Source organism: Cetorhinus maximus, unplaced genomic scaffold (genome assembly GCF_964194155.1).
Source record: "Cetorhinus maximus unplaced genomic scaffold, sCetMax3.hap1.1 HAP1_SCAFFOLD_481, whole genome shotgun sequence".
NCBI lineage: Eukaryota > Metazoa > Chordata > Chondrichthyes > Lamniformes > Cetorhinidae > Cetorhinus > Cetorhinus maximus.
In genome coordinates this window covers 176940-249028 of record NW_027596423.1, presented here as the reverse complement: position 1 = coordinate 249028, position 72089 = coordinate 176940, and the positions used below count along the sequence as shown (strand labels likewise).

The 72089-nt window shown below is 45.5% G+C and overlaps 2 protein-coding genes across 2 annotated transcripts; both read right to left on the bottom strand.

The window, feature by feature from the left end:
* Positions 1-19419: 19419 nt before the first annotated feature.
* On the bottom strand, positions 19420-38370 carry LOC144673817 (interferon-inducible GTPase 5-like). Its single transcript, XM_078535468.1, has 2 exons — positions 38259-38370; positions 19420-20632 (listed from the first exon to the last, which is right to left on the bottom strand). Exon 2 carries the CDS (start codon positions 20623-20625, stop codon positions 19420-19422), a length of 1206 nt encoding a protein of 401 aa, XP_078391594.1. The 5' UTR covers positions 20626-20632; positions 38259-38370.
* A 14090-nt stretch (positions 38371-52460) lies between these two features.
* Positions 52461-53866, bottom strand: LOC144673815 (interferon-gamma-inducible GTPase 10-like). Its single transcript, XM_078535467.1, has one exon. It carries the CDS (start codon positions 53861-53863, stop codon positions 52655-52657), a length of 1209 nt encoding a protein of 402 aa, XP_078391593.1. The 5' UTR covers positions 53864-53866; the 3' UTR covers positions 52461-52654.
* Positions 53867-72089: the final 18223 nt, after the last annotated feature.

The window sequence follows — 72089 nt, the reverse complement described above, 5'->3', positions numbered from 1 at the left end:
GGAAACCAGAACAGGAAGCTCCCCGTGACAATGGGAGGGGTTTCCATACTCACACAGGGAGGGTCCAAGCTGGTCTGGCAGTGAGAGTTCTGCACCACCATCTTCCAACCTGCAGCGATGGTGCAGCACAAAATTATAATGAGGAGAAGCTCTGCTGGCGAGGGCTGTGTGGGCAGATTGGAGGACAGGTGCATACACTTGTGGGGGGGCAATTAAAGGGGCACCCAACTGAACTATATATGAATTAGGAACATACAAACATACAAATTAGGAGCAGGAGGAGGCCATTCAGCCCCTCGAGCTGGCTCCGCCATTCAGCAAGATCATGGATGTTCTCTTTGTAACGTCAACCCAACATTCCCACCTACCCTGATAACCTTTCATCCCTGTGTTAAGAATCTACCTGGTCCCGCCTTAAAAATACTCTAAGGCCCTGCTTCCACCACCTCTTGAGGAAGAGATTTCCAAAGACTCACAATCCTCAGAGAAAGAATTTCTCCTCATCTCTGTCTTAAATGAGGAACCCCTTATTTTTAAACAGTGGCTCCGAGTTCTAGATTCTCCCACAAGAGGAAACATCCTCTCCACATCCAACCTGTCAAGACCCCTCAGGATCATAAAAGTTTCAATTAAGTCACCTCTTATTCATCTAAACTCCAGTGGCTACAAGCCTAACCTGTCCAACCTTTCCTCATAAGACAATTGTTATGTTCCTTCTTTCAAGTTGCTTTGCTCAGTGAACACAGTTGCACGTCTATCTACTGATGGGTGAGTTGGCAATCAAGATGATGCAGATGAAGAGACCATTGTAAGATGAAACACATGCTGTTTATTAACATAAGTAACGGAACACTAACACAAGTGCCTTCTCAAACCAAACCCCACTCTAAAACAACCAATTAACAATGTAAGCCATGCTACCCAGCAATTGGGTAACATAATCAAATGGTCAATCTGCTCACGTTCTCTTAAAGGTGTGTTGCACCTCAGATTACCACAACAACCCACCCATGTCAGGAATTAGTCTAGTAAACCTTCTCTGAACTGCTTCTAACGCATTTACATCTTTCCTTAAATAAGGAGACCAGTTCTGTAAGCAATATTCTTGATGTCATCTCACCAATGCCCTGCTCAACTGAAGCATAACCTCCTTACTTTTGTAATCAATTCCCCTCACAATAACATTCTATTAGCTTTTCTAATTACTTGCCGTATCTGTATACTAGCCTTATGCGATTCATGCACTAGGACACCCAGATCCCTCTGAATCTCAGAGCTCTCACCGTTGAGATAATAAGCTTCTTTTTTATTCTTCCTTCCAAAATGAAGAATTTCACATTTGCCCACATTATACTCCATTTTCCAGACCTTTGCCCACTCACTTAACTTATCTATGTCCCTTGGTAGCCTCCTTATGTATTCTTCACAACTTATTTTCCGACCTATCTTTCTGTCATCATCAAATTTAGCGACCATCCCTTTGGTCCCTTCATCCAAATCATTTATATAACTTGTAAAAAGTTGAGGTCCCAGCACTGATCCCTGTGGCACACCATTCATCATATCCTGCCAACGTTGAAAAATACCCATTTATGCCAACTCTATGTCTACTGTTAGCTTGCCAATCTTCTATCCATGCCAATATGTATCCCCCATGAGCTTTTATTTTCTGCAATAACCTTTGATGTGGCACTTTATCAAATGCCTCCTGGAAATCGAAGTACAGTACATCAACTGATTTCCCTTTATCCACAGCACATGTAACTCCCTCAAATAACTCCAATAAATTGGTTCAACATGATTTCCTTTTTACAAAACCACATTGACTCTGCCTGATTGCCTTGAGTTTTTTCCAAATGCCCTGCTTTAACATTTTTAATTATGACTTGCAACAATTTCCCTACAACAGATGCTAGGCTAACTGGCCTGTAGTTTCCTGCTTTCTGTGTCCCTCCCTTTTTGAATAAAGGAGTTACATTTGTATTTTCCAATCTAATGGAATATTCCCCAGATCAAGGGAATTTTGGAAAATTAAAAGCAATGTATCAACTATCTCACTAGCCACTTCTTTCAAGACCTTTGGGTGAGGTCCATCTGGACCCAGGGATTTCTCAGCCCACAGTCCCAACAATTTGCGTAATAACACTTCCCTGGTGATTGTAATTTTCCCAAGTCCCTCCCTTCCATTTCCTGATTTACAGTGATTTCTGGGATGTTACTTGTATCCTCTATAGTGAAGACCGAAGCAAAATACCTGCTCAATTCATCTGCCATCTTCCTGCTTTCCATTATCAATTCCCCAGGCACACTCTCTATAGGATCAATGCTCATTTTGTTAACTCTTTTCTTATTTAATTAATTAGAGAAACTCTTATCATCTGTCTTTATATTACTAGCTAGCTTTCTCTCGGACTCTAATTTTTTCCTCCTTATTAATCTTTTTGTCATTCTTTGCTGTTCTTTATATCCTTTCCAACCTTATGACCTGCCTCCCCTCTTTGTGTAATATTATGCTTTTTCTTCAAGTTTGATACTGTCTTTAACTATTTTGGTTAACCACGGATTGTGGGCCCTCCCCTTGGAATTTTCCTTTCTCAATGGGATGTATCTGTGTATTCTGAAATATCCCTTTAAATGTCTGCCACTCAACATCTATTGAACTATCTCTTAATCTTGGACAGTAACGACCACCTAGAAGAGTGAGAGGACACAGAGACAGTAACCACCACATAGAAGAGCGAGTGAAAATGTGACCCGGAGATTCAGCTGGTCTTCTTGTTTAGAACATATAAATTCAGACAATCTCAGTTCAACCAGCACTGAGTGTGCGACCTCAATGGAGTATGCGAGTTTGGTGAGTCAAGAGAGTTTGATGAGGAGGGGAGGGAGGTGCTCCTTTGCCTTTTCTAAATCTCTCACCCTGTAGAAATTGGTTCTTGCTCTGCTACAGGGGTAGCTAGCTAACTGTTTGGTGAGTATCTGGGGAGTGGTCAAGGTGTATTCTATTCCGAAAATTTAAAATATACTGGAATTTGTGATGAGATTAATAAATATATAAAAGAAAATAAATAACTGAATAAAATAATTAAGTAATTAATTGAAGCACATAAATATGGCAGGACAGGTGATGTGTCGAGATTGCAGCATGTGGGAGCTCCTGGATAACAGTGTTATCCAGGGCAAGCACGTTTGCAGTAAATGTTTGCAGCTTGAGGAGCTTCAGCTCAGTTATTGAGCTCGAGGCTGAGCTGCAGACACTGTGACACATCTGTGAAGGGGAAAGTTACCTGGATTCTTTGTACTAGGAGGTGGTCACACCCTTTAGGATAGGGCCTTCTGATTTGGAAGGTAGTCAGGGACAGGGAGGGTGTGACTGTAGCTGAGGCAGGTAAGGGCACCCAGAGGGCAGGAGCGCAGGAGTGTGAGCCTCTGTAATTGACCAATAGGTTTGAGACTTTCTCAGCTTGTTTGGATGAGAGGTGGGGGCTGCAGGAAGGATGAGCAACTGACCATGGCAACGTGGTACAGGAAGCCATTCAAGTGGGGGAGGCACAAGGGAATGTTGTGGTAAGTAGGGGACATTTTAGTGACAGGAATTGAACTGTTCTCTGCAGCAAAGATCGAGAGTCCAGATGGCTGTGTTGCCTGCCCGATGCCAGGGTTTTTACTCAGGGCTGGAGAGGAACTTGCAGTGGGTGGGGGAGGACCCAGTGGTCATGGTCCATGTAAGTGCCAACGACATAGGCTGGATGAGGAAGGAGGCTCTGCATAGTCAGTATGATGAGCTAGGCACCAGATTAAGCAGCAGAACCTCAAAGCTAATAATATCTGGATTTTTACCTGAGCCATGTAAATTGGCATGTGGCAAATAAGATTAGAGAAATGAATGTGCCGCTTAAAGACTGGTGTGGGTGAAGTAGGTTCTGGTTCGTGGGGCACTGGCACCAGTATTGGGGAAAGTGGGATCTGTACTGTTGGGACAGTCTACACCTGAACCGTGCTGGGACTGGTGTGCTCGTGAGCCACATAACTAGGGATATAGAAAGGGTTTTACACTGAATGGTGGGGGCCAAGGGGATCAGATTTGGGATGATGTGATAAACCAAAGAGTTGAGACAAGGCAAGGGAGAAAGGTATTAATATGGGAAATGATAAATTGACTGTGACAGGGACAGGGAGTACAATTCCACAAGTAAATCAGCAGATAAGGCTGGATAAAACTAAAGGCTCAGTATCTAAACACATGTAGCTCTGTTAATTAATGATGGTTTTAGCACATTAGAGAGGGATGACCTAAGTTCAGGAAACCAGGATGTAGAAGTGGTTTGGGTTGAAATGAGAAATGATAAAGGCAAGACGTCACTTGTGGGAGTGGTGTACAGGCCCCTTAATTGTAACTACATAATCGGAGAGAGTATAAAAGAAGAGAGAATAGGAGCTTGTCAGAAAGGTTCAACAATAATCATGGGGGATTTTAATCTACACATAGACTGGAAAAATCAGATGGGCAAAGGTAGCATAGATGAGGAATTCATAGAATGCTTTCAGGATAGTTTCTTAGATCAGCATGTCCTGGAGCCAACCAGAGAGCAGGCTATACTAGAATTGGTATTGTGCAACGAGATAGGATTAATTGAAAACCTCATAGTGAAGGTACCCCATAGGTAGCAGCGATCATAATATGATTGAATTTTACATTCATTTTGAGGGAGAAATGAGTGCATCCAAGACTAATATTTTAAATTTAATTTAGGGCAATATGAGGGCATGAAAGCAGAGCTAGCTAAATGCTCCCCACACTGGCCAGCATTTCAGATGGGGGCACTTTCCGACTCAGAAACAAAGCCCTTAAAGCCTCAATCACTGACGACTCATTGACGAGAAGAGGGCTTTTAGAGACTAATGCTGACGCTTGTCTGTTTACCTTTGATAATGCAGAGAGGAGACCATAAGGAAGATGGAGCCAGGGTTTATCACTGCCTGTATTATTGTCTACAGGCAGGGGAGAAGAAGGAGAAGATTGTGATGGAGGTACCTTGTTCGCCAAAGGGAAGAGCAGAATCCTCAAGACCAAGTGACAGAGGGGCCTCCTCCGGATGCAGGGGATGGGGCTCACAGAGCCGTCGTAAGTAGGCAGCTTGCAAGATACAGGGTCTACAGAACTCGCTTGTCTTATCTGCAGATGAGTGAGGACCATTGTCACCAAGGGCTTCACAAGCCCATGGATCTGGTGACTCACATTTGCCACATTCTGCAGGATTTGGTGCCAAGGGGACTGGGAGGGCATCCATTGCAGGTGGCTGTGAAAGTAATCACCGCACTCAGCTGGAGTATTGTGTACAGTTCTGGGCTCCACATTATAGGTGTGAACACATTGAAGAGAATGCAGAAGAGGTTTACAAAAATGGTCCCAGGGATGAAAAACTTCAGCTATGAGGGTAGATTGGAGAGGCTGGGATTTTTCTCCTTGGAGAGAAGAAGGCTAAGAGGAGATTTGATGGAGGTGTTCAAAATCATGAGGGGGCTGGACAGAGTAGATAGGGTAAAGCTGTTCCCACTCATAAAAGGATCAAGAACGAGAGGACACAGATTTAGAGTGATTTGCAAAAGAAGCAAATGTGATGTGAGAAAAAATTTGTTCACACAGCGAGTAGTTAGGCTTTGGAATGCACTGCCTGGAAGTGTGGTGGAGGCAAGTTCAATCAAGGCAGTCAAGAGGGCATTTGATGATTATTTGAATAGAAACAAGGTGCAGGGGTACGGGGAAAAGGCAGCGCAATGGCGCTCGGTCACAATGCTTATTGGAGAGCCGGTGCAGGCATGATGGGCCAAATGGCCTCCTTCTGTGCCGTTAAAATTCTGGGATTGTGTGAGCTTCTTTGCCAGTGGCTCTTTCCAGGGGTCCAATGGGGACCTCTGTGTGACCTATCAAGCATCCAAGAACAAATGCGTTCATGAGGTCACTGACAACCTTTTTTCCAAGGCCCACAATTACGTCGACTTTGACAGAGATCAAGCAAACCAGGCTGCCAGACCACTGGCCTTAGCTGATATTGCCAGATTCTGACAGGTGTAGGGTGCTGTTGACTCCACTCATGTGGTTATAAATGCTCCTTGGCAACAGGCAGTCCAGTACATAAACTGGAAAGGCTACCACTCCCTCAATGTACAGCTGGTCTGCGACCAAAAGCAGGCTTGCACGAGGCACCCAGGAAGTGTTCATGACTCATACACCTTGAGTAATCGCAGATCCCAGACATCTTCGAGGGACTGCACAGGATCCAGGGCACGCTCCGCGGCGACAACGGATGTAGCTGATGATGCTCGTGCTTCTGCCTCAGACTCCTGCAGAGAGAAGGTACAATGAGGCTCATGGCGCTAGCCGTGCATTGGTGGAGCACACCATAGATATCCTGAAGGTGCGATTCCGATGCCTGGACAGATCTGGCAGAGCACTCCAGTACACTCCCCAGAGGGTCTCATGGATCATCATGGCTTGCTGCAGACTGAACAACCTGCCACTGCAAAGTGGGAGGGTCTTGCCAGATAATGAGATGGAGGAGCTGCACAGCTCCTTCAATGAAGAGGACCTCGAAGGGGTGGAGGATATTGAGTTGGAAGAAGCTGAAGGTGCAGGAGAACAGGCCATAGCCCGGGCCAGATGAGGCAGGTGTAACAGCAACATCTGTGATAAGTGAGGGGAGGGACCATGGTTCACACCTGATTGACAGCAACACAGCACATCATAGAAAGGAGGCTTTCACAAGAGGAGATGTGAAATGGGTGCGATTGTATTTACATTTGTGAACATTACAGACATGTTGTGAACAAGTGTGCCACTGTTGTGCTCCTAAATGGATGGACCCGGGGGGGGGTGCAGCTGCTGGTCCTCCTCCTTATGGGTGACCGAGGGCACTGGCTGATTATTTGAGGAGAAGGGGCAGCTGGAATGGGACCGAGACGCCCTGGCCCCCTCTCACATAGCAACTGCTGGATGCCACCAATGCCTACAGCGATGGAGTGCAACTCCTGCAGCAGCACAGGCACAATGTCCTGGATCAAGGTCTCTGTGGCGGCTGCCATCCTGCCAGTGTTGACCTTGGTGTGTTGGCATGCTGGCGCTATCACGTCGGAATGAAGGTGGACAGATTCCTCCATCATGCGTTGCAATCTGAGGAATATGGCTGACATTCCACAAGTTAGTTGTTATTGTCTTTGTGCCTTGTGGAAACATCGACTGTGGCAACATTGTTACCCTTTCAAAATATTACATCAGGTTTCCAGAATGTACCATTAGATGCTCTTTGGTTCTACATATGCTGTATATCCGTATTTTATGACCTTTTGTTTGAGGAGATCAAGAATTTTTTTATGTCTATGTATTTGAGCATTCTTCACCAATGTACAGTTACTGGAAATATTGCTTCATTCAGGACATTGCGTCTTTTCCAACTTTTCATCTGCCCTTACCTGCCAAGAGATTAAAAAACATCTGATCAGATAAATATTACTTCTTAATGATAGAGACTGAATAAATATTTGAATATTTGATCATTTGAAAAGATTAAATGAAGCCAGTGATTATACAAAGTCATTATCATTATAAAAGTATGATAGACCAATACCCTGGTTATTAAAGATCGACCATTTCTTAAACAATGGAGAGTGTCTGTGATGAATTTTCAATAGGGGTACATCTCAGGGCAACTGAGTTACTACTCGATTGATTTTGGTGTTTTCCTGACAAATCAGAAATCTCCTTACGTATATTAAGATCTTCTCTTTGTTCTATTTTCCATTGCACATTGACGTCACAATATAGAAGGGATGCCTTAATTATGTGATCTGTCGATTATGCCAAAGCTTTTATCTTCCTTAATAGGGCTGCCAATACCTGTACCTCTAAGTTTGTAAGAACCAAGCCTCCACCTCTTGTTCTCAACTATAAAATTCCATCAGTGATATTGGCAGGGAAATGCAAAATGTTTTTGATGGCCTTTTTAATAATACCATCGAGTTTAATGAATGTATTGTGGGATTCTTAATTGTCTTTTAATTATTCTCACTTATTGTAATCTGGAAGAAGTCATTTTGTCAAATATTTGTCCAATTAAAGTTTTGATTTGTCTTTTGTCCTCTTCATTTTTAGTTTTATCAATCATTGTATCAATGTTCTCTTTATTATGATGAACATTTTCACTTGCTACACTAGATGAAATTAAATTGTCTGCATTATGATCGAACTCGCCCACCATTATTTCTTCAGACCATTTTTCAATTTTGTCCTCAGATGACATAAAAATAATCTCATTTGATGTTACATTAGATGTTATGCTACATGAGAGAATCATTTCTTTCCAAAGTTTCATCATTCCAGCCAATCTTCGCTTTTGAAGATCTGTTTATTAGTTTTTGATACTAAGGTTTTAGCTATCACAACATTAATATTTCTACACATTGTTGTTCGCGTTGGAGAAGCAATGTTACTTCTTCTTTTGTCCATATTGATTTTTCACTAGTGGTGCCCCGGAGTTGACTTAGGGTTGTTATTCTATCAGTATTTCTAACATTGGCATGCCTATGTGCTTTGTGTTGACTAAGACTTCAATTCAATTTGAAACTTTTATTACAAATTGGACAAAAAAAAATCCATATTGCTGTTACCATCAATAGTACCACCAGCAATAGAATGGTATTGACCTTCCTTGCCACACTTACCACAAACAATAAAAATCCTAGTGATTTTATGATTATTGTAGAGACATTTCCTAAGTTTTGTTATGGAACTTAAAAGTTCATTACAGGCTGTACAGGAAATTGGTTACAAGGATAATGAATTCTGATGCCACCATTAAAATTGTGGAAAGGCGTCAATTTAGGAGGAATCACAATTTCTTGATTATAACTTATCTTTGTGTTATCATTTATAGATACAGAATTAGTCAGATTAGGTTTACTTATAGAATAGCAACTGGATTTAACAATATTTTTAATTAAAATTGAATCATTAGAAAAATCGGCATCACTAACATTATTATTATTATGATGACTTGATCCTGTATGAAGAGTTGTATAATTTGAATTATAAAACATCAAATTAAAATTGTCTGAAGGTAGGTTTAATGATTCCTCCATCTCTGGGGAATTTTTCCAAAATTTATTGCTACCTTGAACAACTTTGCCATTGTCACTAGTTATCAATTGGAGTTTACCTTCATTTGAAGAAACCCCATCAATAATCTTTGTGGATTTAGTCAAAGGTCTTATAAAGTCTACCTCATCAGTTTGCTTATATGAGATGGCACAAAGAGATGTGGCAGTGTTGGCAGGTGCAACTTCTACTGCTTTCCGGCATGAACAAATAGATCATTTTCCATTATTGGTTGTCGGAAATAAAAACAAAACAGGGATGTTTGTTAACCAGTTTTCATCCCACCTAGAACAGATCGGACCTAGTGGACTATCCATTTTATATCCATTATATAATTGACCTAGAATCCTCCACCTGCAAGGAGAATGGTTTTTGCAAACCAGCCCAACCAATTGATTTCGCCTGGAGAGACTTTTCCCATTGCATTGGAATCCACTCTGGCCAAAGCCAAGTCAGAGGAACTGAGAAAAAACAATCCTCAATAAACCAGATCCCACAAGACCGTGTACAGAATCTGACGCTGCGTTACTGGGGGGGACCCGTCATGATTAAGAAATCATAACATTCATGACTTTTCCCTTCACAGATCTGTGGACATTCACTCAAGGATCCTCATTTCATCTACACCTCTCAATATTCTCCCATAAAGTTTATGTTCCTTTGCCTTGTGTGACCTCCCCAAATGTAGCATCACACTTCTCTGTGTTCAATTCCACTTGCCACTTTTCTGCCCATCTGACCATTCCATCGATATCTTCCTGCAGTCTACAGAAATCCTCCTCACTATCAACTGCGCGGCCAATTTCTGTGTTGTCTGTAAAATTCTTCATCATTTCATCATTCCCCCTACACTTATGTCCAAATTATTATTATATACCACAAAAAAGCTGAACTCAAGAGCTGAGGTGAGAGTAACTGCCCTTGACATTAGGAAAGCATTTGACCGTGTGTGGCAGCAAAGAGCACTGGCAAAACTGGAGTCAATATGAATCGGGGGGAAACTCACCGCTGGTGGGAGTCATACCTAGCACAAAGGGAGCTGGCTGTGGTTATTGCAGGTCAATCATCTCAGTCCCAGCATGTCACTGCAGGAGTTCCTCAGGGCAGCGTCCTAGGCCCAACCATCTTCAGATGCTTCATCAATGACCTTCCTTCCATCATAAGGTCAGAAGTGGGGATGTTCGCTGATGATTGCACAATATTCAACACCATGCGCGACTCCTCAGATACTGAAGCAGTTCATGTCCAAATGCAGCAAGACCTGGACAACGTCCAGGCTTGGGCTGACAAGTGGCATGTAACTTTCGCATCACACAAGTGGCAGGCAATGACCATTTCTAACAAGAAAGAATCTAACCATCATCCCTTCACATTCAATGGCATTACCATCACCAAATACCCTACTATCAACATCCTGGGGTTAACACTGACCAAAAACTGAACTGGACCAGCCATATAAATACTGTGGCTGCAAGAGCAGGTCAGAGGCTTGAAATCTTGAGGGGAATATCTCACCTGACTCCCCAAAGCCTGTCCACCATTTACAAGGCCAAAGTCGGGATTATGATGGAACATTCCCCACCTGCCTGGATGGGTGCAGCTCCAAAAACACTCAAGAAGCTTGACACAATCCAGGACAAAGCAGCCCACTTGATTGTCATCCCATCCACAAACATTCACTCCCTCCAACACCGACGTAGGTGTACCACCTACAAAATGCACTGCAGGAACTCACTAAGGCTCCATACACAGCAAATTCCAAACCCACAACCACTACCATCTAGAAGGACATTGGCCGCAGACACATGGGAACACCACCACCTGGAAGCTCCCCTCCAAGCCACACGCCATCCTGAATTGGAACTCTATCACCGTTCCTTCACTATTGCTAGGTAAAAATCCTGGAACTTCCTCCCTAACAGCACTGAGGGCATATCTACACCACATGGACTACAGCGTTTCAAGAAGATAGCTCAACACCACATTCGCAAGGGCCATTAGAGATGAACAATAAATGCTGGCCTAGACAGCGATGCCCACATCCCCATGAATAAATAAAGAAAGAAAGCAGGGGACCTAGTACTGGGTACTGTGTAACCCCACTGGAAACAAACACAAAAACACCCCTCAACAATTACCCTTTGTTTCCTGCCACTGAGCCAATTTTGTATCCAGCTTGCTACATTCCCCTGAGCCCCATTGGCTTTTAGCTGTTTACCCAGTCTGCCATGTTGCACCTTGTCAAAAGCCTTGCTAAAATCCCTGTAGACAATATCAATTCCACTACCCTCAGCAATCCTCCTTGTTACTTCCTCAAACAATTCAATCAAGGTAGCCAGACATGATCTTCCCTTAGCAAATCCATGCTGACTATCCTTGATTAATCTGTACTTTTCTATGTGACAGTTTATTATGTTTCTCAGATTTGATTCCAATAATTTGTCCACTACCAAGGTTAGACTGACTGGCCTGTAATATTCGGTCTATCCCTTGCTCCCTTTTTAAAGGTACAACATTATCAGTCCTCCAATCCTGCAGAGCCTCAACTGTCACCAGTGGGGGTTGGAAAATGATGGTCAGACCTTCTGCTATTTCCTCCCTGGCTTCTTTTTATAGCCTGGGTTAAATTTCATCCAGCCCTAGCGATTTATCCACTGTCAAGGATGCTAAGCCCCTTAATACTTCTCTTTCGATGTTTATCACATCCAATACGGCACACTCCTCCTCCTTAACTACAATGTCTGCATTGTCACCCTGTTTGATGAAGACAGACGCAAAGTATACATTAAGAACCATATCCGCATCCTCCGCCTCCACACATCGGTTTGTCAGTAGCATGTCCTTTAAGACTGAATTTTTCTCTGACAAAATGGAAGAACATGAGCTGAGCTGGACAGCTGGCCTGGGATCTAGTTTCACTTTTGAAATGGAGACAGCAAATCTAAGGCTCTATTGTCTACTTTTTTTTTTAACGAGTTTTATGACTAAAGGATTCGTTAGTGTTAATTAATGGAAAGCTTTTACGATCAGGCAGTCACTTGGGAGAGAGGGAACAAACCTGGGCTGTTGCCTGGTTACCAGAGGTCACAGGGAGAGAACAGCAGTTTGTTTTGGAAGCTGTTTGAGGGCAGTTTGGTTGGACAGAACCTCCAAACGCACGACTGCTCCCATCTAGAAGGACAAGGGTAGCAGACACATGGGAACACCACCACATGGAAATTCCCCTCCAGGCCACTCACCATCCAGACTTGGAAATATATCCCTTCACTGTCACTAGGTCAAAATCCTGGAACTCCCTCTCTAACAGCACTGCGTGTGAACCTACTTCACAGGGGATGCAGCGGTTCAAGAAATTAGCTCACCACCACCACCATCTCAAGTGCAAGTAGGGATGGACACTAAACGCTGACCAAGCCAGGAACTGCCAGGTGGTGGTGTTCCCATGTTTCTGCTGTCCTTGTCCTTCTAGATGGTAGTGGTCATGGGTTTGGAAGGTGCTGTCTAAGGAGCCTTGGTGAGTTCCTGCAGTGCATCTTTTAGATGGTACACACTGCTGTCACTGTGCACCGGTGCTGGAGACAGTGAATGTTTGTGGAATGGGTACCAATCAAGCGACCTGCTTTTTCCTGAATGGTGTCAAGCTTCTTGAGTGTTGTTGGAGCTGCACACATCCAGGTGAGTGGAGCGTATTCGATCACACTCCTGACTTGTACCTTGTAGATGGTGGACAGGCTTTGGGGAGACAAGAGGTGAGTTACGCACTGCAGGATTCCAAGCCTCTGATCTGCTGATATAGTTGAGGTGTTGTCAACACTCATTGCCCTTTCTGTGTCCAGTTCACTCAGAAGTGTCTTCATGGAGTGAATCAAATTGGCTTAAGACTGATATTTGTGATGCTGGGGACTTCAGCAGGAGGCTGAGATGGATCATCTATTCGCACTTCTGGTTGAAGATGGTTAAAAATGCTTCAGCTTTATCTTTTGCACTGATGTGCCGGGCTCCTCCATCATTGAGGATGTGGTTATTTGTGGAGCCTCCTCCTGCATTGAGTTGTTTAATTGTCCACCACCACCATTCACGACTGGATGTGGCAGGACTGCAGAGTTTAGATCTGGTCCATTGGTTGTGGTTTCTCTTAGCTCTGTCTATCAAATTCTGCTTCCACTGTTCAGCATGCAAGTAGTCCTGCGATGTAGCTTCACCAGGTTGGCACCTCATTTTTAGACACACCTGGTGTGGCTCTCATCCATTCCAGGGTTGGTCACCCGACTTGACCGTAATGGTAGAGTGGGGGTTGTACTGGCTTTGAGGTTACAGGTTGTAGTGGAATACAATTCTGCTGTTGCTGATGGCCCACAGTGCCTCATGTATGCCTAGTTTTGAGCTGTTAGACCTGTTCTGTACCTATGCTCAGTGTGAAGATACTGTGTCGTGCTGACTCCTAACAATACTGTCATGGACAGATGTATCTGTGACAGGTAGACTGGTGAGGATGTGGTCAAGGCCACTTTTTTTTCTTGTTGGTTCCCTCACCACCTGCTGCAGTCCCAGTCTAATGATTTGTTCCTCAAAACACAGCCAGCTCAGTCAATAGCGGCGCTGTTGGAGATGAACATTGAAGTCCGCCACACAGAGATCATTCTGTGCCATTGCTACCTTCAGTGCCTCTCCCGAGTGGTGTCCAACATTGAGGAATACTGATTCATCCACTGCGGGGGGTGCAGTTTTTTGATAATCAGGCAGGAGGTTTCCATCCTTACCTTTGACCTTGATGTCATGAGACTTCATAGGGTCGGGAGTCAATGTGGAGGACTTCCACTTCCTCCTGACTGTTGCCACCAGGTCTGGTGGACCTGTCCTAGTGGGACAGGATTGACCCAGGGATGGTGATAGAGGAGTCAGGGACATTGGCTGTAAGTTATGATAGGTATGTTAAAGGGTGATTATTTCCTTATTAGCACCACTGATGGCAGGTATGGTGGGGGTTGGGGGTGGATTTAGTCAGACGAAGCTGACTTGATTGTACAAACTACCTCTTGGCTGGGAACATAAATTAAAAGTGTTCAGAGAAACCTGAACTCTAATATTCGACCCTTGAGATAAAAATTGTTGCACACAATGGGGAAGGCATTCTGTGCTCTTTAAGGGCCAACAATAACAAGGATAGGCTGCTCATGTTGTCAAATGGCACACAAGGTGTCAATTCTATTGCTGCACTACACAGTACCATGTTGCTAATGACAAATAAATATCCAGCATATTCTTCAAGATGAAAGGTTCAGCGTTTATTGCATCCATTACATGGTGTGTGGACATTACATGCCTGAGGCAATGACATACTGGTATTGTCACTGGACTAGTAATCCAGCGACCCAGGGTAATGCTCTGGGGACCCGGGTTTGAATCCCGCCACGGCAGATGGTGGAATTTGAATTCAATAAAAATTTGGAATTAAAAGTCTAATGATGACCATGAAACCATTGGAAAAACTCTTCTGGTTTTCATTAATGTCCTTTAGGGAAGGAAATCTGCCATCCTGAGCTGGTCTGGTCTACATGTGACTCCAGACCCACAGCAATATGGTTGACTCTGAACTAGGGCAACTAGGGGTGGGTAATAAATGCTGGCCTGGCCAGCGACACCCACATCCCATGAACAAACAAAAAAAAACTTGGTTAGATTACAATCTGATATTAACAGGTAAATGTTAATTCATGCTGCAATAATTTTCATTTATTAGAGTGTATGTTACGATGCAGTTAGGGAAATTCAAAGAGAAATCCGAACACCCAATAATTAATCAGCAGGTCAATTTCAACAAAAAAAAACACAGAAACTTTATTGTACTTAAAGAATGAAGCAAAACCAGCACTCTTAACACCACGGCCGGGATTTCTCAGTCCTACCAATGGCAGGCATCGTCGGTGGGATGGGAAAATTTGGAGAGCTTTCCTGCCCTTACTGTGATGATACCCACTGCTGATGGGACAGTAAAATCCCACTGGATAGGTTATAATTATGTATGGATGTACGTTATACATTAGTTTTACTCCTTACCCCCACTGTCCCCTCCCCAGGCCTTTTCATTATAAGAGACATCAGTCTTAAAGTTATTATTTCTGTAGGGCCACCCATAAGCAAGCCACGGTTCTACGGTAATTACTTTAATTCTCCTCAGTTCCAGCTATTCTCAGAGGTAAAACTTTCATTCACCGTCTCTTAACTGTGGATGCCTCAGTCCCTTGTCACGTTTACTTTCTCAATATCTCCAAGCTAATCTGCTGCATGCTTTCTTTTACCACCAGATTCAATGAGAACCACTATAGATTGTTCCACTAACTGCAAGCTAGAAAAAGCCTGCATGTTTCTGTTCCTTCACAAAATCAAAACTGTGATTAAGCCTCAGCCGCATTCCACATGGTGAATGATGAAATTAGCATTTTTACTATATTTACTTTGGCTACCTTCTCTCATTCAGCAAACACCCAGATAAATTGAAACCAGGGAATTTTCCTAAGTTCCACCCATCTCCATGATGATCTGGTAAGCTCTGAGATGTCCTCAAAACCAACCTTTTTGTTAAGTATCCCTCATGTAAAATTCCTTCTTTGATCTGAAGAAAGGAATGGATTTTACAACACTTTAGGGTTTACCAAATGCTTTTAAACCAATTTTAGCCCTAATTCCCAAAACCAAAACATCTCTCTAAACTACCCACACTACAAGGATTGCAGACATCATGTCTCCATTGGTAGGCCCACGGCTAGGTCATTGTTTGTTTAATTTCTCCACCTGCTGTTTTATGAATCTTCCCAGTTTACTCTGACCTTTTAAGTCAAAATGACCCAACGTTTTGATAAACCCATCCTAGTAGGGGGTATCCCTACGCATTCACAGGCATTTTGTACCTTTCAATAAACATGACCCATTCTTTGAACTGTAATAAAGTCAGGCTTGTCAGTTGCATTTACATCAGATGTTTACCAGTTTTAAATTAGGTTTTTCCCCAGTTCCATGCAGTTAAACTTTCTTTCTTAAAATTAAGTTATATTCTAAAACATAAAATTATTAGCTAAGTATTCTTGACATGTAGATAAAATGACCCACAGTACAATTATTAATTAGTAAGAATTGATACATATGGATAATGCTAATTAATTTAACAGAATCACAGTAAAGCAGAGTATAGAGTAAAATTACAATATTTCACATTAATAATCACAAACAGTTCTTCATATCACTGCTCACCTTCTCCTGCTGCTTCTGAAATAATGGGTGGGATTTAGTGCCCCCCCTGCAGGCAGTGGAGAGGCTGGGAAGTGAAGGCGGGTGCGGTTGATGGGGCAGGACTTGTGGGGTGAAGATCCTGCCACCTTCCCTCCTCTCCCTGATCAAGTTGTGGGTGGGAAGGTTTCAGGCCGGTCTTTCTGTCCAGAGGCCAGTTGAGGCCCCTGTCGGGTTTGCCTGCGGCCTAGTAGGGGGTATCACCCATTCACAGGCATTCTGTACCTCATCAAGGGACTCAACGTTGGGAAGGAGAGTGAGGCTGAAAGTCACCTCCCTGCTCTCACTGCTGCCTCCCTCCTTTGCAGGTGACTCCGTTCCGGCCACCTCCCCATCTCACCCACATTCACATCTATCTGGGGATGCTGTGCCATCTTCAATTGCAGGCCCAAGTGTGGTACTGGCGATGGCCACTGCTCCCAGTGCTGCTACCAGTACTGGAGAGTTGCCTGGCTCTAATTTGGTCAGCAGTTCCTGGGGGAAGGATTTCCACCCAATTGGGGGCTTGATTGTGTGGGAGACCTGGAGCTATCTTGGTAAATGCCTGATTTCTTGGTAATTGTATTGGGTCTCCCAGAGAAAAACAACTTCGGGTTCCCACAGATCTCCAACAAGTAGGTGGAACCCATGTTGCCAGCATTAAATTCTGCCCATCATTTTCCCGCCCCTCTTCACCTCCACAGGAACCTCACATCACAGTTCTGTGTTGATGGTTTATGATGTCTAACATACAGCACATTCATCTTTACTGAACACCAAGGCAATGCTCCTGCTGGGCAGTCAATTGATTGCTTTGTGTCTGCAATTGATGACATCCTTGGGAAAGCTGGAAGCTGGTAATTCTATAGGACTCCTGTTGACTTTATTGATGCTGTTCCTGTTCACCACTGCTACTGACGTAGTTATTGATGGACATGATGTAAAACAGACAACATCCTCATCTTCACTGGAGACTGGGGCAATGCCCCTGCTGGATTCCCTATAGATAATGAAATAGTTATTAATGGATCTGACATGAAACAACATCTTCCTTAGAGACTGGGACAATTGTCCCGATGATTGATCCCAAGATCAGAAACTTTGAGAACCTGAAAAGCTTTCTCTATTTAGAGCCTGACACTTGCATTGTTCTGGTGCCATGTTGACCGGTCTCTATGGGTTTGGGCACAGGGATGAGTACCCAGAGCTGTGGTAAATATCCTCAGCCAGATTCAATTCTTGTGAACACGATTCACTGCTGTACAATCAAAGAATCTTGGATTTGGAAACAGAACATGAATTGAACAGCAACAATTTCAATGTACACATTGATGAAATATCAGACTCGTGTGGTTAATGTGTATTTCTGGGTTGTGGAGTGGCATCTGTTTTACACCATGTGCATGTTTGATGATGTCCCAAACCTCAGAGAACAGGCAGTTCAACCAAATTCCAGCTCTTTTTGCTGTGGCTGCTCTTGGCGGAGTTAGAACTGATGGATTGGCCGTCATCTGACACTGAGTTTCTCCCACTTCCCCAAATCAATGTGTTGACCACATAATCGGTGATATCGCCATTGGGTGTCTGGAAGGTGCTGGTTGCTTTTGTTAGTCTCCTTTCTGATGGTAATATCTTGCCTTGATGACTGCCCATGTGGTATACAGTAGAATGTCACAGTGTCTATGGCCAGTCAGATCCTCACGAGGCACCGGTCCTCTTTAAAGCTTTACTTTACATCTTGTGGCTGAATGTCAACACATTTCCCCTATTCTCATTCCCAGAATGATTCCTTTTCATGCTACTCTTGCTATGAATCAAACATCACAGATAAGGGAATGGACACATGGGAACTGAATCTGTCACGATGATTGAAGTACACAGACATTTCTGGCTACAAGCACAATGGGCTGAATGTCCACATACTGTGCTGTATGATTCTATAATTCTAGGAACAGGACGTTTAATGAATGAAATGGTCTGGGTAACATCTAAGTGTGTGAAATTGTGTGGGATCTTTTATAATTCTCATCCTTTGATTTCTCTTCTCTTGTCACACCCTTCCAAATCCAGGACCACTAGCAACTAGAAGAACAAGGGCTGCATATAGATGGGGAAACCACCACCTGGAAGTTCCCCTCCAAGCCACCCACCATCCTGATTTGAAAATATATTGCTGTTTCTTCACTGTCGCTGGGTCACAATCATGGAACTCCCTCTCTAACAGCACTGTGGTTACATCTACACCACATAGACTGCAGCGGTTCAAGAAGGCAGCTCACCACCACCTTCTCAAGGGCATTTAGGGATGGGCAATAAATGCTGGTCCAGCCAGTGAAGCCCACATCCTGTGAATTAAAAAAAACACGCACATCGTTTAACCAAATAAGACACAGGGACAACACCAGCAGCTACCTATATTTATATAGCGCCTCAATGCAATTAAACATCCCAAGGTACTTCACTGGAGCATTATAAAACAAAATGTGACACTGTGTCATCTAAGGAGATATTAGGCTAGATGATCAAAAGCTTCAGCCAAGAGGCAGGTTTTAAGGAGTCTCTCAGGGAGGAAACGAGATAGAGAGGTGCAGAGTTTTAGGGAGGGTATTGCAGAGCTTGGGGCCCAGGCAACTGAAGGCACAGCCACCAATAGTGATTAAAATGGGGGTGCCAAGAGTGTAGATATCTTGGAGGTTGTGTTGATGGAGAGGATTATAGGAATAAAGAGGGGTGAGGCCTTGGGGGATTCGAAAACAAGGATGAGAATTTTAAAATCAATAAATGGCTTGATTGGGAGCCAATGTAGGTCAGCGACCATAGAGGTGACAGGGGAACGGGACTTACTACAAGTTAAGACAGGGGCAGCAGAGAGGGCACCATCAAAACCCTTCCCTAAAATGGATGAAGAATATTGCCAGGAATGAAATCAGCAAAAAGAGAATGCTGTAGAATAAAATTCCTGTCGGGTCGGATCCCTTTAATACATCAGCTGCAGCACTGACTGTCTAGATTGATGTTTGTTGTAGATCAAATGCAGCCTTCACCACTCTCTGTGCATTCTCCGTAAGATCATTCAGTACATCAATCAGCAGTTTGTAGGTCATAAGAAATGATGATCCTGCTCCAAAGATGGATCCAATGACTGGGATGATGTCAAGAGCGAGCTCAAGAGCTGATATGGCAACAGCAGCGACACCCCAATTTAATCTGTTTATTATAGCAGGAGTAATTTCACCCATTAGGAGAGGTTTCACCACTGCTTTCAGATCTTCCACAGGTTTCCCTGCCATATTGGCCAGTCTTTGAAGAGAGGCATCATCCAGACCCAGACATTCACGGAAATGTATTATTCCACCAATCAGTATCCCAGTGTCACAACAAAGGGAGAATCCAGGAATTGGCACTGCTCCCAGTGCCCCGGAAAGTGCTGCCAACATCCAGACTCGTTTCTTTAGCTCTTCTTTTTTCTTCTGTACAGTTTCCAAATTTAGGTTTGGAAGGGCCAGTATGTACACACTTTTCTTAATATTCGGGAGACCATTTTCAAGAGCTTTATTTAGCAGATTAAAATCATACTGGCTTGGAAAAAAGCTTGATATCAGGAACACACTGGGTGATGAGATTCCCGCCTCTTCCAGCTTCCTGACACAATAACTCCTGATCTTTTCCAGTTCTTCTTCTTCATCAAACTTCCCACTTTGCTTTCTATTTGGATGGAAGGCATTATCAATTTTAGATCGAATGAAGTAGAAATTCTTCCCCAGTCGTTTCACCTCTTTAGCGAGTCTTACATCATTTTCTGTGACTCGATCGGCTAGGATAATGATAAAGAAATCATATGTTTTAAATTCCATTTTCTTCAGGTATTTACCTGCTGGGAATTTTGCTGTTCCAATTCCTGGCAGGTCCCAGAAATAAACATTAGGCAGGTTGGGATGTTTGTATCCAGTTGACTCCATTGTACCTTCTGTGGAACTACTTACAGCTGCTCCCTCATCACCGCTCCGGAGTCCTCTCATCGCATTGATGAAGGTGGATTTCCCTGTGCCTGCTTCTCCCGTCACTGCAATGTTAAGCTCTGTATTGTCCAGCTCTTTTAACTTCTTCTGTAACAATTGTGTAACTGCCTCCAGCCCACCCTTTTTAAAATCAGACTTCAGTTTGTTGAGCTCTTCCTGACTGTAGAATGAGGGGTTTGAAGACTGAGCCATCTGATCTCTGAAATAAAACATTTAATTGATGTTTTACACCAGACTAAAACAATACGTATTTATGCAGCATATTGTCAAATACTCAGAGTATTCCCACACACTTCACATTGAATTAATTACTGGTGAGGAGCAATCACTGTTGTTATGTAGCTGACCATAACAGCTAATTTATGCACAGCAAGACCCCACAACAAGAGCAATTAGGTAAATAACCATTTAATCTATTTTAATTACGGCTGGTTGAGGTAGGAACATTGGGTGGGACACCTGGAGAACTCCCCTGCTCTTCTTCCAATAGTGACATGGGATTGTTTCTGTCATGGGCTGTGGCCTGAGAAAGCAAATGGGGCCAGAGTCGAAAGCCTCATTTGAAAGAGGCACTTCCTCAAGTCTTGTTCCCCTGATCACCCGACTAGCCGCCAACCCCCAATCCACGACCACCCCACTACCAAACCATTCCCTCGTGACCCGTCCTACCCACTTATATTACACACTTAACTTCTCTCCTGTCAAAGTGGCTGCGGCCTTTAAATTTAGCAGGATACAGCAGCCAGTGCCGTCTAGAAGGGGGCGAGGCTCCATTTGTTTTGACACTTTTGCCCTGCACTGAAAGCCTTCGGGAGCAGGTACAGTGCACGTTTCTCAGGAGGCCCGTGTTGGAAGTCTGGGCGAGAAATGTGCTGCTCCAAGGAACGAAGTGATAATCTGACAGTGACTGCCATTGTATGGAAGATTCAGCCCTTGTTGTTTCCATCTGCATCATTTACAATGCCGACTATATTTACACCATCATCAAACTTGGACATGTGGCTCCCAAGCAATCAGATAAGTCATTTTGGCCGGGTGGTTAATAGTGAGGTTGAGCGCCTTGGGCTACAGGAAGATATAGCCGGGATGGTCACATGGGCAGATAAGTGGCAGATGGAATTTAACCCTGTAAAGTGTGAGGTGATACACTTTGGAAGGAGTAATTTGACAAGGAAGTATTCAATGAACGGCATGACACAAGGAAGTTCCGAGGAACAAAGGGACCTTGGCGTGTGTGTCCATAGATCCTTGAAGGCGGAGGGCCATGTTAGTGGGGTGGTGAAAAAGGCATATGGGACACTTGCCTTTATCAATCGAGGCATAGATTATAAAAGTAGGGAAGTCATGTTGGACTTGCATAGAACCTTGGTGAGGCCACAGCTGGAGTACTGTGTGCAGTTCTGGTCGCCACATTATAGGAAGGATGTGATTGCGCTGGAGGGGGTGCAGAGGAGATTCACCAGGATATTGCCTGGGATTAAACATTTAAGATATGAAGAGAGGTTGGATAGACTTGGGTTGTTTTCGTTGAAGCAGAGAAGACTGAGGGGCGACCTAATCGAGGTGTACAAAGTTATGAGGGGCATGGACAGGATGGATAGGGAGATAAAAACAAAAAACTACTGCGAATGCTGGAAATCCAAAACAAAAACAGAATTACCTGGAAAAACTCAGCAGGTCTGGCAGCATCGGTGGAGAAGAAAAGAGTCGACGTTTCGGGTCCACATGACCCTTCAACAGAACTGAAGTATCGTTAGGAGAGGGGTGAAATAGGGAGATAGGGAGACGCTGTTCCCCTTAGTTGAAGGGTCAGTCACGAGGGGACATAAGTCCAAGGTGAGGGGCAGGAGGTTTAGGGGGAATATGAGGAGAACCTTTTTACCCAGAGGGTGGTGATGGTCTGGAATGCACTGCCTGGGAGGGTGGTGGAGGCGGGTTGCCTCACATCCTTTAAAAAGTACCTGTATGAGCACTTGGCATGTCATAACATTCAAGGCTATGGGCCAAGTGCTGGTAAATGGGATTAGGTAGGTAGGTCAGGTGTTTCTCACATGTCGGTGCAGACTCGATGGGCCGAAAGGCCTCTACTGCACTTTGTGATTCTGTGATTCTGTGATTAATAAATGTGATGAATAATCCACCCAAAACACAGATCCTTGTGAGACACCACTAGTTACCTCCTGCTAATTAGGGCGCCGTTATCATTACTTTCAGTTTGAGAAAGCATTGCACTTTTGGAGGTGCTGTCTTTTGGATGAGATGTTAAACCAAGGTCCCATCTCCCTGTTTGGGTGGATGTAAAATATCCAGGGCATTGTTTCGAAGAAGAGAAGCTGGAGTGGGGGTGGGACGTGGTTGTACTCAGTGTCCTGGCCAATATTTAACCTTCCATTAACATGGCGAAAAACAGATTAACTGGTCATTATCACATTGCTATTTGTGGGTGTTTGCTGAGAGCCATTTAACTGCGATTTTTCCTTCATTACAACATTGTCTTTACAGCCATTGTCATTGGCTGTAAAGAATTATGAGATGTCTGGTGATGGTGAAAAATACACAGCTTTTGTTCTCCTTCCTTCTGTCTCCTGACATACAGTCTCCAACCAGGTCAATAATTTGCCTTCAATTCCATAGGCTTCAACTTCAGCCGACAGTCTCTTCTGAGGAACTTTATGAAAAAACCTCCTGCAAGTCCAGATAAGTTACATGCTAGACATTTAACTGTCGTGCATTTTAATCACCTCTTCAAAAATTACCATCATGTTTGTCAGGCATGGCGTGCCCTTCACATGTCCATGCTGGCTCCCTTTGATCTGTTGGAAATTTTCAAGGGGCCGGATTTTATGCTCCCCCGGGTTTGAAGGCAGGCATAGAAGACAACTCTCGGCCTGCTCACCACCCACCAGCCTGTCCCTGACCTGTCTCAAACTTTATGTGTGGGTGGGGTGGCGGTGCTGGAGGTGTCGGACAGCCTTTGAACCTATTGAGACTGACCAATTAATGGCCACTTAAGAGCTTCATCCTGCCCTGTCACTATTTTACCCATAGCCAGGGAGGCCCATGCCAAGCGTGTGGCCTAACAGTTTTAGCTGCACGGGCTGCTGTCGGGCAAGGGCGTCCAGACCCCCTTCAGGGGTCCTCTGTGCCCTTCAGAGGCAATCCCCCCAAGATCATGTCTGGCCTTCAACACACCCCCCAGACCTCCCAAAGCCATCACCCCACCCCCACCCCCTTCACCCCATCACCAGGGCCTGGACCCCAGGCTTACTTGGTGTCCAGGCTTCATAGGCTCCCCTTCTTCGGACCACCTGTTCCAGTAATGGCCATTGCTCAAACATGGCGTTTCTGAGACTACAGAGTTGCCAGCTATCCAATTTGCCAGCAGCTCTCTAAAGCTGGATTTCCTCCCAACATAGTGGCAGATGTTTTGCCTTAAACTGCTCCCAGGGTTGTAAAGCTGCAGGCTGCCAGCAGCATCAGTGTGGACTCCCCCCTCAACCTTTTAGCTGGGAGTAGGGGGGGTGAAGGTCTGGGGTGGGGACGGGGACTTTGGCATCTCATTAAATCCAGCTCAAGGTGTTCAGTCACTCTATTCTTCATTATAGACTGTAATAATCTCCTGAACACAGGTGTTAGGCTAATGGGTCTACCATTCACTCGTTTCCTTCCCTCACCCTGTTTAAATATCATAGTAAGATGCCCAATCTTCCATTTAAAAGAAGTTTCTGAATTAAGACAACTTTGGAAGGTTATAGGTTGAGCATCTTCAATGTTCTCACTTACTCCCTCCAAAACATCACTCCCTTACTATCTTGTTACCCTTTGCTGCTCTGTATCTTTCTTAATTGTCAGGATCTGTTCTTTTTTTCTATGCTCTTTCTTGTCATTTAAATTGTCTCTTTACCTTTTTACGTGCCTTTTGGCAAATAGAGCATTTTCCCCTGAGGGGTATAATCTGGCTTTGCATCAGGTTAAATTCTATTTTGAACATCTCCCATTGATCTTCTATTGTTTTATCCATTAACAGATCTGCCCAGTTCACTGTGTCTCATCCTCTTGAAGTCAGTCTTATCTAAATCTACAATCATAGTCGCTGTTTCACATTTCTCCCTCCTAAACATCACATTGAACTTGATGCTATCATGATAGTTTTTCGATAAATATACAAGCAGATTAGACTGTTAATTAAATTTGACTTATTACTAACTTTAAAATATCATGCCCCTTATTGTTTTCTGGACATAATGCTGCAGAAAACCAAATACACACACCAGAAATTCACTACATATCTGTCTATATTCATCCATGGGATATGGGCATCACTGGCTAGGCCAGCATTTATTGCCCATCCATAATTGTCCTTGTTCAGATGGCGTTAAAAGTCAAGCACATTGCTGTGGGTCTGGAGTCACATGTAGGCCGGATCAGGTAAAGATGGCAGATTTCCTTCTCTACAGGACATTGGTCATTAGTGAACCAGGTGGGTTTTTACAGCAATCGACAATGGTTTCATGGTCATCGTCAGGCTTTTAATTCGAGATTTCTATTGAATTCAAATTCCACCATCTGCTGTGGTTTCAAACTTGGGTCCCCAAAGCATTACCCTGGTTCTCTGGATTACCAGTCCAGTGGCAATGCCACTACACCACCACCTCCCTCCATCATGAGCTACTTTGCTTATCTTAATCCATATGAAGGTTAAATCCCCCTATTAAATCCAAACTACCTTTACTGCTGTATGCTTGTCTAATCCTTGAATTTATAGAAACACCACTTCACAAAGGTAGCGAAGGCCTGTGCACATCTCCCACTTCAGCTGTAAATATTTTTCTCTTTCTCTATGTCATCTGGGCTCTTTGTATTCTGTACATTATGGTCACAACAACTCAGTTCTGAACCTGCCCTTCATTATGAGGTGTGACCAAAATCTTGAGCAAACTTTCCAGATCCTTCTCTTCCTCTTTTATTGGTTGAAGTGTCACGAGTTTACATTCCAGCTCAGTAAGCTGGAGGTGTTGACCTGAAATCTGAGAATCAGATGATGCAGCACATCAAGGAGGAGAGTTACCTTCTCACTTTGATCCAGGAGGCAGGCACACCCCTTAGGTAAAGTAGTGGCATGGATTTTGTTGTAAAAACTCTTCTGGTTCATTACGTCCTTTAGGGAATGAAATCTGCCATCCTTAGCTGGTCTGGCCTACATGTGACTCCAAACCCACATAATGAGGTTGATTCCCAATTGTCCTCTGAAATGGCCTAGCAACCCATTCATTTCTCCAAGCTGCTACAGAAGAGTTGAAAAGGAATAAAAGTATAAGCCCACTCGGCATCGACCTAGACGCCGGAAATGACAACAGCAAACCCAGCCCTGTCGATCCTGCAAAGTCTTCCTTACAAACATCTGGGAGCATGTGCCAAAATTAGGAGATCTGTCTCACAACAAGCAACTGCCTGACATAGTCATATTCACCAAATCACATCTTACAGATAATGTCCCCGACACCATCATCATCATCCTTGGGTATGTCCTGTCCCAATGACAGGACAGACCTACCAGAGGTGGTAGCACAGGGTTCACAGCCAGAAGCGGAATGGCCCTGGAATTCCTCAATATTGACTCTGGATCACATGATGTCTGATGGTATTAGGTCAAACATGTGCAAGGAAACCTCCTGCTGATTACCATATGCTGTCCTCCCTCAGCTGATGAATCATTACTCCCCAATATTGAACTCCACTCAGGAGAAGCAGTGAGGGAAGCAAGGGCACAAATTGTTCTCCAGGTGGAGTACTTCAAGGCCCATCACCAAAACCAGCTGGTAGCACCAGTACTGACCGAGCTGGTTGAGTCCTGAGGGACATAATTGCTAGATTGGATCTATGGCAGCTAGTGAGAGAGCCAACAAGAAGGAAAAAGATGCTTGACCTCGTCTTCACTAATCTACCTGTCACAGATGCATCAGTCCAAGGCAGTATTGGTAAGAGTAATTATTCACAGTCCATTTTCCTATTCTTTCACAGGACGTGGCCATTGTTGGCTAGGCCAGCATTTGTTGCCCATCCCTAATTACCCTTGAGAAAGTGGTGGTGAGCTGCCTTCTTGAACCGCTACAATCCATGTGGTGTAGGTACACCCGCAGTGCTGTTAGGGAGGGAGTTCCAGAATTTTCACCCAATGACTGTGAAGGAATGGCAATATATTTCCAAATCAGGATGGTGAGTGACTTAGAGAGGAACTTCCAGGTGGCAGTGTTTGCAAATATCTGCTGCCCTTGTCCTTCTAGATGGTAGAGGTTGCAGGTTTGGAAGGTGCTGTCGAAGGTGAGTTGCTGCAGTGCATATGGTACACACTGCTGCCACTGTGCGTCGGTCATAGAGGGAGTGGATGTTGGAAATGGTGGATGCAGTGCCAATCAAACGGGCTGCTTTGCCCTGGATGGTGTCAAACTTCTCGAGTGTTGTGGGAGCGGCGCTCATCCAGGCAAGTGGGGAGTATTACATCACACTCCTGACCTGTCCTTTGTAGAGACAAAGGCCTAACTTTACATTGAGAGTGCCCTCCATCATGTTGTACAGCACTGATATCATGCTAACGGGGCACACAAGATCATTGACAGCTGATAATAGATTCTTGAGCTTTGTACCCTGAATGAACTCTGCATCAACAACACTTTATCTCAGGGCAAACATCACTACAATCTATCATGGCATCATCCAAGATCTGGCTCTGGACACCAACTTGATTTGATTATCACCTGAAGACATGGTCTGGCCAGCATTCTCCTTACCCACACCTACCACAGTGCTGATTGTGGCACTGACTCTGGGCATTAGCAGAGTGAAGGTACAACCGCAATAATTTCACAGCTCCAAACACATCCACCCTAGTACAAGTAATGATGCCAAATTCCAGCACTGTGCATTGGTGCTCCAGTGATTGCTGCCCATACACTGGTCTTGATGAAGCTTGGAAGTCGCTGAGTTCAATCATTTGTGACACAGCAGCAACAATGTTTGGTAAAGTTGAAACCTGCAGCAAAGGCTGGTTTGAGACCTAATCAGCTGAGGTGTCATCTGTCATTGAAGGAAAAAGCAAAGCCTATCTGATGCACAACATAAAACAGAGAGCGGGAGGGAGGAGGACCCAGAGACAGACAGCAGCACCTAAAAGAGCGGGAGAGAGGAGGATCCAGAGACAGACAGCAGCACCTAAAAGAGCGGGAGAGAGGAGGACCCGGAGACAGACAGCAGCACCTAAAAGAGCGGGAGAGAGGAGGACCCGGAGACAGACAGCAGCAGCTAAAAGAGCAGGAGAGAGGAGGACCCGGAGACAGACAGCAGCAGCTAAAAGAGCAGGAGAGAGGAGGACCCGGAGACAGACAGCAGCACCTAAAAGAGCTATCCAGTCCAGCCCAATCTGTGGCTTAGATTGGCTGGTGAGTATTTCCTATTTATCCTGTGCTCTACGGGCTGTTCCCAGGGACACACACCGAGACAAACATCAACTGCAGCTGGAGGATCATCAACTCGGTGAAAGACGCTCTTTGGTCTGCCCGAAACTTGTTGGTCTTCCAGCGTAAAGAGTTGTCCCCAACCGAGTGTTGCAGACTGGCACATTCCAAGGTCCAGGACTACGTGCTGAGGGATGCACTAAAGCTTGGGGCAGCTACCGCAAAGGCGCAATGGGGAATGGGGAAGGGTCGCTGCCTAAGACCTTTCTGCCACAGAGCCCCTCGGGCTGTACAGCTCAAAATGAATGTCTGCAAATGATTGTAATATTCATTGTTTGTACTGATGCACCTTGTGATACATGTTGTAAAAGTTGAACCTGATTGTACTTTTGTGATGGTGTTTTTGAAATGGTTTGGAATGTTGTTGAAGATATTTTATGAATAAAGTATATTTTTGCAAAAAAAAAGGCTGGTGAGTATTGCCTATTTATCTTAACAAGGGGGCTTCAATCTGGCTAAGTGGAACATTTATTGAAATAATAAGAATATAAGCATAGGTAGGACTAGAGACATTGATTGACATTTAATCAGTAAAATAATTAATTAAGCATTATAAAGATGGCAGGTTAAGCGATGTGTGGCAGTGGCAGAATCTGGGAGCTTGTAGATACCAGTGTGATCCAACATGAATGGATCTGTGGTGAGTATCTACGGCTGGAAGAGCTTTGGCTCCGGGTCATTGAGCTGGAAGCCGAGCTGCAGGCACTGCGATGCATCAGGGAGGGGAAGAGTTACCTGGACACTTTATTCCAGGAGGCAGTCTGACCCATTAGGAAATGATTTGGTCCATGGTCAGGAACAGGAGGGTGTGACAGTGAGTGAGGCAGGTTTGAGGATTGAGAAGTTGAAATTGGAGGAGCCTCAGCCTTTGCAACAGATTCGAGGTTAGTGCAGCCTGTATGGATGAGAGTGGGGTCTGCAGAGAGGATGAGCAAACTGACCATGCCACTCTGGTACATGAAGCCATTTAAGTGGGGGGGGGGGGTGGTGGGGGTTTAATTGCAATGTAGTGGTAGTGGGGGGCAGTATAGTCAGGGGGATTGACACAGTTCTCTGCACCAGAGAGTGAGAGTCAAGGTGGCTGTGTTGCCTGCCAGCTGTCAGGTTTTGGGGCATCATCTCTGGGCTGGAGAGGAAATTGCAGTGGCAGGGGCAGGATCCAGTTGTCATGGTCCACATTGGTTACCAATGACATAGCTAGGATTAGGAAAGAGGTTCTATTTAGAGAGTATTAGAAGCTAGAGCTAAATTAAAAAGCAGAATCTCAAAGGTAATAATTTCTGGATGGGCCACAGTGCCTCATGGATGCCCAGTCTTGAGTTGCTAGATCTGTTCGAAATCTATCCCATTTAGCACAGTGGTCATGCCACACAACACGATGGAGGGCATCCTCAATGTGGACGGGACTTCGTCTCCACAATGACTGTGCGGTGGCCACTCCTGCCGATACTGTCATGGACAGATACATCTGCGGCAGGCAGGGTGGTGGGGATGAGGTCAAGTATGTTTTTCCGTCTTGTTTGTTCCCTCACCACCTGCCGCAGACCCAGTCTAGCAGCGATGTCCTTTAGGAGTCAGCCAGCAGTGGTGCTACTGAGATAAAAACAAAAAACTACTGCGGATGCTGGAAATCCAAAACAAAAGCTGAAGGGTCATGAGGACTCGAAACGTCAACTCTTTTCTTCTCCACCGATGCTGCCAGACCTGCTGAGTTTTTCCAGGTAATTCTGTTTTTGTTGTGGTGCTACTGAGCCACTCTTGGTGATGGACATTGAAGTTGCCCAACCAGAATACATTCTGCACCCTTGCACCCTCAGTGCTTCCTCCAAGTGGTAGTGGTGTTCAACATGGAGGAGCACTGATTCATCAGCTGAGGAAGGGTGATACATGGTAATCAGCAGGAGATTTCCTTGCCCATGTTTGACCTGATACTTCATGGGGACCAGAGTCAATGTTGAGGACTCCCAGGGCAACTACCTCCTGACTGTATAGCACTGGGACAGGACTTACCCAGGATTGGTGGTGGTGCTGTCTGGGATATTGTCTGTAAGGTATGTTTCCATGAGTATGAATATGTCAGGCTGTTGCTTGACTAGCCTGTGAGAAAGCTCTCCCAATTTTGGCACTAGCCCTCAGACATTTGTAAGAAGGACCTTGCTGGGACAACAGGGCTGAGTTTGTCATTGTTGTTCCTGGTGCCTAGGTTGATGCTGGGTCCAGTTCTGTTCCGTTCAGGCTTATTAGTGGATTGATACAACTAAGTTCTTGCTAGGCCATTTCAGAGGGCAGTCAAGAGTCAAGCACATTGCTGTGGTTCTGGAGTCATATGTAGGCCAGCAGGTTTCCTTCCCTAAGGGAACATTAGTGAACCAGATGGGTTTATAACAACATTGGTCATCATTAGGCTTTTTATCCCAGATTTTTATTGAATTCAAATTTCACCCTCTGCCGTGGCGGGATTTGAACCTGGGTCCCCAGAGCATTACCCTGGGTCTCTGGATTACAATCCAGTGACAATACCACTATGCCAATACCGCCCCCTAAAATTGGTGAACATGCCTCTGTCTCTCAGGTAATGATGTACTACACAGTTGTTAATGGCAGCCAATGATGTGCCAGGATTTTCAGCAAATCCAGGCCTTCTGTCTCATTCGTGTCCAAATGAATCTGACCCCAGTTAATTGCTGAGTTTTTCCAGCACTTTCTGCTTTTAAACATAACTAAGCCTGACAGTCTGTCCTCAGCCTCCTCCACTGTTCCAGTGACGCTCAATGGAAGCTCGAGGAACATCACTTCATCCTCAATTAGACACTGTAGAACCTTCTGGACACTATACTGAGTTCAATAATTTCAGAGTGTAATCTCTACCCTTGTTTTTTGTTTTATTTTCTTTACTTTTGGTCTTAAGCTTGTCTTGTGTTTGCTTTTGTTCGGTATTCTGCCATTCACACCTTGTCTGGTCTCACTTTCTGGTTCTTTACTTGTCCCATTGACACTCTCTTTAGCTATTCCCACCAACTGTTTGGCTATTTAATATCTCCTGTCCTGCACCCTCTCACAGGCATGCTCTTTGTTTATTTTTCACCTTCCACCAGTTCATCTCCTTAAAAGCTATTGTATTTCTAACTTTTCCCAGTGCTGATGAAAGTCATGACCAGAAAAGTTAATTCTGTATTAACTTCTTATTACGAACAGGTTTCAGGTAGAAATGATAAACTTAATTTACAGAGAACTCTTTAGATGCTACATGCTGGGACCATGACTAGAGAGCTCAGGAGGCCCACCTGCCGAATAGCCTGCACTTAGGATTCATTGGTCAGTGGTTTCACTATGTCATGTGATACTTGAGTGACAGCAGGAGAGGCTGTACCTAACAATAAGTACATCCCTCTCCCTTTAGTACTACACAGCAGGACCCTGAAAGCAGGTCCTCCAGGTCTCAGCCCTCCAGAGGATACCCGTCAAGGTCATCACAGACACAGTCAGCAGGCTGCCTCCACCTCTGCTGTGGATTTCAGGGGAGCACAAAGATGCAGCCGCAGGGTTAGAAAGGTCAAAAAGATGTAACTCTTTTGAGTCCAACCAAGTAAACTAAATTAACAAAATCAGGGACAAAGTAAAAGGCAGCCCCTTAAAGGGAAAAATGCAAAACCAAAGATCAAATTGAAAGGAAACTTACAAACATTAAACCAAAATGTGATGAAAGGGGGTCAATAAAACACCCCAGTTCCTGCGGTGCCCACCAAGCACGGAAGGTCTCAAGGGTGCTGGCAGACGTCGCGTGCTCCCACTCCAGGGACACCTGGCCGTGAACATAGCCATGGAAGAGGGACAGACAGTCGGGTCAGACGGCCCCATCGATCACCTGCTGTCTGGACCTGTTAATGGCCAACTTGGCCAGGCCCAGGAGTAGGTTCATAAGGAGCTCCTCCTCCTTCCCCCCACTCCGCACCGGGTGCCCATAGATCAGGAGCGTGGGGCTGAAGTGCAAAAAACACAATGATTTTTTAAAATATTTTTTAAATAACTGAAAAGGGGGTGCAGCCTGCAATAATTAACATAGACAGGGTCCACGGGCTCCACAAGGCCGCAAAAGACGCAGGAATCTTGGGAGTCAGTGAACCAACACAACTTATGGTTGCATGGGGCTGCTGCATGCAACACCCTCCACCCCAAGTGGGAGGACACCCAGGTCTCGTTGCACATTCCCCTCTCTCAATTTATAGCAATTCAGATAATAATCTGCCTTCCTGTTTTTGCTACCAAAGTGGATAACCTCACATTTATCCACATTATACTGCATCTGCCATGCATTTGCCCACTCACTCAGCTTGTCCAAATCACACTGAAGCATCTCTGCACCCTCCTCACAGCTCACCCTCCCACCCAGTTTTGTGTCATCTGCAAACTTGGAGATATTACATTTAGTTCCCTCATCTAATTCATTAATAAAAATTGTGAATAGCTGGGGACCCAGCACCGATCCCTGCATTACCCCACTAGTCACTGCCTGCAACTTGTAAAAAGACCCGTTTATTCCTATTCTTTGTTTCCTGTCTGCCAACCAGTTTGCTATCCATCTCAATACACTACCCCCAATCCCATGCGCTTTAATTTTACGCGCCAATCTCTTATATGGGACTTTAGTCAAAAGCCTTCTGAAAGTCCAAATAAACCACATCTACTGGCTCCCCTCATCAACTCTACTGGTTACTTCCTCGAAAAATTCCAGTAGATTTGTCAAGCATGATTTCTCTTTCGTAAATCCATGCTGACTCTGTCCGATTCTGCCACTGTTTTCCAAGTGCTCAGCTATTAAATTTTTTATAATGGACTCTTGAATTTTCTCCATGACCGACATCAGGCTGACTGGTCTATAATTCCCTTTTTTCGCTCTACCGCCCTTTTTAAATAATGGGTTTACGTAGCTACCCTCCAATCTGTAGGAATTGTTCCAGCGTCTATAGAATCTTGGAAGATGACCAACAATGTATCCACTATTTCTCGGGCCACTTCCTTAAGTACTCTGGGATGTAGATTATCAGGCCCTGGGGATTTATCGGCCTTCAATCCCATCAATTTCCCCAGTGCCATTTCCCTACTAATGCTGATTTCTTTCCGTTCCTCCCTCTCACTAAACCCTGTGTTCCCCAACATTTCTGGCATGTTATTTGTGTCCTCCTTTGTGAAGTCACAACCAAAGTATGTATTTAGCTGGTCAGCCATTTCTTTGCTCCCCATTATAAATTCCCCTGTTTCAGACTGCAAGGGACCTACATTTCTCTTCACCAATCTTTTTCTCTTCACATACCTATAGAAACTTTTACAGTCAGTTTTTATGTTCCCCGTAAGCTTACTCTCGTACTCTATTTCCTCCTTTGCAAACTTCTAACCTGCTCCCATTCCACATGTCTGTTGTTTTTTCTGGCCAATTTGTATGCCTCTTCCTTGTATCTAATACTATCTCTAATTTCCCTTGTAAGCCATGGTTTGGTCACCTTTCTTGTTTTACTCTTGCGCCAGACAGCAGTAGCAATTGTTGCAGTTCACCCATGCACTCTTTGAACGTTTGCCACTGCCTATCTGCCGTCATCCCTTTAAGTAACGTTTCCCAATCCATCATAGCCAACTTGCACCCCATACCATCGTAATTTCCTTTAATACGATTCAGGACCTAAGTCTCAGGGTCAATTATGTCACTCTCCATCTTGGTGAAGAATTCTATCATATTATGGTCGCTCATCCCCAAGGGGCCTCATACAACTAGATTGTCAACTATTCCTTTCTCGTTACACAATACCCAGTCTAGGATGGCCTGTTCCCTAGTTGGCTCCTCAATGTATTAGTCCAGAAAACCATCCCATATACACTTCAGGAATTCCTCCTCTACGCATTGTTACTAATTTGATTTGCCCAATTTATATGCAGATGAAAGTCACCCATTATTTCAAATGTTCCTTTATTGCATGTATCTCTTATATGCCTAGCCCAGTTCAGTTTCTGGTCATTGGTAAAGCTCCAGGATGTTGATAGTGGGGGATTCAGTGATGGTAATGCCATTGAACATCAAGGGGTGATGTTTGGATTCTCTCTTGTTGGAGATGGTCATTGCCTGACACTTGTTTGGCATGAATGTGACTTGCCACTTGTCAGCCCAAGCCTGGATATTGTTCAGGTCTTGCTGCATTTGGACATGGACTGTTTCAGTATCTGAGGAGTCGCGAATGGTGTTGAACATTGTGAAATCATCAGTGAACATCCCTTCTTCTAACTTTATGATGGAAGGAAGGTCATTGATGAAGCAGCTGAAGATGGTTGGGCCGAGGACACTACCCTGAGGAACTCCTGCAGTGATGTCCTGGAGCTGAGATGATTGACCTCCAAAAACCACAACCACCTTCCTTTGTGCTAGGTATGACTTCAACCAGCTCAGAGATTTCCCCCTGATTCCAATTGACTCCAATTTTGCAAGGGCTCCTTGATGCCAAATCAGTCAAATGCTGCCTTGATGTCAAGGGCAGTCACTCTCACCTCACTTCGGGAGTTCAGCTCTTTTGTCCATATTTGAACCAAGGCTGTAATGAGGTCAGGAGCTGAGTGGCCCTGGCAGAACCCAAACTGGGCACCAATCAGCAGATTATTGCTAAGCAAGTGCCGCAGGTCGGTGAGGATGAGATCAGGTATGTTTTTCCTTCCTGTTGGTTCCCTCACCACCTGCCACAGACCCAGTCTAGCAGCTATGTCATTGAGGACTCGGCCAGCAGTGGTGCTACCGAGCCACTCTTGGTGATGGACATTGAAGTCCCCCACCCAGAGTAAGTGGTGTTCAACATGGAGGAGCACTGATTCATCAGCTGAGGGAGAGCAGTACATAGTAATCAGCAGGAGGTTTCCTTGCCCATGTTTGACCTGATGCCACAAGGCTTCATGCGGTCCAGAGTCAATGCTGAGGACTCCCAGGGCAACTCGCTCCCCACTGTGCCTCCACCTCTGGTGGGTATGTCCTGTCTCACTGGCACAGATGGTAATGATGGAGTCTGGGACGTTATCTGTAAGGCATGATTCTGTGAGGATGTCACGCTGTTACTTGACTAGTCTGTGAGACAGCTCTCCCATTTTTGGCACTACCCCCCAGGTGTTAGTGAGGAGGACTTTGCAGTGTCGACAGGGCTGCAATTGCTGTTGTAATTTCCGGTGCCTAGGTTGATCCATCCAGTTTCATTCCTTTTTTTTGTGCTTTTATAGCATTTTGTTACAACTGAGTGGCTTGCTCGGCCACTTCAGAGGGCATTTAAGAGTCCACAACATTGCTGTGGGAGTCACATGTAGGCTAGGTAAGGAGAACAAATTTCCTTCCGTAAAGGGCATTCATGAATCAAATGGGCGTTTACAACAATGGTTTCATGGTCATCACTGGACTTTCAATTCCAGGTTTTTATTGAATTCACCTGCTGTGGTGGGATTTGAACCTGGGTCCCCAGAGCATTAGCCTGGGTCTCTGAATTACTAGTCCAGCGACAATACCACTACACCATCGCCTCCCGTGTCTCCTAAGAACCTCTCTTGGTTAAGTCTGAAGGCCTCTTCACACACGCTGGAGAGTGCTGACCACCACTTGGATGGTCAGTGTGTAGTGGGCTTCATGGCTGTCCAAAACCCCACCTACCTCCGCCCCACTCCACCTGACCGATTGGCAGCAGCTTTGCCCACTGGACTGCATGCTGTGCTCTCAGCTCAGGCACAGGCATTCTCTAACCCGCACTGCATGGCTGCCCACAGAGGGATACTGTGGTCTTAATAAAGATATTGCAAGGGGCTGTGAGCACCTCCACCAGTGACCGCACCATGGCCACCTTTCGGGAGGGATTGTACAACTTGCCCAGTTGGCCTATTGCTGTGCTGCCCCCTAAAACGCACATTAATTTGCAGCCTGCGCCCAAGGGGTGAATAGTCCTGGAATATTTGGTGGCACTTATATGCTTTTGCATTGCTTGAGTGGACAGAAAAGCTTCAGAGGCCCGGCTCCAAGCGTGTCAATGGAGCTGCAGCTGAACGGTCTCAGCTGTGCAAGGATGCTCACTTTTGACAAGCATTTCCAAATGTGCGGCCGCTTCCCTCACCCTCCACCCCACTCCATCGCCCACCCACCACTCCCCAGCATGCGCTTGTGTACTTCCTCCAGTCTGTGCTAACTTGCAACCACCACCACCCCACCCCCATCACTGGCCCCACCTGCACTGGAGCCCTTGCCCCAGCATCACACTGAAAACCAGCCAGGAAAATGCAACTTGCCTGTCCCTGTCCACCTCCCCCCCTCCCCAATCCCCCACACGGATGATTCCGCTGAGCAGGTTTTATAATGAGGTACTAACGTATTGAAATTAGGTTCCCAAAGCGCAGCGGAGGGAAAAATGGCCCGCCACTGATGGATGGAGCAGACATTCGCAAACTAGTTTCATGACGGTGTATAACCGATTTTTGGCTTTCTCGCCGTATTGTCTCAGCTCCGCTCACCATGACGCCCGATGTCAATGGGTCTGGACGATTCCATCCATACTGTTCAACATTAGATGTGATTCTGCAATGGACAGCACTTGCTAAACAATCCTGATTACGCTTTGAATTACACTGCCAACAAATTTAAGATTATCAGCTGAGGTCGATGTGTGGCTCACTTATGCGTGCTAGAAGCTACATATATTCAAACACAGGGTTCTGCACTTTGTAGATAAAGGGAAGATGTCCACACATTGTACCTTTTTCAACTAAACAAAAGCTTGGGGAACAGCCATTCCCTGATTCATTCCCCATGACAACGTCTTGGCCAATCAAATTGGACCTGCCTGGTTTGAATTTTTTTTTAAAGTTTGGCAGTTGTTAGGGGGAAAACAGTAAGAATTTATTGTAAGGGAGTTACTTAGAATCTCTAGGCAGCTGGTGCCAACAAGTACATTAACAGTTAAAAGATTACCAGATGAACCTTGTACACCCTCAAGGCCTGCAATCACCAGCAAGGTCCTGGGAGCCAGACTGGACATAAGGGAATGAAAATAAGATAGATTAGGTGTCCTGGGGGTCAGACTGGAGACTTAGGTTGGAAAACAAATAAGATTGAGCGTGCTTTTCGACAGATAAGGAAAGGACAGATGGTCCCAGCTTTGGTAGGAGGGAAGGTCCCTGCCTGCGTGAAAAGAGGGGTGTACAATGTGCATACCTGATACCAGAGATATCTATTTAATGTAAACCTATATGGTGACAAGATTGGAATTTGAGCAATGTTTATGTACGTGACCAGTAATGTATAAAAATGCTGAACACTTGTCATTTAGCAGAGTGCTATCTCAAGCTGCCTTGAGATGGTTCTCTCCTTGCAATTGCTCAAATACATGATCGTGACCTGTACCTGAGCCTCCTGTAGTTCATTCGTCAAAGATACCACAACACAGTTAACTGTTCCCTGGTGCATTCTTCCTGGCAACGCCTCTACCTATCAACATCCACTTGCCAACCACTCAATACCCTCTTCTCATGCACTATAAATTGTTGCTCCCTTTACAATTCCCCTGATTCTGTCCTGATGAGTGCAAATATTTAGATGAGCACTTGAAACGCCAAAGCATACAGGGCTACGGGCCCAGTGCTGGAAACGGGATTAGAACAGATAGGTGCTTGATGGCCGGTACAGACACAATAGGCCGAAGGGCCTGTTTCAGTGCTGTATAAATCTATGACTCTAAGACAAAAAGTTGCGACAGCATGTCTCTGTTTTCAACACAGGGTATTATGAAAATGCTAAATCTTTATTCAGAAAGATCAAACAGGAATTGTTCAATTAAAAGGGATTAATTGCTCATAATAATTAGACTGACAAGGAAGGAGAGAGAAAACAAAATGAGATTCACTTTTTTTGTTGCTGATTTTTTTTTGGTATTTTCTCTCACTGTATTACCATAATGCCACATTTACTGAGTGACATCTGTACACGTTGCTTCTTGTTCAGCACCACATCCTGCTCCGATAATAAACAAACCACAGCATCTTATCCAGAGTCATTTCCTACAGTTTGTTTCTTTTGTAAAAGTTTAATTTTCACTCACCTGCTTGTCAAACTCCGAATAAAACTCTTCACTTTTTGAAATGAGTGTTTTGAACACATCCAAAACTTGAAGAGGAAAAGGGAATTGAGACAATGAGAGAACTCACTCATAACAATCTTTAAAGTTGAGCTGTAATTTGTTTATATTGTGGAATATGATTCTCCATCATGATTTTAATAACTCCGCTCAGTTTGTTGTTTGATTCCTTGCTCCTTACCTGCACAGCTTCTTGAAGGAGGAGAGTTTATCAGTGAAGTTCTCACACTGTCAGCACCTTAATGCAGAGTGACTGGTCCTGCTGCTTCTCTCTCACTCACACCAGCGACAGTGATGAACTGTTCCAAGAACAGAACCTTTCATACTCAGTGGGGAAATTCCTGTACACTGTCCAATAAGAATCAAGCACCATGCAAACTCACTTGTTGCGAGGGAGATTAGATTTTTATAGGTTCTGATTCTCAGCGGTGTGTTTAGGGTTTATTTTCACCAGATACAGAACCGGTGAACCTCAAACATTCTGTACAGCCGTATAAAGGACTAGACTGAGAAACTGTACCCCAAGTATATTCACCTGAGAAACACACCTCAATGTTGTGTGGTGTATTTTATTTCTATTAGAATCAAAGAATGATACAGCACAGAAAGAGGTCATTCAGCCCAGTGTGCCTGTGCTGGTTCTACCACTCAGTCATCCTTCACTCAGCTCCTTATCTCTCATTTTCCTTCTTTCTCAGCAGCTGGGTTCCCAGGGAATTCACCTTTGTAAATAATACCCTCTGCAAACACACACACACCATCTTCACTCAAAACCACAGTGGTAACTCGCTTTGTGAAAGAACAAGGGATAATCATTCAAGATACTTCATTTAAAGGGACAGACAGATTCCATTGCGCTGACATATTTCATCACCACTTTCTACATACATTCACACAGAGGAAAATATCCATGTCAATCGCATACCCTTAATGTTCTCCCTCCGTCATAAGTGAAAGCTGCCCTTCAACTAGTGACAGTGAAATATAACCTGGGAGAAACAGCAGTGCTGAAAACCTGAAGTGTAGATAAAGAGGAGACAGAGAGGAGAATCTGTGAGAGGAGGAGGTAGGTGGTAAAGTGACAGAATTCAAAAATACTGTTCCTTTGGGAATAAGGCTCCACCTGCAAGAACATAAAGGAAACAGCAGTTGTGGCAGTTGATTATCAATGATTCACAAATATCTTAGTAATTGGCCCCAGTTTGGAAACTGAAAGAGAAATTTGAGAGATAAAAGACTTGATATTGGGAAAAAATCTGGTCCCAGTGAGAAAGATTGCCAAAGTGAAGACATACGTGCTTCTCATAGCAGTAAAAGAGAAATTCCAGAGGATAAGTTGGGTTTGAGGAAACCAATGTCTTATTTTTGTCATTAAAAAAAGACCTGGAGGCTGAATATTGGAAGTAGAAAAACACGACTGCAGCATTTGCACAGTTGTACAGTGTCCCTCCAGGAACTACTGCCCTACTGGATAAAAATTATCACAAGCAGATAGTTGCTCCCATGTTTACTGATAAAGCAAATCAGGATGCAAGAAATAAAAGGCGTTTTCTGTTTTGAAGGAAAAGGCCCAGATTTGTGCCACGACAGGGAGCCTCTCCTTCACAGTGAAAATGGTGAAAACCCCCCAAAATTTCTAAGCCCCACTCCCTAATATAGCATGTCCTATTTTCACGAGAAGGGACTTAAGTCGGGCCAGGGTTCATGCATGCGCGGTTTACAGTGGCAGCTGGCCATTTAAATTATCAGCTTCCTTCACTGAAGTGGGTTGATGGTAGTCAAGGAGTGTGAAATCCAACTTGTGCAGATTAGATCAGGTAAGAGCTGGTGTGAACTCGGTGGATTAGCTTGGATAGGCAGTATCGTCCCATTCCCACCTCATTGGTTATGCATTCCCGGGAAATACACCGGGTCGCTGGCGGAGAGGCCACTGGTTCACCCACCCTGCCGTCACCTCAGGCCTTCAGTAAAGCGAGCGCCATATTAAAATGCTGCCCCTGCACAGAGTGAACACTTTTCAAAGGATAGGAAGCTGCTGGGAACTGATGGCTGCCAAAGGGAGGAAACATGCGGCCACCAGATTTAGCGATGCATCCCTCGAGCGCCCACTGGATGCAGTACAGGCCGCCATGATGTCCTCTACCCCTGTTCTGGGCGAAGACCAGCAAGCAAGGTCACCAATCCAGCATGGGAAGTGGTGGCAGCGATGGCCAGCGCCAACACCCTGCAAAAGAGGACAGCCATTCAGAAGCTCTGCCCGACATCATCCGGCGTCATTTTATGTGTCCCGCCCCCCAATTGCCAACCTAAAGATCCTTGCCATTGAAAATAGAGCCATCCAGCTGGCCGGCGACGATCTGAACTGGTCCTCTGCTGACGGTGAGGTTGGCAGTGCTCAAACAAATGAGGATCCAACTGTGCAACATCCATCAGACAACCATGCTGCAAGTCGCTTCCCCTGTTCCGCAGTCCCCTGCAAAGCACTAATTATCTCTCCTTGCTTCTGCAGGCACATTTGGAAAGCAGCCGAGAGGGTCCACAACCCACGTCTTCAACTCAAGGCCCAAAGAAACCGCAGAAAAAACACCTGATGACACCCTCATTGAAGACCCGTCACAGCGCTAACCCACAACCTCTGCCAGCGCAGTGACCCACACCTCAGCAGGACCTAGCTTTAGGGTAGCCTCAGAGTCGCAACCTGGTGAGCACATCACACAATCTGATCCACAGCAGGCTGCGGCAGGGACTTCCCAGGTCCTTGGCACTCGGAGGCCTGCTGGAGGCCAGGAATCTGCTGAGTCCGAGTCAGATGAGGAGCCTCTGGACTTGGTCATACCTCAGTTACTGGAGCTGCAAAGGCAAACTCGGGAACGTCAGGACGGGATGTCCTCTGCACTCCTCAGATTACAAGGCATGATGGGTGAGTCGGTCCACCTTCAGGCTGACGTGATAGTGCCGGCATGCTAACGCACTGAGGTCAACACCGGTAGGATGGCAACCAGCATGGAGATCTTGGTCCAGGACATTGGTCCTGCACACCATAGTTGACCTCCAAAAGTGCCAACGCGAGAGGGGTGCGGGGCAGCTCAATCTCACTCCAGCTTCCCCTTCTCCTCAAAGAGTCAGCCAGGGGCCCTCGGGCACCCATAGAGAGGGGGGTCCGCAGGTGCACCCCGGGGAATCCATCCAGATAACTCCAGGAGTGTCCAGCCCATCCGACTCCCCTCTTCCTGTGACACCAGCAGCTCCAGCTCCACAGGCCAAGGAGGGTGCCACTGCCACACAGCAGGAACCCAAAAGCAGGCCAGCACCCTCCAGTTGCCCGCCCACCAGAGGACAGCCGCCAAGGTAATCAGAGACAGGGTGTAGAAGTCAGCAGGCTGCCTCGGCCTCCGCTGTGGATCTCGGGCACACCAGGACGTAGTGGCAGGGATAGAAAGGTCAAAAAGATGGAGTTGCACAGTCTGGGCATGGGCATTAATCACTTGTACATAACGTTCACTATTGTAAGTAATCTCCCAAGAATGTCTCCTTGGACAAAGAATGAGACAAGTTGTAAAAAATTGTTTTGGGATTGGGGAGAGATGATTTTCGTAAACTAAGGCAGGACCTGGCCAAGGTAGATTGGGAACAGCTACTTGTGGGGAAATCTACAGAAGAGCAGTGGGGGAAATGGTGAGGTACAGGCTCAACATGTTCCCTCTAGGGTTTCAGGAAGGAGTAACAAGCCCAGAGAACCATGGATGACCAGAGGTATTCAGGATATGATGAGAAGGAAAAGAGATGCTTTTAGCAGGTACAAGGGGAGCAAATCAGCGAAAGCATTAGTGCAGGGTGGAGCTTTAGAAAGCAAAGAGGGGGTATGAGAAAGCTCTGGCTGGTAAAATTAGGGAAAATTCCAAGATATTCTGTAAGTATATTAATTGAAAGAGGATAACCAGGAAAAGAGGATGGCACATTAGGGACCAAGGGGGCAATCTATGGCTGGAGCAAGTAGACATTGGTAGAGTGTTGAATGAATACTTCACATCCGTCTTCACCCAAGAAAATGAGGATGAAAGTATGGAACTCAGGGAGAGAGACTGCAAGGTTCTTGAGCAAATTGTTACAGGGAGTGACAAGGTATTGGAGGTGTTGGCAGGCTTAAACTCTTTTCGAGTCAAAACAATTAACTAAATTAACAATAACAAGGGATAAATCAAGCACAGCCCCTAATTCAGGTCAGCTGTAAAACCAAGGACGAAGTTTAAAGGAACCTTACAAACATTAAACCAAAATGTGGTTAAAGGGGTCAACAAAACACCCCAGTCCCCGCGGCGCCCACCGGGCACGGAAGGCCTCGATGGTGCCGGCAAACACCGCGTGCTCCCTCTCCAGGGACACCCAGCCCCGAACGTAGCCGCGGAAGAGGGACAAACAATCGGGCGGGACTCCCCCCTCGATCGCCCGCTGCCTGGACCTGTTAATGGCCAACCTGGCCAGGCCCAGGAGCAGGTTCACGAGGAGGTCCTCCTCCTTCCCGACCCCCTTCCGCACCGGTGTCCGTAGATCAGGAGCGTGGGACTGAAGTGCAAATTGGCAGGCTTAAAAGTGGACAAATCTCCAGGTCTGGATGATTTGCGTACCAGACTGCTGAGGGAGGCAAGGGAGGGGATTGCAGGGGCTCTGACCCACATTTTTAATCCCTCTCTGGCCACGGCAGAGGTGCCAGAGGACTGAGGAACAGCTAATGTGGTTCTGCTATTTAAGAAGGGTTGTAGAGATAAGCTAGGGAACTACAGACCAGTGAGTCTCACGTCAGTGGTAGGGGAACTATTGGAGAAAATTCTGAAGGAGAGAATCTATCTCCGCTTGGAGAGGCAAGGTTTGATCAGGGATAGTCAGTATGGCTTTGTCAGAGGGAGGTCATGCCTAACAAATTTGATTGAATTTTTTGAGGAGGTGACCAGGTGTGTTGATGAGGGTAGTGCAGTTGATGTAGTTTATTTGGATTTCAGCAAAGCCTTTGACAAGGTCCCACATGGGAGACTTATAAAGAAGGCAAATGCACATGGGATACAGGGTAATTTGATAAGGTGGATTCAAAATTGGCTTAGTTGTAGGAGACAGAGGGTGATAACAGAAGGATACTTTAGTGACTGGAAGCCCGTGTCCAGTGGCATACCACAGGGATCTGTGCTGGGTCCCCTATTATTCATCATTTATATAAATGACATAGATGACTATGTGGGAGGTAATATTAGTAAGTTTGTGGATGGCACAAAGATTGGCCGGGTGTTTAACAGTGAAGCTGAGTGTCTTGGGCTACAGGAGAATATAGATGGGATGGTCAAATGGGCAGATAAGTGGCAGATGGAATTTAACCCTGAAAAGTGTGAGTTGATACACTTTGGAAGGAGTAATTTGACAAGGAAGTATTCAATGAACGGCATGACACTAGGAAGTTCTGAGGAACAAAGGGACCTTGGCGTGTGTGTCCATAGACCTCTGAAGGTGGAGGAGCAGGTTAGTGGGGTGGTGAAAAAAGCATATGGGACACTTGCCTTTATCAGTCGAGGCATAGATTACAGAAGTAGGGAGTTCATGTTGGGGTTGAATAGGACCTTGGTGACACCACAGCTGGAGCACTGTGTGCAGTTCTGGTCACCATATTATAGGAAGGATGTGATTGCACTGGAGGGAGTGCAGAGGAGATTCACCAGGATATTGCCTGGGATGAAACATTTAAGTTATGAAGAGAGGTTGGATAGACTTGGGTTGTTTTCGTTGGAGCAGAGAAGACTGAGGGGCGACCTGATCGAGGTGTACAAGATTATGAGGGGCATGGACAGGATGGATAGGAAGCAGCTGTTCCCCTTAGTTGAAGGGGCAGTCATGAGGGGACACAAGTTCAAGGTGAGGGGCAGGATGTTTAGGGGGGATGTGAGCAAAAACTTTCTTACCCAGAGGGTGGTGACGGTCTGGAAAGCGCTGCCTGGGAGGGTGGTGGAGGCGGGTTCCCAGACATCTCTTAAAAAGAACCTGGATGAACACTTGGCACGTCATAACATTCAAGGCTATGGACCAAGTGCTGGTAAATGGGATCAGGTAGTTTGGTCAGGTGTTTCTCACATGTCGGTTCAGACTCAATGGGCCGAAGGGCTTCTTCTGCACTGTGTGATTCTGTGATTCTGTATGACTCCTTATTGTGATGAGCTGTGCTCAATGTAGCTGCTGCTGAGCAGTCTCAAAAACAGAAGAGTGCTCACTTTTGAGAAGCTTTTTCAAGTGTGTGGCCACTAACCTCACTCTCCACCCACCCTCCCCTCCCCAGCATATGCTTGTGTGCTTCCTTCAGCCTGTGCTCCCTTGCATAACCCGTACCCCCTGCCAACCCCCGCTCCCTGGCCCGATCAGTACTGGAGCTCCTGCCCCAGCACCACACTGAAAGCCAGCCAGGAAAAAGCAACTTGCCTGTGGACCTCCACCGAATGTGCAGCGCCTCCTCCTTGATGTCATGAACATTGCGTAAGGTTGTGCGCACTCACCTCTGAGTTCCCCTTGAGGTTCAGTTCGCAAAGCATGATCGTTCTGAAGTCATCCCGACGTGGGTGGTAAATGTGACATGGGGGGATAATTCTGGTGAGAAGGGCTTATAATGAGATGCTAAAGGATTGAAATTAGGTTCCCGAAGTGCTTGGAGGGAAAAACAGCCCGCCATTGATGAATGGAGCGGACAATTGCAAACTGGTTTCATGACGGTGTGAAACTCATTTTTGGCTTCTCGCCATATTGTTCCCTCCCACCCTGCCACCATGACGCTCGCTGCCAATGGGACCGGGTGATTCTGCCCATAGTGTACAACATTAGATATGATTCTGCAATTGGACAACACTTGCTAAATAATCCTGATTATGCTAAGGATTAGACTGTCAACCAATTTATGATTAACAGATGAGGTCAATGTGTGGCTCATTTACATGTGCTAGAAGCTACATATATTTGAACACAGAGCTCTGTACTTTGTAGATAAAGGGAGCATGTCCATGCATTGTAACTTTTTCAACTGAACAAATGTTTGGTGGACTGCCATTCCCTGGTTCATTCCCCATGGCAATGCCTTGGCCAAACAGGGTGGACCTGCCAGGTTTGAGTTTAAATTGGAAAAAGCTTGGCAGTTAATTGTTCCCTGATGCATTCTCCCTGGCAACGCCTTTACCTATCAGCATCCACTTGTCAACCAATCATTACTCTCTTCTCATGCACTATAAATTGTTGCTTCCTTTACAGTTCGCCCGAATCTGTCCTGATGAGTGCAAGACAAAAAGTTTCGACAGCTTGTCCCTGTTTTCAACAACACAGAATATTACGAAAATGCTAAATATTTGTGCAGAAATATCAGACTGGCAAGGAAGGAGGGAGAAAACAAAATGAGACTCATCTTTTTTGTTGCTGATTTTTTTTGGTATTTCCTCTCACTGTATTATCAGTAATGCCACCTCTGCTGAGTGATATCTGTGCATCTTGCTTCTTCTTCAGCACCACAGCTTGTTCCGATAAATACTTGTATATAATGCTCACTGTTGTAAATAAACTCCCAAGAATGTCTCCTTGCCTCTGGCTCCTTGTTCTGATGAGCAGTGTTCATGTCACTCAGATGTGAAACCCTGGCCCCAACACAAGCTAAACCTCAGTCCAGGGGCTCTTCCCTGTGGCTTTGTGCAACCTTCCCAGCACTCTGATGGTGCGCCGTCCCTGTCACTGGATACATCAGTCATGCCTGTACCTCGATGGGTCTTATCATTACTGCCAGAATGTCCTGGGCCTGGGCCAGCGGCACAGAGTTCCATCATTCTCTGTGTGAGCTCTCAGCACCGTTGGGGTGCAGCTGCCCCACCATCTCATCAGCATGTGTGTCCGGTGACAGTGTGGTCTTGAAGGGTTCAGCTCATGAAGGATGTCAAAGGATCAGGGGAAGTTAAAGTTTCCCTGCTGCATCTCCATGATATGAGCCTGTTCACAGAGTGCAAGCGACCTGCCATCAGCCAAACAGGAGTCAGACATTCACATTAGCTATGTGAGGATTTATGGAATGTCCCCAGTGCATGTCGTCATCACCCTCCTGAAGGTAGGGACTATGGGTATCTTTATGTAGAGCCCCCTCCTAGATGGTGTGCCCTGGCAACGTATTTCTTCTGCCAGGTGCACAGGCTGAAATGACGTGCAGCTCCTGTTTGTAGACCTTAGTGGCTTCATGGCTCCTTGCAGGTGTTGCCTGTCTTCTACCAGGACCTGATCAAAGTCTGGAACATGGTCGTCTCGCACTGCAGCTCTCCACCATCAGGAGCAGCGTCTATCATCAGAGATCCACTGCTCAGGAATCCGTACCTGCACCATTTCAGGTGGCTGGTGGAGGGGAGGGCTGTGGCTGCTGGGGTGACCAGGATCAGGGCCGTGCTGGGTGGAGGAGGAGTGGGCTGGATGATTCCACAGAAGTTGGCGCGTTGTGTTTCGGTGGATGTCCAGTTCATGGCCAATGCCAACCATTACCTTGGAACAGTCATGCTCGGCCCCGACACCAAACTGGGCCTCGAGGAGGGGCAGGTGTGGAGTGGGCTCCCACCCCAACAAACCCCTGCTCGGTTGGAATTCCACATTGGCCCCAAACCCCGAACCCTCCCTCAGGAGCCTGAGTCTCTCAACCTGAGTCCCCTCATGGAAATGCCCATCGTGCCCTTTCACTCGGTGTGGAGGCGTTTCCTGTGTGGGTTGCTGCTTCAAACTCTTCACTTCCTCGCCCTCACCCACAGCCCAGAAACACCCTGGCGTGTCTTGCTGCAGTAGAGGCCCCCAGTGGAGAGCTCTCTACACGGGAGTCCTATCCCTTACTATCGGGGACCTAGGGTGGAGGGTGCTGCATGTAACGGATCCATTCAACGGTAGGAGGTGTCGGTTCACTGACTCTCAAGTGTGGCCTTGTGGAGTCCGTGGACCACATATATGTAAGTTGTTGTGGGCTGCACCCCTTTTTCAGTTGTTTGAAAAGCCTTTTGCTTTTGTTTTGTTTGCATTTCAGCCCCTCGCTCCCGATCCACGGGCAGCCGGTGCAAAGGGGGCTGGGACGGAGGGGGACCTCCTTGCAATCTGCTCCTAGGACTGGCCAAGTTAGCAATCAACAGGTCCAGCCAACAGGCAATCGAAGGGGTTGTCCAGCTCAGCTGCCTGCCTCTCTCCTGCAGCAACATTCGCAGTCTGGTGTCCCAAGAGAGAGAACATGCGGTGTCTGCTGGCACCATCGAGGCTTTCCGTGCTCAGTGGGCACCATGGGGACTGGGGTACTTTACTGACCCCTTTAATCACATTTTAATTTGATGTTTGTAAGTTTCCTTAAAATTTAGCCTTTGGTTTTTGTGGTTTCCCTTTAAGGGGCTGCCTTTTACTTTGTCGCTGACTTTGTTAGTTTAGTTTATTTGTTTTGTAACCAAAAGACCAGCTTTGGTCTCATTCTTCCACGATCAGCACTTATTGTGAGTAACAAGTTGGCCTCCTTAATGTATCCCAGAGAGTGCTGGCCAGAGTTTAATGCGCTGCATGGCTACCTGAAACCCCACCCCCTCCGCCCTACTCCACCTGACCGATTGGCGGCAGCTTTGCCCACTGGACTGCATGCTGTGCTCTCAGCTCAGGCACAGGCATTCTCCTAACCCACACTGCAAGGCTGCACTGTTAGCTTGAACCATGGGGGAGACTGGCCCAAACCGGAATGATGACATTGCGAGGGGCTATGAGCGCTTCCATCAGTGACTGCCCCATGGCCAGCTTTAGCAAGGAGATTGTACAATGTAAGCAGTAGTCCAACTGTTTTGCAGTCCACTAAAATGTCCATCTGTTTGCATCTGTGGCCAAGGGATGAAAAGCCCTGGAGCATTTGGTGGCACTTTCAGGCTTCTGCTTTGCTGGAGTGGGCAGATAAGCTGGAGGCCCATCTCCAAGCGTGTTAATGTGGCTGCACCTGAACTGTTTTAGCTGCAGAGGGATGGTAACTTTATACAAGGTTTCCCTAATGCACGGCTGCTTCCCTCCCCCTCACGCCACACGTGCTTGTGCACAACCGTCAACCGCAGTGCAACCATTTCCCACTCACCCCAGCTCGCCTCAACCGCAGTGCAGCCCTTGCTGCAACACCCCACCCCCACCCCCACCCGGACACTGCACAACGTTGCTGTGCATTCACTTCTGAGCTCCCCTCGAAGTGCAGCCTTATAAATGCTGTTGTGAAACACGTTGGTGTCCTCGGATGATCCAGTTTTGGGGGATAATTCCAACGAGCTGGGCTGATAATGATATGCAATGATATTACAATGGCGTTCTCAACATGCGGCGCCATTGACGGTTGGAGTGAACGTTTTTTGGCCTTCCCGGTATATTGTCCGCTCACCCCCTCATGCTGCCCGATGTCAACGGACACAGAAAATTCCACCCAAGGCCTCCAGGAACTTTCAAACATTTATTAACTATATACAACTATATAGATAAGTAAGATGTTCCTTCCAGAATCATCTCTGAGTTCCAGTGACGGAAGTGAATTCTTACCTTAAACCCTTCCCTGGGGCAGCAACCACTGATCAGGAGCACTCCCTCAATAATCACCCGCACATGAGTTCAAAATGGCCACTTCCCACAGACGCTTGTTTTTGGGTCTGAGCAAGCACTTTTCCCTCAAGGAAGATAATCATCATCAAGAGATGTTACCTTCTTCCAGATAGCCTTTCAAATAATTATCAGCTAGATTATCACCACGGCGTCTGGAATTGAAAGCTAGTCTCAGTAATGGTGACCATAACAACTATCATCAATTGTTGTAAAAACACATCTGGTTCACTAATGTCCTTTAGGGAAGGAAATCTGCTGTCCTTACCCAGTCTGGTCTACATGTGACTCCAGACCCACAGCAATGTGATTGATTCTTAACTGCCCTCTGAAATGGCCTAGCAAGCCACTCAGTTTAAGGGCAATTAGGGATGGGCAACAAATGCTGGACTTGCCAGTGACACTCACATCCCATGAAAGAATGAAGGAAATTACTCTGATATTATCAGGACTGGGGGGCTGGTCTCTCTTCAAAAAACTGTATCTCCCCACTTTAGGAGAATACAGACAGGGGGTTCTTCAGCTGCATACAGAAAACTAAGTGAATTGTCATATTTTACTAACTTATTTACAAGTTTATTAAAGAATCATTTAACATGCAGTGTACTTTAAAGTGGATAAGTACATTGCAACGGTAAAGATTATAGAAAGATGGGAAACATAGTCTTAGTTATAATATAGAACCCAGTAAAGGACACTTTAAAAATAATGCTACAGACTAAAGATTATTTTCAGAATATCCATCAAATATTTAAAGCAAAGTATTACCTTAAACCCCCGAGTTGTTTCAGCTGTCTGAACAGCAGGACATGAAAAAACTGTTAGTTTTAAACTGTCCAGCTCTTCAACAGCCTGAGATGCATTGGTTTAATGTTCCCTTCTTAAACCCTTCATCAATATTACTGATTTATTGAGAAAAACTCGTATCTTTATTCCCCTTGTTGGCCAGGGGCTGCAGCCGAACTGCTGACACAGGCAAAAGCAACTTTTGACCTGAAGTAACCTGAGTCCAGTCACTGGCCTGAGCTGGCTGGAACCAGTTTGAAGTAGCTGCGTTTCTTGAAAAACAAAGGGAATGAGATAAGACACAAGTCCTTATTTAGGAAAGGAATAATGAGGTAATGCTACCTAAGTCCTTGGGACAAAGCCAATGAGAAGATGCCACAGACTAGGCAAGCAAGCCTAACCCAACGGGAGAGAGACAGCACAGCTTGAAGAGATAAGATTCAGTATAAGAATGGAGAATTTCAGGCGTGGACCCAGCGAGACTCCGGAGACCAACCATCGCAGAAGCGGAAGAACCTACGTCAGCAACGTAGAGACGAAAGAGAGAGAGAACGGAACACCTGGCCAGCGTCAGATCTCCTTTTCGGATATTAGCTTTTATATTCTGTGACCACTCAGGGAGTGTCAGAGAAACCTAGTGGATGTGCGTTTAGATCCTAGTTTTGGGTATAAAACTGTATAACCTACTGTAAACTGCATGTCTATATTTAACCAGATGTATAAGCTATATGTAGATGATCTAACGTCGTGAATAAAGTGAATTTAGAGTTAAGAGAGAATTGATTCTTCTCCTCTTTGTACTAAGCCAACAACCGTTACCGGTGACCTCCGGCAACACCCTCTGAGCTAAATTTCATGATCTCTAGCAGCTATGGGTGCTGCCTCCTTGATTAAAATCCTCGCTTTTGATTATCCTTATCATTCACTATTATTTAATTGTTGAGGATGGCCTTATTATATGAACATTGTGTGCGTGTATCTGGTCAATATCTGGTAATATATTTTACTATCAATCCCAATTAGTTTCACTTCTAGATTTTTATAAGGTGATTTTAAACTTAAATTTATTTTCCAGCTCAGTAAAAGCTACTTTCTTACAGCATCTGTCTTTGCACGAGGCGTCTGATAATCTTCAATTCTGAATTTCAGAAGCCACTCGTCTTTCATGATACGCTGAGCTAAATTTTAAGAATGCCTTCTTGATAGGTGACAATGTTAAATCCCAGACTGAACTACCATCAATGTGTATTATCACCTTTTTAAAAATACCTTTGGTAATAAATAAAGCATTTAAATTGTGAAAGGATAATCCTTATCACTACCTATTTCCAAAAAAAGGCAAGAGCTCTAGAATTCCAGTGGATCTTGGCAACATAGAATAATGTTGTTTGTCTTTAATTAAAAACAGCTCTGAATTTAACTAAGTTCAGTGCTATTCATATATGTGTGCGAAAAGGCTTTTGGGTAAAATGGCTATCTGTTAGCATGTAACCATTTTCTCAATTCTCAAGTATAATGTCCTAATTACCTATGAATTCCACACAATATGTTTTACCTAACATGATACACATTCTGACATCACTGATGATGTATATTAGCTATTAGCATAATAGCTATTAACCCTTTATATTACTGTATTGTCCAAATGCACCTGGATGTTCTTGTTCATTAGTCACTGAAAGCTAACATGCAAGCAAGTGCAGAGAGCAATTAGGAAGGCAAATGGTACGTTGGCCTTTATTGCAAGAGAATTTGAGTACAGTAGTAAAAATTACTCACTGCAATTATATTGAGCCTTGGTGAGACTGCACCTGGAGAATTGTGTACAGTTTTGGTCTCCTTTACCTAAGGAAGGGTATACTTGCCAGAGAGAAAGTGCAATAAAGGTTCACCAGACTGATTCCTGGGGTCATGGGTTTGTTCTGTGAGGAGGGATTGAGGAGACAGGTACTGCATTCTCTAGAGTTTAGAAGAGCGAGAGGTGATCTCATTGAAATATACAACATTTTTACAGAGGCGAGATTCTGGGATTGTGAGGCAGCAATGGCTGCCATGCAGCTCTGACTATTTACAGCTGCGCAGACCCTTTAAATCATAATTTTTTTTCAATATCAGGTGTGGCCTAATGGACAGATCTTCGAGGCCTGATTCTTGCTCCAAAAAAACCAGTGAAAAGGCAGGTTTTTAAAAATCCCTGACGTTTAAACACACCCTCCCTCCGCTCTCTCACGTCTTCTTGCTCCTGCTCCCACAGGTCTCTCTTCCCCTGCCCCCTCCTCCCAAACTCTCTCTGATGGGTCATGACCATTTTGATGCCTCAAAATAGGGTCAAAGTGGGAAAGGTTTGGAAAGCACTGGGTTACAGAGTAAAACACAGATTGCTGTGGGAAGGAAGGACTCTTTCCCCACTTTTTACAGTTTTACTCCCCAATGTGGAGGACTCAGAGATAATGCTTACAAAGTGTGTACAGCAGAGTGTGTTATCTGCTTTTGGCAGTCATTAATATAGCAGCAATGGTTGCATAACAGATCAGTAGTACAAAAAATCAAACAATACAAGTGTTTGCCTGTCCAGTAAGGATGATCTTTCATCAGAATTACCTTTTTGTCCTAGCCAGCAATGCCCACATCCTGTAAATGGATAAAAAAAATCAGGCTGCTTTCAAGGAGTGAGGAATCAAAGGCAAAGAGCCATCAAAACTAAATTGAGTGTAAGAGTCTTAGAATATTGGTCAGTAGGAACCTCTTTACACAGGGGGTTGTGAAGCTCTGGGATTCACTTCCAGGGTCAGTGATTGAGGTACAAAGTTCAATAGTGACATGTGATCCTCATGTTTTTATCCAAGACCAACCTCCGTCCAAACATTCGCTCCAAATGTTGATGCAATGGTTCAAGCTAAGAGGTGCCAGGTATCAGTGACAGCAGAAACAGTAAATTAAATCTAAATGCAAGCAAATATCCATACAGTTTATCGTCATCCATTTCTATTTTAATAAAGTTTGATAATAACAAACACCACGATATTGGATTAGGCCCAGAATAGAAAATGAATTTGACCCCTGACCTGATCAGGTTAATCTGTCATATTCTAGATTAAACATCACTACAGTCTCTACAAACTGAGGAGTAATGTTAATTGGTGTAATGTGCGGGGAATCATGTCAGTCTCTGCTCAGTGCACTCTTCACCAGCCGCTGTACAGTTTCCAAACGGTCTTTCAGTGAATCCTTCAGTAACTTGTAGGTAAGAGCAAAGGACGACACGGCCCCAAAGATAGAGAAGGTCACTGGACTGAAGCGGCACTTGATCCCAGTCATCATGCAGGTGATGATGGTGATTCCTAACAGTACACTGGTAACTACTAGTGGCATCTTCCTTGGCAATCGATGATTCATTTCAGCTTTCAGAACTGAACTGGGTTTAGCGACTTTGCTGGCCAGGCTTTGCAGAAGCTTGTCACTGAGTTCCAGCTGTTTCTGGAGGTAGATCCGACCAGCAACTGTCAACCCAATGATGGTAATGACAGACAACACTGGCACTGGCACTGACACTGGTACTGACACTGGCACTGCACCCACTCCTCCAGCCAGAATAGCCAATAACCAGACTTTCTTCATCAACATTCTTTTTTTGGGTTCTGTAACATCCAGCATAATCTTTGGGATTGAGAGCGAGAGAACATTTGATTTAATGCTTGGGAGATCCCTGGCGAGGGTAGACTTTAATCTCAGGAAGTCATATTCCTCCAGGTCAAAACTAGAGATGAGAAAAATGTCTGGTGGTGTAACCCCAACAGTTTGGAAGTTACTGATACAGTCCCTGCGGATTGTCCTCCACCCTTCATTAAGATCAGCACCTTGCTTCTTCAGTGAATGAGCATCATTGTCTATTTTGGATTGGACATAGTAGAATTCTTTGCCCTGTCCTTGAATCTTTTTTGCAATCTCTGCATCGTTCTCTCTGAATCGGGCCTGGGACACGATGATGAAAAAGTCAAAGCTTTCAAACTTCACCTTCTTTAGGTAATTATTTAATTCAAAACCAAAGGAATTTGTTCCTGGAAGATCCCAGAGTTGAACATTAGGCAGATCCTGACAGGGATACTTGGTTGGCTCCATCCAGGTTTCTTCATTCCCAGTTGGAGCAGCTCCGAGATCACTGCTCCAAAGACCTCTCATAGCGTTGATGAAGGTGGATTTCCCTGAGCCCACATCACCCAGCACGGCAATGTTAAGCTGCACATTGTCTAAATTGTCTGACTTACTCTTTATCTGAAGAATCACTGCTTCCAATTCCCCCATGTTACACATAGATTGCAGGTTCCTGCTCTCCTGAACAGTGAAAAGCTTGGCGAGAGTAGACTGGGCCATTTGATCTCTAAAAATGACATAAATACACAAATGTTACACATGGTTTCAGGGATATTTGAGAAGTTTCAGATCTTTAGGAGGGTTTTATCTGGCCCCATGTTACTGTACGTGGTAAAATTTAACAAAAAGGTAATTCTGATGAAAGGTCATCGGCCTGAAACATTGGCTGGGATTTTTCAATGCCCCTCCCCTATCCCACCTCCCTCCAGGAGCTGAAAATCCACTGGCGGTAAGGAGCCAGTGCCACGCCCATTGTCTACTTGCCTCCATTGTGATTTTACCAGCAGCAGGGTAGGTGTTGGGCAGTCTGTCCCCTTGGGCTAATTAAGGTCCACAAGTGGCCAATTAATGGTCACTTAAGGGCCTCTTCCCACCCCCACTTGTATTTTACCAATGGCCGAGGGTGGCCAAGCCATATAGCGAGAAGCAGTAGTGAGTTTCAGGGGAGATTCTGTACTGTCAGTGCTTCACCCACACCTGGACACAACCCACTGCCAGGTCACATGCACTGAAATGAAAGAATACAGATAGATAGAATAGAGAGAGTGATGTGAAAAGATTTCTAATGGTTAATGAAATGAGACATTCACTAGTTGAAGATGCAGTTGAAAATAAGCAATACTAACTGTCTGTTACATCAGTCACACATTCATTTCTTAGCAGTAACGCAGGCAGTTTCTATGCTCACAAATATAATTCAAACAATTTAAAATATCAATAAAAGTCAACGGTTACAGTGTAAGTTTGTATTATTTGGCAGAAGGAACTAAAAGCATAACGTATAGAACAGGGGGAGGCCATTTGGTCTCTCAGGCCTGTGCTGGTCCTTTGAACAATCTATCCAATAAGTCTCACTCCCCTGCTCTTCCCCCTGTGGTCCTGTTTTCTTTATTACTTTTCAAGTATTTATCCTAATCATTTTTGAAAATGAATATTGAATCTGCTTCCACATACTTTCAGGCAGTGCATTCTAGATCAAACAACTCACTATGTGAATCAACTCTTCTCATCTCCCCTCTGGCTCTTTTGACAAGTATCTTAAATCTGTGACCTCTGATTACCAACCCTTCTGCAGTGGAACCAGTTTTTCCCTATCTACTTGATCAGAATCCTTCATAGATATGAACACCTCAATTAAATCTCCCCTTAAACTTCTCTGCTGCAAGGAGAATAACCACAGCAACTCCAGTCTCTCCACCTAACTCAAATCCCTCAACCCAGGTTCCATTTTATTAAATCTCTCATGCAGCCACTCGAATGCTCTAAGTTACCGTTCTGATAATTACTGTAACATTCCCGTTACTTTGTCAGGGACTGCAAAATGTTGCCTTACGCAACGAATGGTTGTGTTCTATAATGATGCTAAAGAGGGTGTGGGTGCCATTGTATCAGTGCTTTGCTTCTGTCCATTTTGAGATCCTTGGATTGTGGTGTGAAAACCCAGTGTAGGCTCCAACTGCCCAGCAGAGTGTGTGGAATGCTTCCAATGCAGCAAAACTGGACATTTCAAGCATTTTTGTAAATGCGACAACCTGAATTGACGTGGGAGGCAAGCAAATATTTATGAAACACACTTTATCCAAGAAGTGGAAAATCAAAATACAGACAGAATTATCGGCCTGAATTTTTCCGCGGGTCGGCAGGCTCAGCGGGAGCAGGCTAGGGTGGTCACGGATCTGATCGCCGCCCTCAATCGGCTCCGCGCCGCCATTTTATGTGGGTGAGCCAAATGAGGCCCGCCCAACATAAGACGCAAGCAGTAGCACTCAGCACTACCTGTGCGGGCGGGAGATTCGGGGCCAGCGGTCTTTCATGCATGCACGGAGCTGCCTCAGGGAGATTGAAGAACTTTTGAAATTATTAAACAAAAGGTTTCAAAATGTATTTAAACATGTCCCTTCATGTAACTGTCATGTGACATGAGACGTGTTTTTACATTTATAAATGTTTAAATATATTTAGCAAAAGCTTTAGGAAACTTCATCCCGCTCGTGGATGAGGTTTCCTAAAAAACCCAAAGGCTGCTTGGGATTTTTGCCTTCCCGCCAACCTTAAGGTTGGGTGGGCAGCGTTACCGGTCACTTCAATTACTTTCTTAATATTCTTAATAGGCTGTTCACATATCGGCGGGCACGCAGCTGACTCCTGCCCACGCTTGCCGAATGAAACATCGCAGCTCAGCGCATGTCTGACCTGCCCCCGCACGCGACTGAAAAACCCTGCCCATAGAGTTCCTAGGGGATGTTGATAGTCTTAATCCAGACCATTGGTCAGTTATGGTACAAGTTAAAAGCCTTGATATTACCTTTAAAATTGATACTGGAGCTGCTGTTAACATTTTAGCAGATGACCCCCTGACTGCTTCCGCCAATTTCCCTTCATCCATCAGACTTCAAGTTACAATTTCCATGTGGCAAAGGCCCCAAAATTAAAGGCAGGATTATTGCTCCTCTCAGCTACAAAGGGCAACAAATTGTTGACTCTCTCTATGTTCTTCATAATCAACATACATCTTTATTGAGTGGCAATGTTGACCTATCTCTAGGCATTCTAGAAAAACCAGATGGCCTGCCATTTGATTGATTCACTGTCTTTCATTCAGCAAGCTTCAATCTTTTATTTAGAACCAGTGGCAATTCAGTGCTCAGAAGCTGAGGAAGTTTATAAAATCAGCAGCAAGCTCCGTTCTTTCACAGAGACACCTTCCACTAGATCCCGGGCGGATTGAAGTTATGAATCTCTCAGTTCTTCATGAAGTAAAGTCAGAAGGGGAGGATACACAAGGCACTGCAGCAGACAGTGACCATCCCCATAAAGACCTGTTGGGCCTGATTAGGCTCTTCCTAGAAGAAAGTGATGAAGAAGAATTCCTCACAGTGCTGAGTGATCTGTTGGAGGTTGAGGTCCTAGAGGATGATTCACCTTTCCAGATGATAGATGCACCATATGAAGTCTCTGTTGACTTTTTAGAGAATTCAGCTGTGTTTCTAGTGGCTGAGCAGCATTCCAATCTTAGTTCCACTGAATCTCCCAATATTTTGTTTACTTTATCTCCTGTTGTCCATGAACAGTCTTCCACAGAGAATGCCTTTCCTGAGACCAGGTCAGAGTCCATAGAGGATCACACTGTTAGAGAGCTGGGACCTTCCCAGGGTGAGAGTCCATTGTCACCCATACTTCAGTCCCAGCCGGAAGCCTCTTCCCTCCTGACCTGGAGGTCAGCACAGAAGCTGAAGCAGAATCTTTAGCACTTCTGAAGCTTTGAATCCTGTACAGCAATTTTGTCCCTGAGTTCACTGTCTACAGGAAATTCCTCTCCTTACAGGACATAGGGCTGTCTTGTCTCCATATCCTCCACATTTCTTCCCATTGCCCAACTGTATACCACTGTGCCACCACCTTTGGTTGGTCTGTCCTGTTGGTGGGACAGGGCATGCCGAGGGATGGCAATGAAGGTGTCTGGGACATTGTCTGTAATGTATGATTCCATGAGTATGACTGTGCTGCTGGTTGTTGCTTGACTGGTCTGTGGAACAGCACTCCTAATTTTAGCACAAGCCCCCAGATGTTATTAAGAAGGAAATGATTAGCACCCCGTTCAACAGCAAAAACATCCACTCCCTCCATTACCAACGAACAGTAGCAGCCGTGTGTACCATTTACAGGGTGCACTGCAGCAACTCATCAAGGCTCCTTAGAGAGCATCTTCCAAACACATGGCCGCTACCATTTAGAAGGACAAGGGCAGCAGATACATGGGAACACCACCACCTGGAAGTTCCCCTCCAAGCCACTCACCATCTTGACTTGGAAATGTATCACTGTTCCTTCACTATCACTGGGTCAAATTCCTGGAACTCCCTTCCTAACAGCACTGTGGGTGTACCTATACCACAGGGACTGCACAGTTCAAGGAGGCAGCTCACCACCACCTTCTCAAGGGCAATCAGGGATGGGCAATAAAAATGCTGGTCCAGCTAGTTACGCTCATGACACAAGAAATAATTAAGAAGCTTTGCAGAGCTGACTGTCATTTCTGGTGCCTAGGTCAATTCTGGGTGATCTCCCAATACCTTTTTGTAGACCTTGTAACAACTGAGTGTCTTGCTAGGCCATTTCAGAGGGAAGTCAACCACATTGCTGTGGGTCTGGAGTCACACGTGGGCCAGGCCAGGTAAGGACGGCAGATTTCCTTCCCAAAAGAATGTTAGTGAACCAGATGGGCTTTTATGACAATCGACAATGGCTTCATGGTCATCGTTACCCAGACCAATTTTTAAATTCCAGATTTATTAACTGAATTTAAATTCCACCAGCTACCATGGGAGGATTCTAACCAACGCCCCAAGAGAATTAGCCTGGGCCTCTGGGTTACTAATCCGTTGACATTACCACTACACCACAGTCCTCTCTCGACTATCCACCCTTGGGCCAATTAAGGCCTTCATGTGACCAATTAATAGCCAATTTTCCATGCAGTGGCTGAAGGGGGAACCAGGTTTGAATTCCTCCAGGTTCCACTCCTCAGGCTTCTGGTGGGAAAAGGGGGTGAAGTAAATACCTTTATAATCCACTGGGAACAGAGGTCCACCCCCAAATTTTGGCCCCCTCTTGTGTTTCCCCTCCCCCCTGGCCTGTGAACTCCACCCCCTATACCACTCGCCCCCGCTGCCAGGTCCTCCTATCCTTCTCCTGCACAAAATCACCTCAACTTGCCTCTCCATTTGGCTTCAGTGATGATCTTCTCGGGGGACTGGATGCAATCCTAGTAGTGCCCACTGCTCCTAGTGGTGCTACTAAGACTAGGGAGATGCTGGCTATTTGATTGGCTGGTAGTTTCCGAAAATGGGACTTCATCCCCAGACAGGAGGAGGAGTCTCGCCCTGAACCACTTAATGGTCCTCTGAGCGTATCGGAGTGAGGGCAGCTTCACTATCCACTTTTTCATTGTGTGAGGCTGTGGGAGCCCTGGTGAAGTGTAAAATCCTGATCATGGAATTCCAGGAAAGATTTGGGAGGTTTCAGCACTTTGGAAAGGAAAGGGAAGTTACAGATGGGACAGTAATTTGTAAGGAGAGAGGTGTCTAGGGTAGGTTATTTGAGGAGAGAGGTAATTTGAGGAGAAAGCCTCGAAGGGGAAGGAGATAATACCTGCAAAGAGAAAACCATTAACAAAATAAGCTAATATGAGGGCCGGGAAAGGAGGTGGAGAATCAGAGTAGGATTGGGGGGGCAGGAGTGGGCCTCAGGAACAAGATGAGCTCAAAGGGAATATGAGCAGAGATAGAAGGCAACCGAGTGAAAATGACATCTTGTACCGTTCACCCACGGTGTGTCCAATCTTAGAGACTGTACACCACACTCAGAGCTCTGGGCTTCAGGATTGTGATAGCATCAGTTACAAGAAAAGAATTAAACAGCACACAGATACTCAACACAGAGACAAGCAGCTGGGCTCACCAGAGAGACAGGGGTGGAGATGAAGGTACTTACATTGTACAGTTCCTTCACTGCCTGCAACCTCTGTTGCTATTCAGGTCTGGACCTGTTTGAATTGCAAATTCCTAAAAATTAGGATGTTTTTGTGAGGGTTTGGCAGTGGCAAGAGGTTTCAGTGAAAATGAAGCTCAGAAGTGAAGCTGAAACTGAAGGACAAATGAAAAGGGAGGGATGTGTAACAACAGGGCAGGAAGAGGAAATTCCTCTCATTCCAGCTGCAGCAGTGGCTGTGAATCCTGAACTCAGAGTTTGCCTGTTTCATACCCAGGCAATGGGTCATTCTGTGAATGAGAGTGTTTTCGCACATTCTGACCTGGTTTGAAGCTGTTTGACAATGGCTGGTCTGTATTTTTTATTCCACTTCATCACAGGATACACTCACTGAACAATATCTGTCCATCAGCTGAACCTCCACTTATTCACAACATTTTGGGAGGTGGATTTCCAGGGGGAGAATTTTTAGCTTGTCAGGCGGACGCACACCCAGCCTGACCGAGTGTAAAATGATCCGCGATGACGTAGGGCAAGCATCCCAACATCATCGCTGACAGTTAAAAGGCCTATTAAAGCCATCATAAAGGTAATTAAAAGAGATTTTTCGCTGTCTGTCCAACCTTATGGTTGACGGGCAGGCAAAAAGGCCAAGTGGCCTTTGACCTTTTAGGAAACCTCATCCACAGGTGGGATGGGGTTTCCAACAGCAAATAAAAATTAAATAAAGTTTTTAAAATTTAATTAATAACATGCCCCTGCTTATGTGACAGAGTCACATGAGGGGAAATGTTTCATAACATTTCTAAAATCTTTATTTTTTATTTTGTAAACTGTTCATTTCCCTGAGGCCGCTCTGTGCCCGTGCACATGCGCAAAGTTCGTGCTCGCCCTCCCCACCCCCTCAACACAGGCAGCACTGAGCTCTGAAGCACGCGTTTCACACTGGGCATGCCTTAATTGGCCCGTCAGCGTCAAATCGCGGTCTGGTCCCGATCGTGAGTGGCGGTCGGCTTTCCAACCACCCCCAACAAGCCCGCCCGACGAGGGGAAAATCCTCTCCCAGATTTCTAATTCCCTTTGTTTTAAATAGTGCTTCCTGATTTCCCTCCACATCAATCTGGTTCGAATTCTAATACTGTGTCTCCTTACAGAGGAAATAATTTCTCCATATCTACACTCTCAATTTCTGTCACTCCATACACCTCGATCAGATCAGCCCTCAAACGTCCATATTGAAGAAAATACAAGTCTACTTTATGTAATCTGCCCTTTAATTTAACCTTCTAAGCCCCAGTATTATTCTGGTAAATCTATACTGTGCCCCTTCCAAGCCAATATACCCTTCCTGAGGTGCTGTGTCCAGAAATGAGTGGAGTTGTTCCAGATGGGGTCTGGGCCAAGATCTGTACAAGTGAAGCATCACTTCCACCATCTCAAGATAAAGGACAGCATTCCATCAACCTTTATGGATCATTTTTGTATCTTTCCACTGGCTTTTAAGGATTTGTGCACTTGGATTCCCAAATCACTTTGTTACTTTCCAACCCCTCATTTTTCACCATATGGGAAATGTTCTGATTTGTCTAAGGTGGATGATCTCACATTCCCACATTAATCTTATTTACCATAGATTTCCCCTCTCGTTTCACCTGTCAGTGACCCTTTACAACATCCTACTCCCATCTGCATTACTTATTGTCCCTCCTGCCTTGGGGCCACCTGCAAACTTGGCTATAAAAAGCTGCTCCTTCATCTGAAATATCAATAAATATGGTGAAAAGTTGAGGTCTCATCTTGAGTCCTGAATGATGTGTTGCCTCACTGGTGCAAGATCAAAGGATATCACAGAGAGCGTACAGGGGGAAGGGAGTGAACCAGAAGTTGTAGCACACATCAGTCCTAATGACAAAGAGAGAGTCGGGTATTGAGGTCCTAAGGTAGTAAATAAGGAGATGGGCAGGATCAATGCATTGCTTGAGGCATGTTGTAGGAAGGAGGGCTCCAGATTCTTGGGACATTGGAAACAGTTCTGGAGCAGGGGGCACCTGCTCAAAAGGGATGATGTGGGACTAATTTTTTTTTTGATTTGTTCATGGGATGTGGGTATCGCTGGATAGGCCAACTTTTATCGCCCATCCTGAATTGACTTCAAGAAGGTGGTGGTGAGGTGGTAGTGTAGGTACACGCATAGTGCTGTTAGAACATACGAACATACATTTTAGGAGCAGGAGTAGGCCACTTGGCCCCTCGAGCCTGCACTGCCATTCAATAAGATCAAGGCTGATCGGATCGTAACCTCAACTCCACATTACTGCCTTCCCCCAATAACCTTCAACCCCTTTGCTCATTGTTGTAGTTCATCTTGGCAAACCGCCAGGAGACTCAGGTACAGGTTTCGATTGTTTATTATTCAAGTGTACATAGGGAGAGACAGCCTTGGGCAGTCCAAGACCATACTCTAAAATGTTACAAGAGCTCACTCCTTTGGTCACATAAACATATTCTAATCCTACAATCACATGCTTCTCTGTTCTCAGTTACTTGCTTCCCATGTGCACACACATCAAGTATTGTTCTCATCTATGCTGGACCACCATATCTTGCTGATTGTGCAGGAGTCTGGGCCTCCCTCATTTCAACACCCACTCCCTGGCCTTGTCTTTTCTTCTACTAGCTGTTTGTTTCATTCCTTATTCGGTCTGAAGCACATTTGCTACTGTCCAGTTCTGCTTTTTCAGCTCATGTCCTGCTTTTACGAAAAACACTTTTTAGCTTTGAATTAACCCCTTCACTTATCAAGAATTTACCTACCACTGTGTTAAAAGTATTAAAAAACTTTTCTTCCACGACCTTTTGAGGAAGAGTTCCAAAGACTCGTGACCCTCAAGAGAAAAAAAAACTCCTCATTTCTGTTTTAAATGGCGATTCCTGATTTTTAAATAGTGACCGCAACTTCCAGATTCTCCTACAAGAGGAAACATCCTTTCCACATCCACCCTGTTAAGATCCCTCAGGATTTTATATGCTTCAATCAAGTTGCCTCTTACTCTTCTAAACTCCAGCGGATACAAGCCTAGCCTGTCTAACCTTTCCTCATAAGACAACCTGCCTATTCCTGGTATTAGTATACTAAACCTTCTCTGTTCTGCTTCCAATGCATTTACATCCTTCCTTAAATAAGGAGACCAATACTCTACACAGTACATCAGATGTGGTCTCACCATTGCCCTCACCATTCAGCTGAAGCATAACCTCCCTACTTTTGTATTCAATTCCCCTCGCAATAAATGATAACATTCTTTTTGCTTTCCTGATGACTTGCTGTACCTGCATACTAACTTTGTGATTCATGCACTAGGACATCCAGATCCCTCTGAATCTCCAGCTCTGTAATCTCTCACCATTTGGATAATAAGCTGCTTCATTCTTCCTGCCAAAAGGGACAATTTCACATTTTCCCACATGATACTCCATTTGCCAGATCTTTGCCCACTCACTTAGTCTATTAATATCACTTTGTAGCCTCCTTATGTCCTCTTCACAACTTACTTTCCTACATATCTTTTTATCATCAGCAAATTTAGCAACCATACTTTTGGTCCCTTCATTCAAGTCATTTATACAAATTGTAAAAAGTTGAGGCCCTAACCCTGAGCCCTGTGGCACACCACTCATTACATCTTGCTAACTAGAAAATGACCCATTTATGCTTACACTTTGTTTCCTGTTAACGAGCCAATCTTCTATCCATGTCATTATGCTACTCCATACACTAAGCTTTTACTGTCTGCATTAACATTTAATGTGGCATCTTAAAAAATGCTTTCTGGAAATCTAAGTACAGTACATCCATTGGTTTCTCCTTTATCTACAGCACATGTTACTTCTTCAAAGAGCTCTGATAAATTGTTTAAACATGACTTCCCTCTCACAAAACCATGCTGATTCTGCCTGACTACCTTGAATTTATGTAAGTGCCCTGCTATAAAGTCTTTAAAAATAGCTTCTAACATTTTCCTTAAGACAGGTGTTAAGCTTACTGCTCTGTAGTTTCCTGCTTTCTGTCCATCCTCCCTTTTTGAATAATGGAGTTAGACTTACTATTTTCCAATCAAATGGAAACTTCCCTGAATCTAGGGAATTTTGGAGAATTAAAACCAATGCATCAACTATCTCATGAGCCACTTCTTTTAAGATCCTAGGGTGAAGTCCATCAGGGCCTGAGGACTTGTCAGCCCGCAGCTCCAACAATGTGCTCAGTACCACTACCCTGGTGATTGTAATTTCTGGAGTTCCTCCCTCCCTTCCATTTACCTGATTTACAGCTATTTCTGGGATATTACCTATATCCTCTATAGTGAAGATAAATGCAAAATACCTGTTCAATTCACCTGCCATCTCCTTATTTTCCATTATTACTTCCCTGGCTCACCTTCTATAGGACCAATGCTTACTTTGTTAACTCTTTTTAAAATATTTATAGAAACTCTTATTATCTGCCTGTATATTGCTAGGTAGCTTTTCTCATACCCTAATTTTTTTTCCCTCCTTACTAATCTTTTAGTAATTCTTTGCTGTTTCTTTATATTCTGTCCACTGTTCTGACCTGCCACCCATCTTTGCGCAATTTCATGTGTTTTCTTTCAGTTTGATGTGATCGTTAAATTTCTGAGGAAACCACAGTTTTTTCTTTCTGGCTGGAATGTGTCTGTTCTGTGTAGTCTGAAACATCTCTATTGACCTATCCCTTAACCTAATTTACCAGTTCACTTTAGTTGTCTCTGCTTTCATGCCTTCATAATTGCCCTTATTTAAGTTTAAAATACTAGTCTTAGACCCACTCTTATCTCTTTCAAGCTGAATGTAAAATTCAATCATTTTATGATCACTGCTAACTAGGAGTGCCTTCACTATGAGGTCATTAATTAATCCTATCTCATTGCACAACACCAGTTCTGGTATAGCCTGCTCACTGGTTGGTGATAGAACGTGCTGTTCTAAGAAGCTATCCCGGAAACATTCGATGGACAGAATTTTACGCCTCGCGGGTGGGCACACACCCCCACCCGATCTGGCATAATATAGTGTGAGAAGAAGTTGGGCGAGCGTGCTGATATCATCCCACACGTGTGCAATCTTCATGTCGCTGGGTGCGTGCGGGTGTCGGAGCTGCATCTGCCATCAATTAAAAGGCTACTTAAGGTCATTGAAAACACAATTGAACCCAATTTTATGCTGCCCGTGCGATTTCACACTCATCGCACGGGCAAAATGGGCAGGCAGGCAGCCCACATTTTTCAAAGGTCAGAATACAAGGGCCAGCAGCATTGCCAGAGTGAGTAGTGAGGAGTTCAGGAGATAGTTTGCTATTGGTTGCTTATTTGAACTTGACAGCTTCATCTTCATTCTGAGCTTCAGCCTTAGCATTTCCAGACTTCATTTCAGGGCTCATTTGTGGCTCCAAGCTCCTTGGAGGATTTTGACCGTGTCGGCCCTTCCAGGTAGCAGACAGCCTTCTGTGACCCTGGTAATGGGGGTTGTGCTCTCCACTGGTGGCACCTCCTCTGAGGAGGAAGAGAGGGGCAGAAGGGAGACAAGGCCAGTTGTCCCATTGCAGCCTCCACGGGAGGGACCTGTGGGAAGACAGGTGCAGGCACAAGGAGCGCAGGGCCAGCAGGAAGTCCAAGGCAGAAGGGGCACAGGAGATGCCACCATCCTGCTGCCAGCGTTTACAGGCGGCGATGCGGCTACCTCAATATATCCGAGGTGCAATGCCGAAGGAGGCTCTGCCTCTCCGGGGAGACCATGACCTCCAGTTGCCAGATGATTGGGTCTGAGATCACCGCCAACTGTGTGAGTGGACACCCCATGCCAGTGGCTCTGTAGGTCACAGTGGTCCTCAACTTCTACACCTCTGGCTCTTTCCAGGGGTCACTGGGGGATCTTTGTGGAATCTCCCAATCAGCTGTCCACAGTTGCATCAAGCTGGTGACAGAAGCTCTGTTCAGGTGGATAATGACATTTATTCATTTCCATATGGATGAGACCAGCCAGGCTGAGCGAGCCAGAGACTTTGCAGCGATTGCTGGGATTCCCCACATCCAGGGTGCAATCGACTGCACACATGTGGCCATCAAGGCGCCAGCGGGTCAGCTGGGTAGCTTTGTCAACAGGAAGGGAGTCCACTCGATGAACGTCCAGAGAGTGTCTGACCACAGGATGCAGATTCTACAAGTCTGTGCACGATACCCAGGCAGCTCCCATGACGCTTATCCTCAGACACTCCTAGGTGCCGAGGCTCTTCAGTGCTCCAGTCCGACTGGATGGATGGCTTCTGGGTGACAAGGGCTATCCGTTGAAAAGGCGGCTCATGATGCCTCTCTGCCATCCAAGAACAGAGGCCGAGCAGAGCTATAATAGGAGTCATGACTCCACAAGGGCGGTGGTAGAGAGGACCATAGGTCTTCTGAAGGTGCGCTTCCAATGCCTGGACCATTCATGTTGAACGCTACAATACCCCCCAGAGCGGCTGTCACTGATAGTGGTTGTACACTGCACTCTGGCACTGGCAAGGGGGGACCCACTGGAGGAAGAGGATCTTGACGCAGCTCCACAGGCCACAGAGGATGAACCCAGAAGTGAGTCAGAAGAGGAGCATGGTGAAGAGAATGCTGAGGGCGTGGAGGCAGACCTCGGTAACCTCCAGGGAGACAGGGACACCAGGAAGGCCTTAATCCAATGCTCCTTCAGCTAGGCTACCAAAGATCAGCTTCCAGCTTATGCCAGGGCTGCCGCCTCCATCCCGAATGTCTGAAATGATGCTTCCATTTAAGCCTTAAGTCCACTCAGTGCCTGTGCAATAAAGTTTGGAGCCACTGACCTGCACCAACACAAAGGTGAAGCATACTCAGGCCATGACGACAAAAACAAATTTTATCTCATTTTGACAATCCAAAACAATCGACATCACCTTCTCTGGTCTTCATTCCCAGACTAGTAAACACAAACAAAACATTACACAACGGAAGATCACCCGTGACCAGCCGCTCATGGCGCTGCGTCTAGGTGCGCCCCCCTCTGGGCATTGGAGGCAGATGTTGACTCTAGTGACCTGTTGGCTTTGATGACCTTGGCAGTCATCATCTCGCCGTTGGAGCCTGTGCTGACCTCGCCTGGGAGGGAGCGGCCAGTGCCATGACAGTCACAGAACCACAGAGTGCAGAAGAGGCCCTTCGACCCATCGAGTCTGCACCAACAGGTGAGAAACACCTGACCTACCTACCTAATCCTATTTGCCAGCACTTAGCCCATAGCCTTGAATGTTATGACGTGCCAAGTGCTTATCCAGGTGCTTTGTAAAGGATGTAAGGCAACCCACCTCCACCACCCTCCCAGGCAGTGAATTACAGACCGTCACCACCCTTTGGGTAAAAAAGTTTTTCCTCACATCCCCCTGAACCTCCTGCCCCTCACCTTGAACTTGTATCCCCTTGTGACTGACCCTTCAACTAAGGGAAACAGCTGTTCCCTATCCACCCTATCCATGACCCTCATAATCTTGTACACCTCGATCAGGTCGCCCCCTCAGTCTTCTCTGCTCCAACGAAAATAATCCAAGTCCATCCAACCTCTCTTCATAGCTTAAATGTTTCATCCCAGGCAACATCCTGGTGAATCTTCTCTGCACCCCCTCCAGTACAATCACATCCTTCCTATAATGTGGTGACCAGAACTGCACATAGCACTCCAGCTGTGGCCTCACCAAGGTTCTATACAACTCCAACATGACCTCCCTACTTTTATAATCTATGCCTCAAATGATAAAGGCAAGTGTCCCATATGCCTTTTCCACCACCCCACTTACATGCCCCTCCGCCTTCAGAGATGTATGGACACACACCAAGGTCACTGGCAGAGTTGGGGAGGAGCTGCTGCTGTCATCCAGAGCACCCTGAGAGGAGCTGGCGAGATGACAAGCAGCTTATGTGCCAACGTGAGGTCGCTCTGGACCTCCCTGATCATTACTGATGGACAGACACCTAGCTGGGCTGCTGGGTGCCTCATCCATCTCCCACACTGGCACTGACCACCTGAGGTCATTGCCTGTGTGAGCTTGCAGGTCCGAGCACAACACCAGGAACCCCTGAATCTGTTCAATGGAGGAGGCAGTGCGCTCAGCCATGAGGGTCAATGCACTGCTGATGCTCTGCATGGGCTCCTCCACAACAGAGACCACGCATCATCTCATGGGTCTCTGCCAGGTCCTCCCACACATTCCGCTGGGCATCCAGCATCTGCTGCCTAATGGAGTTCCATTTGCCTTCGACTGAGCATTGTCCTGGTCCCCAGCAGTCCTCCAATCGTCGGCGCCCTGGGCACTCTGCCTCCGCCTGCTCCTCAAGCAAGTGTGAAGTGCCCTCACCGCTGTGCTTCGACATTCTAGCCAAAGTTCTAATGTCCACCGAGGTGCTGGTATCTGCGCTGATGCCTGGTTCAGAGAGTGGGTGTGACACAGGTGCATGTGAAGCCTGGCGGTCCTCTGGTGTCAGGGGTGGCTCTTTGGGGTCCTGCAAACAAGTGTCTGCTGGCGAATCTACGGGAGAACAACAACATGTCATTAGTTTAAGTCATCACACAGTCACTGTGCATGCCAGCACCTTGGTGAGACCATGGAGATCTGCATCATGGTGCCATCGTCTTTCAATGATCAATGGGGAATCCAGTTTTGCGGCTCGATGATGAGACTACACACCTTCTGAAACTCTCACCTCTGTGCACTGCACTCTTACCTTCGTCTGACACCCCAGCCTCTCTGCGGCCGTTTGGCCGAGGTACATGATCCCACTCCAGCTCCAAGGTGTCTTACTCGAATCTGGTTAGGGTTAAGAGGTTTGGCGGGGGGGACCTCTGCCTGTCTGTGACCTCTGAATGTGGTTATGGTTCGTCTTCTCCTGAAAGGACAGAGGAGCATGGATTAGTCCACTTTCTACCTGCAGCGCTATTGCAGCCTGACCAACCTCACCTGAGGAACACCTGGAAGGGCACACCCGAGTCATGGCCCTCGAGCCCAAGGCACTCGGGCAAAGCAGCCGGGGCTCACCCCCTTGGCCAGGTCCGACATCATTTCCAGTTGGCACTCAGGCTCTAATACCCCTGAGCTCCACAGGGTGGGTGGTCAGCCCTTAATACTTCAACACACTGATCCATGCCGACATGTTACTCACCCTTCCCTCGCACAGCAGGTTTTTGTAGCACTGCACCCATGTGTGCCACACAACGTCGTGATTGCTGACCTGTGCTGCCACCTCCTCCCAAGCTCTTTTGTTAGGTGCAGTGCCCTCCTCCTTCCATGTCTCAGGACAAGGGTGTCCCTCCTGGCAGCCACTTCCTCCAGGAGGACCGCACAGCACTCATCCGAAAAAAGGGGGGCCGAGTGCCCACCCGACCTGCCCTCCCACCTGACGTCTCCAGCCGCGCTTGGTGCCATAACTTTAGTGTTCACAACGCAAAAGATATGTTCTTCCATGGAAACCTTCAGTTAGCTGCCTGTGCGGTTTGTAAACCGGCCGCCGGGTCAGCTATGGACCCAGCGGCCGACTGGCCCCCGCCTGCCCCTTCCCAAACATTGGGAGGATGTGTTTCATGCTGGGTGGGCCTTAATTGGTCAGCCATGGTGAAATCACAGTCAGGGGCTGATCGTGGGCAGAGGCCCATTTCCCGACTGGTCATCAACCCACCAGTCGCGCCCGCCTGCCAAGGGTAAAATTCAAGTCTATGAATTCCTCAACTTTGTCCATCTGATTTTTCTAGTCTATATGTAGATAAAAATCCCCACGATGATCACCACACCTTTCTGACGAGCTCCCCTTATTTCTTCCTTTATGCCCCGTCCTGCCGTGTGAGCACTGTTAGGGGGTCTGCGCACCACTCCCACAAGTGACTTCCTGACTTTATCATTAGTCATCTCTACCCAATGAGAGGGTATATCCTTCTATATCCTCTCAATTGTGTTAATACCATAATTAATTAACAATGCCACGCCTCCAACTGTTCCAGCTTTCTGTCCTTACCACATCTTCCCAAATTTGATCCCTTGCCCCCATTATTTAGTTTAAATGCCTCTTTACCTTTCTAGTTATGCAGCTTTCTAGACCACTGGTCCCAGCACAGTTCAGGTATAGACAGTTCCAATGGTACAGCCTCCACTTTCTCCAGTACTGGTGGCAGTGATTCATCAACCAGAACCTAGTTGTCCCATACCAGTCTTTAAGCCATGCATTCACCCCTCTAGTCTTATTTGCCCTAGGCCTATTTGCACATGGCTCAGGTAGTAATCCCCAGATTATTACCTGTGTGGTTCAGCTTTTTAATTTCATGCCTAGCTCCTCATACTCTCTATTCAGAACCTCTTTCATAGTTCTACCTATGTCGTTGGTACCTACATGAAGCATGACGACTGGGTCCACCTGTCACTGCAAGCTCCCTTCCAGTCCTGAGCAGATATCACTGGCACCAGGCAAACAATACAACCTTAGGGATTCTCACTCTGCTGCAGAGAATGGTGTCCATCCCCCTAGTATACCGTCCCCTACCACCACTACATTCCTTTTTGCTCCCCCAATTAAACAGCTTCCTGTACCATGATACCATGGGTAGTCTGCTCGTTCACACTGCAGACCGCGCTTTTGCCCACATCAGTTGCATGCACCTCAAACCTGTTTAAGAATTGCAAATTCTGTGTCGACTGAGTCTTTTCCTGTCTGCTCAGTCCCTTTACCTGCCTCACTCACAGTCACAGTCACACCCACCTGTCTCTCACCACTGACAAAAACAGACAACCCTATTCAAAGAGTTGTGACTGTCTTCAGCTACAAAGTGTCCAGGTATTTCTCCCACTCCCTCCTGTTGGGAAGTGTCTACAGCTCAGCTTTCAGATCAATAATCCTGATCTAAAATTCCTCTGAAGAAGAGCCATAAGGACTCAAAACATTAACTGTTGTTATTCTCTACACAGATGCTGTTAGACCTGCTGAGTTTTTCCAGCATTTTCTGATTTGTTCCAAAATTCCTGGAGCTGCTTATACTTTCTTACTCGTGTTTGCCATGGGCTGCATTGGAATCCTGAAGCACCCACATTCCACAGCTGCAACACAACACCTGTCCTGACATCGTTACTAATGTTATTTAGTTAATTTAATTTAATCATATGCTTAATTAACTTAGAATAACTCCTATGTATACTATGAGTTAATGTACTTATTAAATGCCAATACCACCTTCAACTCAGAGTTATACATCTTTTGTTTTCTAATTGCCTTACCAGTTACTCACCAACCAGCTCCTTTTGCTGCACCAAAGTAAGAAAAGAGGAGAAAAACAGAGCAACTCCTCCCCCTCACCATACTTCCCCACTCACCAAACTCACATCAGCTCATTCTGCTTGCAATCTGCACTCTGTTTGCAAAGCTGCACCCAGACCTCTTTATTTATAGTCTTTGGAGCTCAGACTACAACAACTAGATTGGACTAGTTAGTCAATTAACTAATCTGCTGCTCTCCAGTAGAGCATGTTTATTCCTCCATAAGACTGGAAGAAACTTACTTTAGTTTAACTTGCTTTAGTTTAGTAACTTACTTTCGGTAAATACCAGTTAATGTTAATTGCAGACCATATTTTTAGAAAGAGAATGATATTCCCCGCTCACCAAACTGGCATCAGCTCACTCTGCTTGAGACCTACACTTTGTTTACCAGGATTTTGACCCAGCGACTGTGAAGGAATTGTGATATTGTTCCAAGTTAGGATGGTGTGTGGTTTGAAGGGGAACTTCCAGGTGGTGGTGTTCCCATGTGTCTGCTGCCCTTGTTCATCTAGGTGGCAGAGTTTGTGGGTTTGGAAGGTACTTTTAAAGGGGCCTTGGTGATTTACTGCAGTGTCCACTTGACACCATCATTCCACTGTGGGCTAGAATTTAACCAGCAACAGGAGAGGCACATGCCAAGCACCCAGCCCAACAGCTTTCCCTGGGTCTGTTGGTGGCAGCCTGGGGGAGGCCCCTTCTTAACAGGCCCCTGGGCCCATCAGAGGGCCCCCTACATGGGTTCCCCAGCCCCCCTGGCCCAGTTTCAGCAAGGGACACCACTTCTGAAGGCAGGCATCACTTAAAACTTGCCTGCACTGCTTAAAGCAGTATTGTCCAATGGGAATTTGATGCTCGCCAAACCTGTATCAGGTCACCATATTCACCACATGATATAAAATATATGCAATATTAATTAAACAAAAGCTCAATTGTTTGAAAATGTGATTGAGATTTTAAACCATCAGCAATCAAGACCGATACACTTACTGCCAGAGCCAGGAGATCAGCTTCAAAAGGATTTGCAAATCTGTTTTGGAAAGCAAGCTTGTTGCATACATTCTCAAAGGATGGTGACAATCTGTAACCAAAGTTCTCTGAATCTGTCTGCGTATTCCATTTTATTTTTTTAAAAAATGTACTCAAGAATAAACTGTCTCTATTTTACATGGATGTATATATTAGGAGACTTGTTGAAAGTGTCAAGCCCAGTACTTGCATGAAGATATTACAGATTTTAAAAGCTGTATTTTTAGAAACTGACACAAAGCCTTTTAATATGGCTGGCAGCATATCATGTGACTTTGGCAAATTCAGCTCCAGAAGGTCCTAAAACTCAAGCAAATATCTAATTATTTATGTACAAACACAGC

Bases quoted from the DNA above. Each gene is read 5' to 3' on its own strand.
- LOC144673817 (XM_078535468.1), bottom strand. From the start codon at position 20,625: ATGGCTCAGTCTTCAAACCCCTCATTCTACAGTCAGGAAGAGCTCAAC.
- LOC144673815 (XM_078535467.1), bottom strand. From the start codon at position 53,863: ATGGCCCAGTCTACTCTCGCCAAGCTTTTCACTGTTCAGGAGAGCAGG.